The following is a 72089-nucleotide window of genomic DNA, read 5'->3' on the forward strand; positions in this document are numbered from 1 at the left end:
TTTGTGGTTCTTAAAATTCCCCTGATTCTTATGGTTATTCCCTTGATTCGAGCTTCCGCCATCCTTTCTCTTTTCAGCACTACCATTCTTCCTTTGTTGTAACCCATACAGGTGAGCAGCTTTCCCGTACAGGGTGTCTAATGAGGTAAAGGTCTCTCCCGAAAACAACAGCTGTAAGTCCATGGTTAAACCATTCTCAAATCTTTGAGCCCTGAGCTCTTCCGTTGCCACCACTTTAGGTGCAAACCTAGACAACTCTATAAACTTAGAATAGTATTCTGTCACAGACAGACCCCCCATTTTGAGTTCAATGAACTCCTGCGCCTTTTGCTTCTTCAGATAAGGTGGGTAAAACTTGTTCCTTAGTGCAATTTTGAATGCTTCCCACCCAAAGTTAGGTGTGGCTCTAAGGGTATTCTCACATCGTTTCCACCATAAATCAGCTTCACCTCTTAGGTAGTACACAACACTGTTCACCCTAAGGTTTTCGGGGCAATTCACAGCTACAATGAGCTTATCAAACTCTCTCAACCAGTTTTCAAGCACACTTGGTTCAATCTCTCCGCTATACAGTGGAGGCTTGCTTTGAGCTATTTTCTTAAACATTTCCCCAGCCGGATCATGCACTGGGTTGGCTCTAGTTTGAGCTAGGTCTCGAACTACCTCAACTAGTTGTCTAACCACTTCAGAAATCTCTTGGTTAGCCATATCCCTTCTCCTGAATAAAATAAAAATGCTAACTTTAATATTGGTTGGACATGACATTACTAAGGCACTAGTTCGACAACGAACCTACTCACAACAAGAACACGTTTAGGCGCATCCTAGGGGAGGAGTTGGCGCCATTTTTGGGCCTTCTCACCCCACTATTCGATGCAAGTAAATTTAGATGATTGCTACTAGACCACCTTGCACATAAAATTTCATTGAAGAAATAACAATTAATCCCTTTGCGATACCCACAAGACTTAGAATTGAGAATTGAACTTAAGAGATAACGAAAAGGAAATTCTATTCTTTTATTAAAACTCCAATGAATAAGTCTTACATCCACTAATTCCATAACATTTATTCTCCAACTATAATAAAACTAAAAACCATAAATAGTAGCTTTGCCACTTTATTATTCAACGAAAAATAATACTAAGGATTACATTTCTCTAGAGACTAACGTCGTCACGACGATCATTTCTTTCCTTGTATTGCTCTGGAGTAAAGTCTTGATCATTAGGATCATCCAAGTCTTCTTCCGGATCCGAGTCTTCATCCATAGCCTCATCATTATGTTGTGGCTCACTATCAACCACATTGTTCTCTTCAAGCTCATCTTCAGATCCACTGGATATCTCAATGGTTGGTTCAGGAACTATAGGATTAGGATTTTCAATCTCTACCACATCATCATCACTATCCTCCTCAACCTCACTAGCTTGCTCATCATGGATCATGCCATCCTCACCATCACTTTCTATTCCTCCATAGCCCATACCTAGACCCGCAGAATACTTCCCATCCTCATAGCTATTTTCCGCAACCTCTAAGATAGTAGCAAGAACCTCAAAATCATACTTCCACCTACCATCACTAGTCCCATATTTGTACCAATTAGGGGTACCATCACCAAAATGCATGTCACTGAACTTGTTCTTGAGGTCTATGTAAGGGTTCTTATGGGGCTAACAATGAATAACCATACTAGCCATCATATCTTTGTGCCTAAGGTGGGGCATATCCTTGGTCGAAGCCAAATAGTCACAAGCAAACACGATCTTCTGAACATACATGCGAGGAGTCTCATTATCCATCTTCTCTAAGTATCCTAGACTGGTGAACTTAGAAGGTAGCATCCTTAATTCCTGAAAATTCACAACTAAAAAGTCTTACTAACGCGTTTCCATAGAAATTCCAACCCCAAAAGGATGAAACAAATAGTTCGTGGAGCCATACAATTTTCAATGCACAAATATATGCTCAACATGAAATATGATGCAATTAATCACATAAAGCAAGATAAAACATGGTTAGAACATATACATGGCACTTAATAAATCACATTGTCACAAAATATGCATTCTTAGACTAATATGCCCTTCTTAGTCTACCCAATTCTCACTTGAAAATAATATTAATTTTCGAAATTAATTAAGAAATAACTCCTAACTTAGTTGAAATTATTTAAATTAAAATCGAAAATTAATAAGAATTATTGATTAATTAAATAAATAAATAAATAAATTTCGGATTATTTAAAATAAAATAAAAAGAAATCCGAAAAATTTTAAAAAAAATCGAAAAAAAATTCGAATAAATAAATAAATAAATAAGTAAATAATTAAAATAATTCAGATATTTAAATAAAATAATTTCCGAAGTTATTAAAATAAATTCGAATTATATTCGAAATTATCGAATAAAAAAAATTCGGAAAAATTAATTAATTTTACGTAGTAATCCAACTTTTCAACTCATTTCAAACGACCCAAAATAATTGATATTTGACCTTTAAAATATTGAGTACTCAAAATAATACGTTTTGACTTTAGGAAAATAATTTTCGAAAATCCAAAATTCCGCAATTGTAGTTTAAGGATTTACCACTTTGCACTATTAGTTAATGCAAAGAAGCTCTCAAACTAGAGCTCTGATACCACTTTGTAACACCCTAATAATTCCTTGCTTTTATAAAACCATTTTCCAACTTAAAATAAAGGAATTACTAAAGCATTACCGCCACCGTGATAACGGTTAAGTGTAACACCCCGACAATTCTCTCTTTTCTAAAATAACCTTTTTATATAAAACGTAGAGAATTATCAAGGCATTATCGCCCGTGTGAAAACGTAACGGCTTATTCAGAATTTTGCAGCGGAAAACATAAAACTAACTTTAGGTTTATAAATAATCGATTACAGGTTTAATCCCAAAAACCAACCAACGAAAATAAGGGAATATAAATAGTACGATAAGTTTAAAGTCTAAATTAACAAACCAAGTTACTTAGCAAAACGAAACTAAATACAAGCTCTCTAATCCCGATCCCCATGATGCATCATCTTCAAACCTGTAGATGGACAATGCTTATTGATCCTTAGAGACTGCTCACCAAAGATTGGGTCATCACAGGATCAATAAGGCATAGCCATGATCAACATGCACAAGCAAAAGCACGTAATCAGCAAAGCTGAGTACTACATACTAAAACAAAAACAATCTTAACATGATACTAATAAACGATAAGTAAGGGCAAACAACACATATTAATTTGAATACCACACTTGACTAGACTAGGCTAGACTGGACTAGACTTTTATAACAATAACATTATTTTAATTGAAATAGTCAATGGACCGAGTTGCTACTAGAAACTTCTTCTTCTTCACTAAGGAAGACGAGGTACGGGCGCGACTCCGTAAACCCCAATGACCTGCGATATCGAGGGACTTTTAAATAAAAATAGAACCGGTGATCAATCCGGCCCCAGAAAAAGCCATAGGCTACCCATGACCCCAACTCTTGATTGTCCGTCACTTTAGACGTGCACAGTCTAAATCTATTGCTACTCATTTTCACTTTATATGACTTAACTTTTAATACTTGGTTATGACTCATCAAACATAAATATTATATTCAACAAGTAAACACAACTTCTTTTATCTTTGAATTAAACAAGTGATCACAACGTTCAACCAAGAGCCAATTCCAACTATTTTAATCCTTCCTTTATCCATATTTAAAAACCTTTATTAGGTATAAGGTTCAACTACCAAACAAGGTCCTCGGCCCTTATAACGTAGTGAAAATCTAAAGAGGAACCACGATCAATAAAGATTTAAACCAATATTAAATACTATAAAGTTCCCAAAACCAACATGCTTGCATCAATATTCCATGCTAACATGATTCAATTCTTATAAATAAAGTTCTATGCTCAACGCATTAATTAAACGACATTGAACATGAAATTCCAACATAAACAAGTTCATAAATATATTCATCATATTCTCAATACAACACACATCCAAGCACACGGTATGTACGTACCTTGTGTAAACAAACTGATAGGTCACTTTAACGAATTCAAAAGTCGCCTACAAAGAATTCTCCGCCTAAAAACAACCAATAAAATTCCCCAATCAATATCCAACCATTTACAGCAATACTAAAGTACTCTAAATACACCCTAAACATATTTTGAACCATCCCAAATATCGAAACTTAACTAAATAACCTCCAAGCATAATAACTATTAAACTAATGATCCCAAAACGTTCTAAACTCCAATAAAACATCCCTTTTAAAATTTCCAGCAATATAAAATAATTTCAAACGTCCACAAAACATAATCAACATTCTTAAAATCATAAAAATAATAGCTTTAATAATATATAATCATTCTATTATGATTTTAGAATATTAAAACTTTAAAAATCCATGCTTTAATAATTAAATTCCTTATTTCAATTCAATTACATAATCTGAAAATTAAATTTATTATTTAAACATAATATATAATCTGAAAATATAATCTAATCATGATAACTTATAATTTACATTCAAGGAATATGAATTAAATTAATAAAACTTCATTAAGACCCTAAATTAAACGTAGTTAATAAATCTGAAAATAATTAAATTAATTTCAACAACATATAATCTGAAATTTCATAACTTAATCATAAAAATCATAAATTTAATTCAAGAAACATAAACTAAATTAATAAACTTAATTAAAACATTTAAATAACTTAGGGTTTAAGAAAAACAACCAAACTAAAGAGAAGAGAGTGGGCGGCCGGCGGTCCGGGGCACGGCGGCGCGGCAGCGGCTGGGTTGGTGGTTGCTGTCGGCATAAACAGGGCACGAATGAGTGCCACAAACGAAATAGAAAAAGAAAGAGAATGAAAGACAAAAGAGAAGGAAAGAGAGACTACCGGCGGTCAGGGTTGCAGCGACGGAGGCGGTTGTTGCGGCGGCGACGAGAGGGTTGCTGCGCGAATCAGAAACGAACAAAGGGGAGGGAAGCAATGGTGAGAACTACGAAAGGAAAAGAAAGAAAGAACGATGAAGAAGAAGGACGACGAAGAAGGAGGAGGGATTGGCTTACTGGCGGCGCGGGCGGACGGCGGTGGTCGCCGGCGAGGGTTCAGGGTGGCGGCTGAACAGTAGTAACAAGGAGGCTTGAGAGGGTTTTGTGGTTCACGTGAATAGGGAGAAAAGTTTTATTGATTTTGTTTTTACGTAATATTGGAAGAGAGGAAAGGAGTAACATGTTTTGGGTCATATTATTTGGGCTTTACCCAATTGGGCTAGCATTAGGATTTAGTTTTAGGATTTGAGTGTTTGAGTCAAACCAAATAGGATTGTTTTTCCGAATTCAACGAGTTTTCCTAATTCAAATTCTTTTCAACATAAAATTCTAAAATTATTCTTGATTGCACAAACGTTAAAATATTTAGAATATATTTAAATATGCATTAAATATGCATTAAATATATAAATATAATGAATTTCAAAAATCGTTAAATATTTAGAACGTACTTAAAATAAAATAAATATACGTTAATTATATATTTATTACTAAAATTCATAAATTATATTTAAATATAAATAATATACGTTAAAATATATTAATAAAATTTATAAATTTACGGGGGATTACAATCTACCCCTCTTAAAAGAAGTTTCGTCCCGAAACTTGACACGAAATTTCCCGCATTTTCCCCAAAAGCTTTTAACTTATTCTTACTAGAAAAGTACTTGTGCCACCGATGTGCACTCTTTTGCCAACTCAAAGCTATTTGTGTTACTCATGAACACCTTTTCTTATGCGGAGAATCTATTTGCTTTGCATCAACTTGTAAAATTTGCTAAAATAAGCAATAAAATGCATAAAAATTCCATAAAATAGGTAAAAAGCGCGAATTTCTATCGTATTCTACGCCCCTTAAAGAAAACGAGTTACGCCCTCGTAACTCACCTCAGGGAATAGCTAACCAAAATTCACTTTCGACGAATTCTATCCTCAAGATTCCTATTTCACTAAAACTACTCACTTTAGACTTTTCACAACAGATGACGAAACAAAAGAACAAGTCACCACGAATTAAATAATGCTTAACTTGCTCGGAGTTAATAGAAAAGTACCAGAATCTATATCGGCAGATCGTTCATCCTCATTCTGATTCATCATGTACAACTTTCCTGGAGTTTTATTCGGGTTGTTGTTATCATTTGCAGGCTTATTATAGTTCTCTTGATTGCTTTGTGCCCCTCCAGGCTTTGAATTTTGACCTCCAGATTGGTTAAACCTCACTTGGTTTCCACTTCCATTACTATTTTGTTCCTTTATGTTCTTAGTGAAGCACTCATACTCCCTATTCCCCCTTTTTGACAATAGTTGCAGGTCACTAATTCTCCTTTGCAGTTCTTACCAGGGTGATTGTTACTGCACATCTTGCAATGATGCACTCTCTCATATTGGTTCGAGTTGTTGTGGTGCCCCTGTTTGTTTCCTCCTTGGAAACACTAGTAGAAAAAACCCCTGTTGCAGCCCCCTTGTTGCAGCGTACATGTATAAATACGCTTCAACAACCAGTCGGTCAACGCGGGTCAAACCCTTTAAAGGGTTATCGCAGCGTACATTTTAAATGTTCGCAGCAAATGTGTTTGTTGCAGCGTACAAAATAAAAGCCCGCAGCAACAACCCGCATTTATCGCAGCGTACATGCTATTGCCCCCTGCAACAAGTCCGCGTTTCAAAATTTTTTGCTGCAATAACGTTATTTCGTCAATAGCTTTTTCACTTAACAAAATATCTCAAAATTTTATTTCCCAGCGCTCTCTCAACTCCTTCTCTCCAAGCATCTGGCCTTCGAACTCAGCCGTCGAACTCAGCAGCCGTCGAACTCAGGCGTTGCTCGGCCCTGCGTCGCTGTCTTCGCCGGTGGGTCTGTGTTCTCGCCTCATCTCCCCCATCGCGTTCTGTTCTCGCCGTCACAGTCCCAAGTATTTCGATCTCTTACTCTCTCTTGCGCGAATCTGTTTGAGGAGGTATAGTTTTCCAACTTTTTGTGTTTGTTTTTCCCTAATTTCGTATTTTTAGGGTTTGCTTTCAGCCAATTCTTGATTTTTCCCCCAATTTCGTATTTTTAGGGTTTGATTACATAAATTATTCTTATTTTTTGTGTTAATTAATACATTTTTTTCCGATATTGATTGTTAGGGTTTGATTTTTTTTTCCGATTTTGATTGTTAATTTAACTTGGGGACATTTATATGACGGTTTATTAATATAATGGGGAATTCCTTCATTATTGCATTTTAGACTTCAGAGATTCATATTAAATGTATCAGTTTACTTGACTCAAGCTTGGTATGAAATGTGTGTGGATTATGATTGTATTGGACCATTGGTGTTTAATGTTTATGCTTCATGGTAATACATTGGGTTATAATGGTTTATGTTATTCAAGATTATATTCATTGACTGAAATAGTTGTTGTTGTTTAGCCTTGTTTTTCATTAAGAGATAAGCATGCTATGATTTGCTTTTCTGTTGTTGCTGCAAATTTCCCTACCTTTTTTCTTTAATAATCGAAATGTGTTGGTTATGAAGCCTATTACAGATCTTAATTACTGTTTTATTTATTTATTTTTGTGCAATTTTGGCTAATTCTTTCAATTGGGTTTCTATTATATTTATCAAATGAGAAATTAATTGGTGTTGGAAAGTTAGCAAATGTGTAATTTAGTGTTGCACAGATTCTGGTTAGTTTCTACACTTGATACTCCGAGTATGTATTTTGGGTACGATAAAACTTTGACGTCTTTAATTAATGTTAGAGCTTAGTAAAACTAAAAATCAAACTATTTTTAATTACTTAATTTGATTTGGACATAAGCTAGATGAATCTATTTGGATGGTTGGTGTATTTTGGGTACGATAAGGCTAAAATGAAGCATTTTCGCTCCCAACTTTGAACTAAAGAACCTAAGGACTCATTTTATACTTATTACATGTTTAATATGAATATTTTTAACTTTCTAACACTCATTCCAATCTACTTATGCAAATTTAAGGCTTGTTTGGTCGTTATAGGTCATATTAGGTTAAAATGAGGCTTTTTTGCTCCCAAATATGAAATAAAGAACCTTAGGACTCATTTTAAACATATTAAATGTTTTATATGATTAGTTTTAACTTTCCAAGACTTACTCCAATCTATTTATGCACATTCGAGACTTCTTTGGCCGTTATAGGTCATATTTAGGCTAAAATGACATTTTCGCTCCCAACTTTGATCTAACGAACTTAAAAACTAATTTCAAACTTATTACATGATTCATATGATTATTTTTAACTTTTCAAGACTCACACTAGTAGAAAAAACCCTTGTTGCACCCCCCTTGTTGCAGCGTACATGTATTAATACGCTTCAACAACCAGTAGGTCAACGCGGGTCAAACCCTTTAAAGGGTTGTTGCAGCGTACAAATTTAATTTCCCCATGCAAAAGAGTTTGTTACAGCGTACGTTGTAAAAGCCCCCTGCAATAACCCGTTATTTTGCAGCGTACGGTGTAAAAGCCCCCTGTAATAACATGCTGTAAAAAAAATTCGCTGCTACATAGTTTGGTTATTCAGACCAACATATCATCTCAAAATTCTAGACCAACTTTAATTGAATTTCATAGCAATCTCGCGCTCAACTCCCTTCTTCTTCCCTCAGCTTTCCCTGCGTCTCGCCAGTCGCCGGTGGTTCTCGCCTCCTCGCCAGTATCCGGTGGTCTCTTTCCTCGCCTCCTCGACGGTGGGTCTTTTTCCACTTTGAAAATTTCAGCCCGCGCGCACGGCAGACCTGGCCGTTCTTCTTAGATCTTCCCTCAGCTGTACAAGAAACACCGCAGACCTTGCCCCTTCTTCTTCTTTGATCTTCCTCGCTGGCCCCCTTTCTTCTTCCCTCTGTGTTTTTTCTCTCTCCTCTGCTTCTCGGAAAATTAGGGTTTGTGAATTGAATTGGGGATTTGGGAGTTAGGGATTTTCATATCGGCGGTAGAGCACCACTCCACAGCAGTGGCGTGAGTGAAGGCCCGACAAAGCGCGGTGGTTGTCGACACATCCGAATCTTCTTCAGCAGTTGAGGATAGCAATCTTCGATACCCGAAGATTAAGCTCCATGATTATGAACCTCGCGCGTTTCCTCCGCTGGTAATTTAATTTTGTTCCTGAATTTGTGTTACTTTACTTTAGTTCTTATTCAATTTATTGATTAATAAACTTTATTGGTTTAATTTGATTTGATGCCTCGTTGCATTATATGAAGATGTATAGTTTCTGTGAAAATTTGATGTGATGTTGTATTGAATTAGTTGCTTGTTGATGCATCTGTATTTGCTAAAGTTGGGGGGGTGTTCCTGCTAATGTTGCTGTCGGAATATCGAGATTAGGATGGTCAATTTGCCTGTTTCTTTAATCTTTCACTTTCATAATTCCATTATTTCTAAATTTTGTTTTTGATTTTGTTTGGTAATTTTTGAATTAAATTCCTGAGTTAGGGTTCCGAATCTCCTTTTATTATGCGTTTTAGTGATTTTCAAATGAAATTTGTCACAATTACGATGAAATCTCGGCTTTCACTTTCATAATTTTATTTCTAAACTTTCATAATTCCATTATTTCTTTAATCTTTCACTTTAATAATTCCATTATTTCTAAATTTTGTTTTCTAAATTTCTAAACTTTCATAGTTTGGTAATTTTTGAATTAAATTCCTGAGTTAGGGTTCCGAATTCTCCTTTTATTATGCGTTTTTTGGTGATTTTCAAATGAAATTTGTCACAGTTACGATGAAACCTTGGCTTTCAACTAATTTGAGATGCAATGAAGTGATGCACTCAGGGCTCTCGACATATATTGTAGAGAAGGGACACATGTCTGTGTTGAGTGCCTAAGATGATTTGCTGAACAGTTGGCCAATTGCATACTCTGGTTTATTTAACAAATGTTTCTAACTGTAGGCTGAAAGACTGTCAGAGTTCTATGAAGTATGCAAGAGCCTTGATGTTAGGCGTGGAGAGAGGTTTACTAAAATTGCATACTCTGGTTGATTTAACATGTTTATCAAAGTAACAGATTAATACCCCTGTACTGTATCAAAGTGCACTCTTTGATTTATTCATCTTTTTTTTCTACTTGTGGTTTTTTCCAGTTAGTGGTGATTGCGGGAATTGTTTGGAATCCACCAACATCTTGCGCGTATGTTCCTTTTTGTACCTATCTTTTTCTTAATTAATACTTAACTAATATTACTATAATTACACTACACAGCTGCTGTTTAAGTTGGTTAGTTAACTGTTGCAAACTAAAAGAAAGATGTGAGGGGGCTCCTTTAATTAACTAGTGTCTTAATTACCTCTTTCAGAATTTAGAACTTGAGTCTGAATCAGAATAGTTGGCAGCCATGAATACCTAGAATGAAATGCTACATGGGACAGATCTTTATGTATGTTTTTTGGATATTGAACAAACAGATGGGCGTCCAAGGTTCCTGTGAACAGCAACGAGGCATGCATTCATGGAAGAAGGGTAAGCATAATTTCTTGCTCATGCCTAGTTTATTTGTTCCTTGAGTTTTCTGTTTTGGTGACTGATTGTACTAACAATGTTCCACCTTGTAGGAAGTGGGGCTTCCAAGCGATGTTGCTAGGTTTACAAAGGTGGGTTCAGCTATAACTTTAGTATGTTAAATGTTTCTTCTTTTTGGATGGCAGTAGTTCAATGTTAAATGTAAATGTTAAATGTTAAATGTGTATTTCTGATGACTATGGTATCTGGGTTTGTGTACTGGTATTATAAATGAATGCCATCTTATATAGCTTCCTTGCTGTCCAGAGCAGAGACTCGCAGCAAATGCAAGGGCATAGGAAAGCAGAGGTAATCGGTTCCTGAACATGATTGGTTTAGGTCCTGCAAAGCCTAGTTCAAGGTTTCATTTGGATACTCAGGTGACTCAAATAACTAGCCCGGTGAATTTCAGTATCAATCTCCTGAGTTGGGGTGAGTTTGTTAAATCCATTATTCATGTTGTCAGTAGAGTTTTTATTGACAAAGTTCCTGATCGATGCACCAATCAGACATTTCTTTGATACTAATCTTGCAAGCTATCTGGAGTTAACTAGGCTAATTGTATTTAGGGTCATTTTTAGGTTGGCATCCGAAAGAACTTGAAATGATTCACAAGTCTTGGTTTTTCTTAAAGATCTCCAATACTAAAATTTGAGTGAATCTCACGCTTGTATGAATTTATATTCGATTATGGCGTGTAACATATTAGCATGAAATTTACGTGTTAAACAGTAGCAAAGGCAACATCCAGTTTGAGTCCGCTACTGGTAGAATTTCTAGGGTCAGACTTATTTTTTCCGTCCCCCCGGCACACACACAATGTGCAATGGTCTCTTTGGTTTGCTTTATTACAGGCTAGTAGCTACTCTCTTATTTTGTTATTAGTTGTTATAGTTTTGACCATTCTTTATGTCTTCTGCCTATTCATTTGGTAATAGGAGAATTTCATGGCCAACGACGGTTGTGAATCCGAAGATGGGTCTGTCAGAATAGAGGAGACAGTAGATGGCAAAGACCAGAGTAATATAGTAACTAGCTTTGTTGAAAAGGCAATTGGAGATAAATGCTCAACTCGTGGAATGAAGCAGTTTACTAAGAGCTTAAGTGAGTGGTCAGGATCAGAAGGATAATATGTGTATGCTTCTCTCTCTCCTTTTATCTCTCCCATACACGGCTTATTTTATGTTATCTGAAATTTGGTCTGTTTTCCTTTTAGTCATCTGTTTGTGCCTTGCATATAGTGTTACTCTCCAGGTATGCGATATAAATTACATCATTTATGGTTTGCATAGAATAATTAGAAGGGCAGATTAAAGAGTTAGATTAGATTAGAATGTAATGGAATGGAGTAACTTATAAGTTATGGGGCCTTTAGGTTATTGTATCAGTTTTTGCTAGAATGCCGCAACGAAGAAAATGGGGGAGAAATTAGGCTAAAATGACATTTACGCTCCCAACTTTGAACTACAAACCTAAGAACTCATTTAAAACTTACTACATGATTCATATGATAATTTCAACTTTCCAAGACTCAATCCAATCTATTTATGCACATTTGGGACTTGTTTGGCCGTTATAGGTCATATTTAGGCTAAAATGACATTTTTGTTCCCAACTTTGAACTAGCGAACCTAAAGACTCATTTCCAACTTATTACATGATTAATATGATTAGTTTTAAGTTTCCAAGACTAAATCCAATCTATTTATGCACATTTGAGACTTGTTTGGCTGTTATAGGTCATATTTAGGCTAAAATGACATTTTCGCTCCCAACTTTGAACTAACGAACTTAAGAACTCATTTCAAACTTATTACATGATTCATATGATTAGTTTTAACTTTCCAAGACTCAATCCGATCTATTTATGCACATTTGAGACTTGTTTTGTCGTTATAGGTCATAATTAGGCTAAAATGAGACATTTTCGCTCCCAACTTTGAACTAACGAGCCTAAAGAGTCATTTTAAACCCTTTACATGATTAATATGCTTAGTTTTAAGTTTCCAAGACTCTTCCCAATCTATTTACGCACAATTAAGGCTCATTGGGCCGTTATAGGTCATATTTAGGCTAAAATGACATTTTCGCTCCCAACTTTGAACTAAAGAACCTAAGGACTCATTTTAGACTATTAGGACATTGTCATTAGTTTCTTGAATGTTAAAATGTGATATTTAATTTGTATTTAATCTAATGTTTAATTTAAATTTCTGTTTTTGTAAAGGTCTACACTCCGAGGATTGCGCCTTATGCGAGGAATTTGATGTGGTTCGTGAGCAATGGGCTAAGTTTTTTACCAGCAAGTATTTATTATTGGTTTTAGCGCGCTTGATCGAGTTGGTTTAGTTGTTATAGAATAAATTTTATATTAAAATGTATGTTTATGTTGAAATTGGAACATATATTTAAATGTAATATGTGCACTTTGGTTTTGGGATATATAGTATACAAAACTCCAGTTGTTGTTTTTATATTTGTTATACAGCTTGCGTTATTCTATTATTGTTTTGACAGGTTTCTATATTTGGTGCAAGGCACTCTAGGTATCCCTAAACAAAATTAGAATTTTCCCGCCAAAAGTGCTTTGTTGCAGCGTACATATATATTGTACGCTGCAACAAGGCAGCGTACATATATATTGTACGCTGCAACAAGGGAAAAAAATTTCGCAAAATTCCAGACTTGTTGCAGCGTACAAATAAATGTACGCTGCAAAAAGTTGAGTCTTTTGCAGCGTACATATATATGTACGCTGCAACAAGTCCAAATTTTTGCCAATTTTTTGGCACTTGTTGCAGCGTACATACATATGTACGCTGCAAAAAAACCCCTTTTAGCAGCGAACTGACAGGCTAAAGTCGTATCACCTAATCAAAGATAAACCTAAAATCACTAGCTAGGTAGAAAGGGAAGTCAGGATCGTATCCACGGGGAAACAGTGTTCTTTCCACAATCAAAAGACAAATCTAGACTACTGGTAACAAGAATTGGATTGGTTTGTGTATTAAACTAAAGCAAATAATCAAGCCGAAAATTAACAATATTAAGGGAATCTAGGGCAGCGGTTCACCATAAATACAGATTTGGATTGGAAAACGGACAATAACAATCAATTAACAATCATAACTAGGAAAACATGCATCTCTCGAATCTTATGAATTCCTTAGGATAGAACAACTAGCGGGCTCTCGCTACATACTAGAAATAATTCCTATCTAATAGCCACAGACCAAAAACATCAGATTTATACCTCTCGGCGCATAATCTAAGGTTAATCAAACTCAAATCAAAATAGTTCGGCCGAACAGAATTGACGAGCAATAAGAATAGGCTATAGAAATTATAATCAATTAATCAATAATCAAGTCCACATATAATCCCAATCATGCATTCATGGATCCCCTAAACCCTAGAAATTAAACTACTCACTCATGATAATAAATAACAACGCAAGTAACATAATGGAAAACATGATTAAAGCAATGAATTAAATTAGAGCAAGAAATAATACCGAATTAAAGGACAATGGAATAATAAAGCTTGAATCTTTGATTAAAATTAAAACTAAGTGTTTGGAGAAAATAGAGAGAACTAAAATAGACTAAGTAATTAGAAAAATAGATAAAAGATGTCACTAAAAATATAAGGGGCTAGTATTTATAGTTTGCCCAAAATAGAGCCCAAAATCGGAAATAAAAACTCGCGAAATACGCTGGAGGTTGGCGTCGCCCGATCGGGCGACGCTTCGCCCGATCGGGCGATGTGCTCGATAGTCGGCCCGATCGGGCGAAATTCCGCCCGATCGGGCGGTTGCAAAATGCCCAGAACAGCGCCCAGAATGACCGCCCGATCCGGATCGGGCGAAGCCCGCCCGATCGGGCGCGTGTTGAAACTGCACGATCCTCTATCTTCAAAACGGCATATCTCCTTCGTTATTCGTTGGAATTAGGCGAGTGACCACTCGTTGGAAAGCACTTGAAGTGTAGAATCCAACCCAATTTGAATCGCTGCATTTGAAGTTGTATAACTCGAGTTATGATCAAAAGAGTGGACGACATTCAGTTTTCTACTTCTTTCACTATTCGCTTTGCATGAAAATTCTTCCAACTCAATGTTTGCGCTCTCGAAAGTATATAATCTCTTGTATTGATTCAAATAAGTAGGAAATGCTCAAAAATATGTTAATTCCTACAATGATGAACCTGAAACTACAAACACACTACAAGGAGCACATTAGTACTAAAAATCGCTCTGAATAGCTCATTTGAGATCAAAAAGTACTAAGGGACGGGGGTAAAAACTCTATATAAAACGCATATATCAAACTCCCCCAAGCTAGATCCTTGCTTGTCCCTAAGGAAGGAAATCATCGATGAATACAAGATCAACTTCACCCCTAACATATTTCAAAACGAAAGACATAATTCAAGGCAAAATCTAACGAGCATGCATCAATGTCAACCAATCAAATCCACCAACCACAAATCCTCCCTAACAATCATCACGCAAAGCGAACCACAAATGCACAATGGAATTCAAGACTAGTGCTCACACACTCGTCACTCATTTATGTGGCGGATAAAAGATGTACCCGTTCGCTCTCCTCCCAACATATAAGTGAACAATGCCCTCCCAAACTCACAACACTCGTGTGTCTAGAAAAACATATACTCAACCTAGTAGTCGACTTGAAATGTGTCATGTCATAATTTGCATTGATAAACAACTATTTTCACATAAGTACGACTCTATGCACAAAGGTCGGAAGGTCTTCAAAGCTTGTAATGTTAGGCTTAGGTAAGGGTGCGGTAAATTTGGGTATAATGTGAGCTTTAAAGCCTTGGCTTTGGGGAGCATAAATCCTAAAAAAAACCGTGATCAATCAACATAGTGACCATAATCTCCCACTCAACACATGACAAAACAACAAATAGCCAACACCATACTTTCTTGCATTTTTTCACAATTGTAACCAATCACTCATAAGGATATGAATTTGCAGAACTTGATTGAAACAACACTTTGAACTTTTTTATGAGAGTAATAGATTTTTCTCTTTCTTTTCCTTTTCAATCTCTCTTTTTTTTCTTTCTTTTTAGAAACCTTCACATTTGTTTTGTTCTTTCATCTCTTTTCATTTTCAACTCATTTTCAACAACAAACATGATAAGACGAACTCCTTTTATAATACCTACTTTGTGCTCAAAATGTAGCACATTACAACTCCGTCACCTCACTACTATTAGCTCCCCCAAGCTAGGCTTGGGACTAGTAACCAATGGGGTTTTTCATGGGCTTGTAATATGGCTAGTCACCGAATAAAAGGGCACAAGCAATAACATGGGTAGAAAAGGAGGGGACAAATGTATCTAATTTCATCTGAAGGCTACCTAAATAGAAAAATGCCTTCGTCCTCTACAATGTGCATGTATATGAGTCATAAAACACTACTAATAGTTGCAAATCAATACTCAAAATCAATGACACACCAGGAAGCTATCACACATCCTAACCAAATCAACTAGTCAGGCACCAAGTTCACAAATAGTTAGTCAGAGTTGACTCATGTTAAGGCATCAAAGCAATCGAATATCAAATCATGGCTAACACATCTACATTGCCCATCATCAAATACCAAGAATCAAAACAATTTTCGTTCAAGGGGCACAGGGAAGCATGATATTGTATTCATCGGAACGTATTTTTGTATTTTTATTTTTTTCAAAGCAATAAACTACTCTAGAAAACATTAAACACACCAAAATAAACACACAAAAATAAGTAAATGCAAAAATAAAAGGAAAAACATACCTAATATGTACAAGTGAGTGAAACACCCCCCAAGCTAAATCAGACAATGTCCTCATTGGCTCAAGGGGTATCATGAGGAAAGTGAGCAACCCGTGGCTTATTTGTCGCTGATTCGCAAATCGCCCGATCGGGCAGCAGATCGCCCGATCGGGCGTCTGTGCGCGCCCGATCGGGCGCTCCTCGCCCGATCCGGATCGGGCGAAATGCAATGCCCATTTTCTTCGACTATTTCCAACCCAGAATCATCTCAAACCCTCGAACTGACGTCATCACCAACCGCCCGATCGGGCGGAATTTCGCCCGATCGGGCATTTGACTCGCCCTTTGAGTGGATCGGGCAACCGTCGCCCGTTCGGGCGATTTTCCAACATTTTCCTTGAATCGACACGCGCCCGATCGGGCGCTCCTCGCCCGATCCGGATCGGGCAAAACGCAGACTACTCCGTTTCAGCTTGAATTCAACTTTTTCGAACTTGGAGCCTTAGCCCTGCACAGCATTAAACGTCCAAACCGTAAAATACCCTCTTCTCACCTCTCTAACACCAAAAACTACAATGAAACACACACTTGCTCAAAAATTATACTAAAACACACAAACAAAAGTGAAAATACACTACGAAAAGCAATAAATGGATAGTGAAATACTCATCCCCTATTAGATTGATGCAATGTCCCCATTACACAATCTCAGTTTATGTACAGACAACGAAAGGAAGGGGATGAGAGCCACGACAACTCATCGAATGGGGGCACCAAAGACGGTGCCATCTGGTGTCGAATCAATTGCCTTGGATGAGCTATGTGGCGCGGGAAGTGACAGACCACGACCCCGATCATGAATACGGTGCCCACCGTTCACCGAGCTTTCGGCCTTTCGTGTCTCAGCATCATCAAATCGTGCCTCCCGCAAAGAGATTGGTTAGTAAATAACCAACGAAAGAGCGCAGAAGCTTGTCATGCGCACTCGCACAACTTTCGTGCAACAAGACATGCACGATAATCAACAACAACATTTGCATAAAGTCCGAATGAACTCTATGCCAGTAAGGAGTAGGATGCCTAAAGGAAGAAGAACAAAAAGAAAAAACAACAATAAAAGAAGAATAAGAAAAGGAAGGAAAAGAGAAAGTAGGCATACTCTCCTTATGGAAGTTGTTTTTACGGACTATTGATTCTTCAACCTCAATGATCAATGAAATAGCTCTCTCTGTGTTTTGGAATTCATGGTGGATAGGCTCTTCACCATATAGAGCTCTCTTCAAAGCATCCACCTCTTCTTTCTAAGTATTGTAAGTACCTGCGAAAGATTCACAAAGAGGAACATACTCTATTGGGTCATTGGGCTTTTGATTTTCATGGGGAGGAGGAAGATCCTCAAGTAAAGGTTTTATGGGGAAAGAGAAGGGGAGTGAGACGGTGTAACTGGGGCTAAGAATAACCCTTCTTGGACTTGGAATATGAGGGGTAGGGGTTGACACAACAACAAGGGTTTTATCAACTTCAACTTCCTCATGGACTTGCTCTATGACATATGGCTTTTCAGTTTCAACAAATCCTTCATCCATTGATCCAACAGTCAAATCATCATCCTCCCACTCATCCTCAGCCTCTGTTATAAGCTCCTCCCACTCTTGGTTGCCTATGGGTTCACTCAGTTGACCCCCATCCCCAACACAACTCGAATCATTATTTTCAATAATTTCTTGAACTTTTCTAAATCTCTCAAGAGTAGCCTTACTAGCTTTAATAATCTCATTAGTAGCCTCTTGAGATCTAGTACACTGAATCTCAATCTCAGAGTTTAATCTTCTTAATTCCTCTAAGAAGCTATCTCTGCTTTCTGATTCGGGTTGAATAGGATTGAGCAAGGGTTCACAATAATACACGGGAGAAGCAACAGTGGAATCATGAGGCAAAACATTGATATCCATGCAAGGGTTAGATAAGTCGTTAGAATATACATGATTATCATAAACATTAGAATGCACCTCATTATAACAAGCATTCAAGGGAGAGGGGGTAGAAACATGTAGATTATGCTCATAATTTGGATTAGCACATGTAACATGAATCGCCATTTCACGCTCATACAAATCCCTTGCAAACCACATATAGTAATCCCACATATCATCCAAAGACAAGGCTCGAAAATCACCATTAAATCTACTTTCTATCACATTCCTTGTATACTCATTTAAACCACCATAAGCAAAACCACAAGAATCCCAAAGATTAAAATTGTGGTAACCAATAAAATCATTTAGCCTATCGAAATACACCCAAAAAGGCTCATTTAAGAATTGAGGGAAAGAATAATAATCCATTTTTTTCAGGGGAAAAAAAAAATTAAAAATAATTAAAAATTAAAAATAATAAAAAAATAAAAAAATAAACTAAAGAAAATAAAATATATACATGGTCTCAAAGAACAGGAAGTTCTATGAGACTCAAGAAAATAATCTAGATCATAAAATTAGTAGCGGAAAATTAAACCGTTTCCCCGGCAACGGCGCCAAAATTTGACAGGCTAAAGTCGTATCACCTAATCAAAGATAAACCTAAAATCACTAGCTAGGTAGAAAGGGAAGTCAGGATCGTATCCACGGGGAAACAGTGTTCTTTCCACAATCAAAAGACAAATCTAGACTACTGGTAACAAGAATTGGATTGGTTTGTGTATTAAACTAAAGCAAATAATCAAGCCGAAAATTAACAATATTAAGGGAATCTAGGGCAGCGGTTCACCATAAATACAGATTTGGATTGGAAAACGGACAATAACAATCAATTAACAATCATAACTAGGAAAACATGCATCTCTCGAATCTTATGAATTCCTTAGGATAGAACAACTAGCGGGCTCTCGCTACATACTAGAAATAATTCCTATCTAATAGCCACAGACCAAAAACATCAGATTTATACCTCTCGGCGCATAATCTAAGGTTAATCAAACTCAAATCAAAATAGTCCGGCCGAACAGAATTGACGAGCAATAAGAATAGGCTATAGAAATTATAATCAATTAATCAATAATCAAGTCCACATATAATCCCAATCATGCATTCATGGATCCCCTAAACCCTAGAAATTAAACTACTCACTCATGATAATAAATAACAACGCAAGTAACATAATGGAAAACATGATTAAAGCAATGAATTAAATTAGAGCAAGAAATAATACCGAATTAAAGGACAATGGAATAATAAAGCTTGAATCTTTGATTAAAATTAAAACTAAGTGTTTGGAGAAAATAGAGAGAACTAAAATAGACTAAGTAATTAGAAAAATAGATAAAAGATGTCACTAAAAATATAAGGGGCTAGTATTTATAGTTTGCCCAAAATAGAGCCCAAAATCGGAAATAAAAACTCGCGAAATACGCTGGAGGTTGGCGTCGCCCGATCGGGCGACGCTTCGCCCGATCGGGCGATGTGCTCGATAGTCGACCCGATCGGGCGAAATTCCGCCCGATCGGGCGGTTGCAAAATGCCCAGAACAGCGCCCAGAATGACCGCCCGATCAGGATCGGGCGAAGCCCGCCCGATCGGGCGCGTGTTGAAACTGCACGATCCTCTATCTTCAAAACGGCATATCTCCTTCGTTATTCGTCGGAATTAGGCGAGTGACCACTCGTCGGAAAGTTCTTGAAGTGTAGAATCAAACCCAATTTGAATCGCTGCATTTGAAGTTGTATAACTCGAGTTATGATCAAAAGAGTGGACGACATTCAGTTTTCTACTTCTTTCACTATTCGCTTTGCATGAAAATTCTTCCAACTCAATGTTTGCGCTCTCGAAAGTATATAATCTCTTGTATTGATTCAAATAAGTAGGAAATGCACAAAAATATGTTAATTCCTACAATGATGAACCTGAAACTACAAACACACTACAAGGAGCACATTAGTACTAAAAATCGCTCCGAAGAGCTCATTTGAGATCAAAAAGTACTAAGGGACGGGGGTAAAAACTCTATATAAAACGCATATATCACGAACATTGTACGCTGCAACAAGTTCAGACTTGTTGCAGGTCCCCCAGTTGCAGCATACGATGTACGCTGCAACAGGGGTCTAAAAGCCCGCTGCAATAAGGGTTTTTTCTACTAGTGAAATTTCCATTTCCATTCCCATTTCCGTTCCTATTCCTTTTAAAGTTTTCTTGGTTACCCCCAGCATTAAAATCTTTTCTCTTTTCCCTAATTACCACAGTTTTCTTGTCCCTTCTAGACTGCAGACCATAAATATGAGCAGCTCTCCCATACACTATGTCTAAGGATGTAAAGGTTTCCCCACCTAATCCCAGTTGAATTTCATCAGTCAGCCCTTGCTCGAACCTTTGAGCTTTCAGCTCCTGTGTAGCTACAACCTCAGGTGCAAACCTCGATAAAGCTATAAACTTGCTATAGTATTCAGCAATAGTCATATTCCCCATCCTAAGGTTGATGAACTCCTGCGCTTTCTGCTTTCTCATAAAAGGAGGATAAAACTTCCCCCTCAAGGAAACTATGAATGAATCCCAATTGAATCCCTCAACAGCACTTAGTCTATTTCCATTTTCCTTCCACCAAAGGTCGGCCTCATCTTTCAGGTAAAGGACAGCTTGACTTACTCTCATACTCTCAGGGCAACTCACAGCCTCAAATAGTTTCTCAAATTCCCTAATCCATTTTTCCAGGAAGGTTGGATCTGCTTGCCCCTTGAAATACGGTGGCTTATCCTTGAAAGTCTTTCAAACATTTCCCCTGCAGAATCAGGGCGCTCAGTCCTCTCCTGGGTTAGCTTTTCCGCCAAGAGGCGAATCGCAGCAGCTAAATCATTGTTGTTGGCCATTCTAGAACGCGACCTGCAATTAGTATACCCTGCTTTAGGTTTGAAACATCACCTTTACGTTATCCCATACAATTTAATATTTGAATTGACCATAAAGATCGCATCAACCAACAATGTTCACATTAATACACATCATTTACAAAGGCACGACAATCGTTTACGAAGGTGCAACGATCGTCTACAAGATGCAATAATCCTTGAAAAGTAATCATCCTCAATAATTCACGAAAGACATTCACACACTGCACATAAGGCATAACATTTGAATCATATTGGTCATGAGGGTCTAGATTGACCCTCACTTCCTTTATGTACTCAAATCATTTAATATTTTTGTGTCAATTGAATTGATCCACAATTCACACTGAGTATGCAACCAATAGAAAAATTAATCCATGACGTACTACCTAGAGGTTGGGGTATTATGGAATCCTCAAAATAGAATAAAGAACAATTCTTTGAAAACTTTAACTTTTATTGCTAACTCCATAGATGTTTATTACATCCTTGAAAATAATAAAGAATATTTCAAACTTCAATAAACTTAAACCTTAAACAGTTGTAGCTTTGCTACTTATTCTTCAAAACATAAAAGAGCTAATTAACTATTTATGACTTCAGAATATTTGTGGCCTCTTGCCTATCCATTGCTCCTGAAACTTGCGAAGTGAAATTTAGATCTCAAGATTATCGAACTCTTCTTCAGGGTCTTCATCGGGGTCTTCCTCAGGGTTTGCATCTTCACCCATGTCTTCATCTTGATTAGGCTCACTTGCCATCTCCTGTTCACTTTCGAGCTCTGCATCCGAATCACTAGAGATCTCAATGGTTGGCTCATGAGCCGCTGGGTTAGGATTCTCTGCCTCAACACCTACATTCTCATTCTCCACAGCTACATCATTTTCCTCTAGGTCATTATTTACACTAATTCCCATAGGTTCTTCTGTAACTGAATCCCCAACATGACTCCCTACGATTTTACCGTCTCTAAACCCACTTTCTGCCGCTTCAATAATGGTGGTCAGAATTTCTGAATCATATTTCCATCTACCATCCCAAGTTCCATACTTAGCCAAGTTTGGAGTTCCGTTATCAGAATGCATGTCTTTAAACTTTTCCTTGAGTTCTAGGTATGGAAATTTGTTAGGTAAGCAATTAATGATAGTGGCTGCTATGATATCCTTTCTCATTAGGATAGGTTGCCCTTGAACTTTAGCATAATATTCACATCCAAACACAATTTTCTTCACGTAAATATCAGGGGTTTCTATATCAAGTTTCTCGAAGGATCCTATGTTGGTATACTTGGAAAGAAACATTTTATTCCTGAAATAAACAATTCAAGGTCTCACTAACGATTTTCCAGCCAAAACATAAACAAGGTTCAATAATCAATAAGTTTGGTGGAATCAAACAATTCTTTATGCACATGTAAATGTAACACTTAAACAATTAGCACATGCACATACATAACAATCAATTTCTTATCATTGACTAGCTACTAATGCACATATAATTCTATCTTATATGCCCTTCTTATACTACCCATCTCTCATAAACTAAAGCATTAGAATCATTTATATAACGAAATAAAAGAACGAAAATATAATAAAATTATAACATAGAATAACAACATAAATAAAAATATAAAATAAATAAAGTGAAATAAGTTAAGAAAATGCGTAGCGAATAAATTCGAGAATAAAGTTATTAATTCGAAAAGATTTATATTTCCTAATTAACGAATTCTAACTCTTGAAATAACTTTAAAAAAATTGAATTTTTTTTTTTTAAAAAAAAGAAAAAAAATGTACTCATTATTTTTTTTTTTGAATAATAAAATAATAAGAAAAATAAAATGTCGAAAGTATCACTTTAACTTGAATAATAATTTGATTTTAAACTTAAATAAGGAGTATTATATGCTTTCAAACAAGATAAAAGGAAATCGGCCCCCCAAAAAAAAGTACCAATTTTTGAACACTATAATACGTAGAATCTCGATTTTTAAGAAATTTATTTTAAATTAACCAGAAAAATTTTGATATTTATAATTTTCAGCGTGTCCCCTGTATTACCAGCCACACCATCAACTTGATAGTGACGCACACAACTACTATGAGAAGGTTATTGACGAGGGTTACTTGACTTTTTATGCTGGTGTTACTTATGCATTGTGTTCTTTGTTATTTTCCTTGTTTTATTGCAGTTTCTTGGATTTCATTTAGAGGTTCCTTGTAAAAATGTAACTGGCCTAAAAACTATAAAAGTACCTTCCAAAAACTATAAAAGTATTTTTCGTGAAACTATAAAACGATAGTAGTATCTGAAATAAAACTATAAAAGTACATCCATTAAAATTATAAAAGTAACTTCGTTCTAACTATAAATTATAGAAATATGTTGACTAAAACTAGAAAAGTGTCTGGCCTAAAACTATAAGAACAACTGATCTATACCTAAAAAAGTAACTATCCTAAACAAAACTGTTATTAACCTTTGTTAATAGACTTTAAACACGTTGGGTTTATTTACTACTCCCTCCGTATTTATTTAAGAGATACACTTGGTCAGGCACGAGTATTAAGAAGAAGAATTGAATGAAATAAAGTAATAAAACAAGTGAGGTTGGATAGATATTTTAATATGTAAAATAAGTGAGGACCATGTCATTTTAGGGGGGTAGGGGGTGAGGTGTAGTTCTGAAATTATTTGTTTAATAGGATGATGAGGTATATGATATATTAGATAGATTATTTAATTAGATGGTGGAGTTGATAAATTACTAAAAATAGCAAGTGTATCTCTTAAATAAATACGGCCGTAAAAGGCAAATGTATCCTTTAAGTAAATGCAATAATTTGAGGAAATATAATACGAAGTATAAATACAGAGGGAGTAGGATCAACATGGGTGGATTATTTTTCTTTCACTGAACTGCCCCACTCTCCCACTTTCTCTCCTCCGTGTATTATGCTCCGGTCATTATCCCGCCCTCCGATCTTTTTCCGTCCGATTATGTCGCGCTCCGCTGTATCTTCCTCCGGTACTGTCGTATCCGCCACCACTAACTCTAAAGCTAGGTTAAGAGGTGTGGTGTTTGACATGGATGGCACTCTCACTGTCCCAGTGATAGATTTTCCGGCAATGTACAAAGCTGTATTGGGAGACGAACAGTATTTATCGATGAAATCACAAAACCCATCTGGAATTGATATTTTGCATCATATTCAGACTTGGAACCCTCTTCAACAGCAGAAAGCTTACGAAATTATCGCCGATTTCGAGCGCCAAGGTCTTGATCATCTCCAGATTATGCCCGGTCAGTCCAATTTTTGTATGAGTTTGCTAAATTATTTGCTGTTTGATGATAAATCTTGGTGTTTATGATTCAATGAAAGGAAATGAAGGTTATTATAACGGTTTTTTCATGAAATGCCCCCGAGGTTTGCAAAAACGCACCAAATACCCTCGCGTCTTTTGAATCACATAATATACCCCTATTTTTCCGTACTGTTCATGAGATGCACCTTCAGTTAACGGACGTTAGTCTGCCGTTAGTGGCGTTTTACTATATTGCCCTTAATACATGTTTTCGAAATAAATTCCCAAAAAAAAAAAAATCTCAAATTCTTTCTTTTTCTCTCTCCTCTCAGATGTTCTTCCTCTTGCTCTTTGATCGCCGGCGGCGTCCGATCTCCGCTCTCTGGTCGCCGGTGGAGGCCGATCTCTGGTCGGCAACAGTGTTCCGGTGTTACGCACTTCCCTCTTCTCCCGATTCGACCCGGTCACCAAGCTCGCCCTTCGGTGCGACCGTCGATCTGTTAGCATAGGCGACAACGCCCTCGTTCTCATTTCCCTCCGGTGCCGTAACCTCATGCGCCTCAAACTCCGGGGATTCCGTGAACTCACCGACCTAGGAATCGCCGCCTTCGCTCAGAACTGTAAGTCCCTCAAAAAACTGAGTTTTTGGTGCCATGGGCCTCAGTGTTGTCTTTGAACACTGAGTTTTGCTCGAAGAAATGTCAATTAAGCGCCTCCGTGGCATTAACAACGACGGCGATTCAGAGGCGGCAGCTGAGTCCAAGAAATCGACTTAATTGTCGGCGCCGGCGATTTACAATATTTTCAATTTGGGTTTTGCGTGCTTCTAAATTTCAAGAATTCCTTTCTGGGTTTTGTTCTTCTGTTAAATTCCTCATCTGGGTTTATCTTAATTTACGTAAAAATTGTCTATTTCACTTGAATCAATACAAGCAAAAAAGTGCAAAAAGTGGGAGATGATTATATGACTTTTGTGCCACCACCAGCAATGAATGAAGCACGGAAGGTGGCACCTGCTCAACACTTCTACTACTGTTGTTTGTTTTAGCCTCCTAATTATCTCAGTAATTCCCTTTGTTTCGAATTTGCAAGTCTAGTGATTGGTGTTATTAATTTGTTTAATAGCTAAGATTGTGATTTTACTTGGTTTAAAATGCCAATTGGTACCGTTTTCCACCTTTTGGGCGGAGGAATTTGGAAAATGATGGAATGAAATTTGAATAACCGCAGCCAACCATCTCCGATCAGGCCTGAAAAAGCATCCCCCACTGTGAAATTTGAATTTGAGGAACAAATTGCGATTAACCAATCCCCTCAAATTGTTTCTGATCCATCCTTAAACGGCTATGCAGTACACAAACTCTTCCCTTCATAGGTGGAAAGGTGGGCTCTTTTGTCAACCTCAAGCTCTTCCTTAGCAGCCTCAAGCTCTTCCTATGACATCAAGCTTCTCGAACAGTTGCATTAAGTTCAGTTATTACAAAACCATCAGATTACTTTTCCCGTATAAGATAATGAAGTAAATTCACGAGTCTAGTTTGCTTGCACTTGGGAAGAGAGTTCGTTCCTCAATGGTGGCTGCTGGATTTAGATGTAGTGCCGCATTGACTAATGCACTGACCGATATGTATACCAACAGTAAAATTCAATTCAATCAATTTCGTATTGGATTTGTTGTTTGAGCATTTCAATTTTCTTTGATTATTACTTCTATTTTTGTTTTAGGTTTAACTTTTAGGTTGATTAATTTGATTAATTAGGTGAACGATTTGTGGAAATCAAATTCTGCAGTTTAAAAGCAGTTTGAGTATTTGGTGCAACTTAGTTTCAAAATAGGTGTATATTGTACAATAAGTTTATAAATAGGGGTATTCTGTGAATTATAAACACGACTTAACGGAGGACTAACGGAATGTCGGTTTAGGGGTATTTGGTGCAAACTTGGGAAAAAATAGGGGTATATTATGTGATTCAAAAGACGCGAGGGTATTTGGTGCGTTTTTGCAAACCTCGGGGGTATTTCATGAAAAAACCGTTATTATAATGTATTACTGGTTTTAAGGTATTGCTTTTTTGATTGGGGGTGTTGGTGGTAGAATATGGCTTAATTTAACCAATTTTCATTGTTTAAGGGGTCGTTTGGTTGATCGTGGGGAAGTCAAACTTCCTGTATAATCATTTCAGTGGGATATTGTTTGGTTAAATGGGAAATAAATTCGAGCGATTTCCTTCAATATTGCTTAAAGAACATTAAATTCCCAAAATACGCCACTTTATAACATATTTCCTACCATACCGTCTACGTCAGCATCAAAATCGGTCTAATTTTCTTTTAATCAATCGGTACTAAATCGCCAACTGAAATAGTGGTTGACCCAACTAAACCGCTATTTCAATTAGCGGTTAGTTAAATGAACGCCGTTTCATTTGGCGGTTCACTTCTTCCACTTCTTCCGGACCCAGTTCTGCTGAGATATTATGCATACAAAACCGCCAACTCAAATGGCGGTTTTGTTTTAAAGCAAACCACCATTTGAGTTATCATTAAACCGCCAATTCAAATGGCGGTTTGTTTTAAAATAAAACCGTCATTTGAGTAAAAAGTTACTTTTCTTTCTTCCATGCTGACGTTGAAGGTATGGTGGGAAACATATTATAAAGTGATGTATTTTGGGAATTTAATGTTCTTTAAGCAATATTGAAGGAAATCGTTCAATAAATTCTCATGGGAAGTTCCTTTTATCCAGGGGAACCTAGATAAACAACTTTCTCAATTTTCTAGGAAGTAGAACTTCTTAGGAAGTGTGACTTTCCATGTTTTTTGTCAACCAAACAATACTCTAATCTTCCACATCTTTGGAAGTCATACTTATGGTTTTTCATGTCAACAAAACATCACTTGATGTTGTGAAACTTTAGAAATATGTAGGAATTATGCATTCCTTTATACTATCTCATATGTACAATACTTGTAATTTCCTGCGTAGCCAGGGGGAAGCTTCATATATACCCCTTCCTCCAAGTCTCCATGAAAAAATGCGTTCTTCACGTCCATTTGTGAAGTTCCCAATTTCAAGCAATAGCAACAGCTAAAAACATGTGAACCGTCACCATAGTTGCAAACGTTTCATTAAAGTCAATACCTGGCAATTGTCTATTGCCAAAGACAACAAGTTACCCTTCAATCGTTCAAGAGAGCCGTCCTGCTTGAGCTCAGCCTTTTACAGCCACATACTACCAAAAGTGACCTTTAAAGGAGGTAAATATTCCAATGTCCATGTACCTTGTCGTTCGAGAGCGTCAAGTTCTTCTTTTATGGCATTACGCCATCCTGGGTGTTTGACTGCTTTAAAGAAGCATTTTGGTTCAACCCAAGTGGTCACCGCCGCCAAAAATTTCCTATGTTTCATTGAAAATTTATCACAATTAACAAAATAAGCTATAAGAAAAGGTTTACCCGAGGACCGCTTTGGAGCAGATGAACTAGGGATGAACTAGTGACAGTGACGGGAGTAATTGCTTGGATCGTGTCGGTGATGTAGCCTTTTAATCGAGTTGGGATTCCGTATACGATGTCCTTTACCAAGAGGTTCTGCAAAATGAGGTTGCAAAGTACCCCGGTTGTGTAGCTTGTTGTTCTTGTGGTGCTGTTGGCAGGCCACAGAGGGGTCATGGTTGGTACATTCGTGCCACACCTAGGCCGTGGAGGCTGCGGGTCAAGAGGAGCAGCAACGTGGCCTTCCTCTCCAACCTCATGACCCTCATAACTCCCTCTAACGTCATCTCCGACCTTATGACTCCCCCTAACTCCAATATCTCCATCATTCTCATCAGCAGCAATTTGATGTTATGGATGAAATAACTTATTTATACCAACTCCATCAATTTTCACAGGTTCATCCATGTTAAAAGGAAAATTATTTTCCACAAAATAACATCAGGAGACACAAAATAGACCGTCATCCCCAAGTCATAAAGCCGCCAACCCTTTTTGCCCAAATGACATATACATTTTCGAGAGCGAGGACCAAACTTATCCTTCACTGTAAGACGATAATTAACATAACACAAGCTACCAAAAATGCGTATAAGGGAGTAATTCAGAGATTTGACAAACAAGAATTTATACCATGGAGTAAAAACTCGGGTCAGATCTAACTCGGATTTTCATACGATCCGATACTTTAGCGATTTATCACGGGCTTTTCTGAAAACGCGATATTTAGCCCGGTTCTACGAATACGGTCCAAAATCGCCTGAGATAACCCGATACAGCTCGCGAATGGACCGATTATTTCATAGAAAATGAGAAGAAACAGAGAACTCAAACTAGTCAAGATGGCCATTGATATTTGGAGAAGGAAGAGAAAGAGTTAGGGTGCCTGTTTTTTTTTTTTTCTTTTCCACGTGAAGTTAGGGGTAGGTGGGGATTGCTTCTTCCTTTATTAAATAAAGGAGGTGGGTTGGGGTAGGTGTGGGCTGGGGTAGGTTGGAACTAGGGATTGCTTTTACCCTTTTCCAATTATTATTATTTGATAAAGTTGGAAAGTATAAACAATTACCAAACCCACGTGGTTTCTCTCTCTTTCTTTTTCTTATTTTGAAGTATTTTTTTTAATTCCCTTGCTAATCTATTGATTTTATGCAAGTATTTTTTTTAATTACTTTATTTCCCTTTACTAATTGACCACCGCGACACGTTCCGTGACTACCGAGCCCGTTCCTTTGCGGATCACCGCGACCGATCCTGCGACTGCGACCGACACCACATTTTTACACCATGCTTCATACGGAGACTCTCCATTTAAGACACAAGAAGGAGTTCTATTGATCACATAAGCAGCCGTGAAGACCCATTCACCCCAAAAACTCAAAGGTAGGTTAGCTTGGAAGCGTAGAGCCCGAGCCACATTAAGTAAATGTTGATGCTTACGTTCTACCCTACTTTTGTTGAGGTGTATCAACACATGACCTTTTGATGTAACATCCCATATTCAGCATAAAAACGTCGTAAGCCGCTAAATTCATTCCCATTGTCACTCCTTAAAATTTTAACCCGTTTATTGACTTGAGTTTGCACCATAGAACAAAAATCTTTGATTATTTCTCCGACCTCACTCTTAGCACTCATCAAACCCAAACGACTCTCGAAAAATCATCAACAATTGTGAGAAAGTAATACGCACCACAACTAGAAACAACTTTGTAATTGCCCCAAGTATCACAATGAGTCATCTCAAATAAATCAACTGTTTACTTTTACTAATCGGAATATCACTTTTAGTTTGATGAATATTAAACAAACACCTAAGGGTTCCTTAGAGTCACAAAAATCATTGCTCTCACTATGAGCTTTATTGCGATAAATAAAAGGCAAGAAAGACTCCACTTTTCGGGAAAGATGGCCAAGCCGACGATGCCACAATTTTTTCTTTCCAACCACAATAGTTTGATTAACTTGAATCCTCTATATACTCTGTCACATTGTTCACATACTCCGATCAGGGTCCTCGAATTGTTGGCTTGTATGTACATAGCTTATCACTGTGACAAAATAATTCAAGGTAGAAAGTAATTGTGAAACAAAAATGAGATTGACATTCAAATCTGGAACATATAACACATCCTTCAAAATCAATCCATCACTCTAGACAACTTTGTCTTCCTTATCGCTGTCGTCTGGTTGCCATTTCCGACCGGAAATGGAGAGACATCATACAAAATTTCGAATTAATTAATAATCCGGGTCATGTGATAAGTGTCAATAATCCTTGAGTGGACTTACACTTACCATCATGTGTAGGAGTAACATCATTGTGTTGAGAGGGTTTAAAATACCCAACAAATGCTGCCACTGTGCATGCGACAGTTGCACTTCATTGCGATCAGATGTGCCAATTTGTTGTCTTGTTGTGCTGCTAGAGGATAGGCCAGCAGATTGGCCACATTCCCACGGCCACGACCAACGCCTTTGCCAACACGGGTGTACTTGCCGCCACCCCTAGTTGCTGCCCTATTTTCAGAATACCAGGAAAGCCCAAAAGCTAGAAGAAGTTGTCTTTGTCGTGTCCGACTTTGTTACAATTGGAACACGTGCCGGTGAAGCAAGGCTTATCACCCTCCTTGGTAGACGCTGGTCCACGCCCATGAGCACTACCTTGCGGCGCGAAACCCACAACCTCAATCTTCTTGACGAATAATAGAGTGATGTCGTTTCTTAGTCAATGCCTTGGAAAAGGCGGTGTTCAATGGTGGAAGGGGTTCTTGCATCAGAATATGAGATCAAACCGTACCATGAATGGAGGAGTCAAGATCTATTAAAAATTGGCGAACCTTCTGATCTTCTCGTTCCTTCATAAATGCACCCTTTGCACCACACTTGTAGCTACAAGTACACACAGGCTGAATAACAAGCTAATTCATCCCAAATCATTCGTATTTTGCCATAATAGTTACCACCGAATCGCCTCCTTGTTCAAGATGAGTGAAACTATTGACTTGTTAATTCATGAATTCGAGGTCCGTTTCCAACCGATAAACGCTGCCTAATATCCTCTCACATATCCCTAACATCATCCGTAATAAGGACGACGAATGGATGCATCGAGTGTGTTGTGTAACCATGCCCCGAGCATAGAATTTACCTGCACACATGAAGAATACATCGTAGATTCTGTGGGCGGCTGAATCGAGCCATCAATAAACCCAAGTTTGTTGTTTGTTTTGAAAGCATTGCAGACCGATTGAGCCAATTCATTGTAATTATTCCCACGTAGAACCCGAGAATATAATTCGATTTGTGTTCGATGAAGGATGTAAATAATATGGAGAAGAAGAATCTACACCCTTGTCGGTTTTTCCCAATGAAATGCATAATCTAATATCACAACGGAGAGGGAAAACGTTAAATTGTAATCATGCGCAATCAATATTGCAGGCTACGATGACTCTATCTACGACAAAGGCCAAGTACATGACTATGGCAGAAGGAAGTTAAGGAAGCAATGTGGTTGTGGGGACTTCTAGATGATTTAGGGTTAGAAGCAGGAATGCGTGAATCTGAGTTGTGACAGCCAAAGTGCAATTCATTTGGCTAAAAATAAGGTTCATCATGCTCGTACCAAACATATAGGGTTCTCTTCTATTCGACTTATTTTGTCTGAGCTTATATTATCTGAACTTATCTGAACTCAACTGAACTTATTGAAAAAACTTATTTTGTCTGAAATAAACTTATTTGTGTGTGAAAATGTCTTAAAATAACTTATTTTTTCTAAATGAACTTGTCTGAACTTAATTGAACTTATTTGAAATTAACCAAACTTATTTTGACTGAAATAAGTCAAAATAAGCCGAACAAAATAGAGCCTAGATGTGAGATATCATTTTGTTCGACATGTCATAGAGGAAGGTACTATTTCTCTTATGATGGTACATACAAATGAGAACTGTGCGGACATGTTACCCAAAGTTGTCATGAAGCAAGTTCTGTCGCTGTTTGGAATTGCTAAACATTGTCCTATGTTAAGCACTATATGGAAGAATTAATAAAACTATGATTAGTTTGATCCCGACCGAGGGTACGTAGGCCGTCATTGTCAAAATGGTGCAACCGGATACCGATTACTTTTGTTCGTCCAAATTTGAATGTTTTTCAAATTATGAAGAGGTGGAGAATTGTGAGAAATGTCAATGGATGAGAGAAATATAAGGAGAAAAACAAAAGGATTTTCTATTTTTAATGTTTAGTTAACGTTAAGTTTAGGAAACATGATTATTGGTTGTTATGGATACAATGTAAACCGTTGTTTGATTAGTTTTAAGTCATTACAAATATGTAGAAGCGTAATGTAAAAGTTCAATTCACATTAAAATAGTTAGGCAAAATTTAAGAAAGTTTTGTTCATATGTTACATTTATTAATCCTTCATAGTGCTTGTTTGCACTTTGTTTAATCCCCAAATATTATTTTAGTTGTGAGGTATTGATTTCATATTATCTAGAAGCCAAATTTCCGCTGCGAGATCTAACAATACAAATGAGCTCTAGCTTGTCTTTTATGGTTCCGATACCAATTGTATACATGCAAGATGGAAGAAGGCGCCTCAATCCGGGAGTATATCAATAAGTTTGATAGGATTATATTAGACTTAAAGGATATAGATGTAAAGATAGATGAGGAAGACCAAGTGCTCATGCTATTACTTTCAATACCAAAGTCTTATGAAAATCTAGTTCAAACATTGATGCTTGTGGGTGATACAGACTCTAACCATGGATGAAACTAGAACATCACTTTTAGCAGATGATCTTTGAAAGGTTGCTACAAGTGGGAACAAGCTCAAAGATTGTTTACAACTAGAGGAATGACCAATGGAAGAGGAAAGTCTAGATCAAAATCTAGACCTCCTGCGGAAAGACTATGTTTTAAATGTGACGAGCTTGGACATTAAGGCAAATTGCCCAGATCAGAGGGTAATATTCCAGAAGAATAACAACTCTAGAGGAAAACAACAAGAAAAACGAGAAACAAGTTTTGTCTCAAATGACGAGGAAGATTATTGTTACTCCGTTTCAGAACAATACATTGAAATATCTGGTAAGTGGATGCTTGATTAAGGAGCATCACACCATATGTGCCCAAACAGAAAGTGGTTTACGACTTACCAAAGTTTGGATGGTGGTATAGTTTTGATGGGAAATGATCATGCTTGCAAGACTGTTGGTTAGGTACTAATCCCCAAGTCGAGATGCATGATGGAACAATAAGAACCACGGGAAAACCTTATTTCTCTTGGGTTATTAGAGAAAAGTGGTTGCAAAGTAATCATGGAGAATGGAGTACTAAAAGTTGTTTGTTGTTCCTTGGTAGTGATGAAGGGCATTCGTCACGGTAATCTTTATCTCCTTTTGGGGACAACTGTTACTAGTGAATTTAGCAATCAACAAGATATATATGAATAATATGCCTAATAGAGCCAAAAGCTTATGAAATGCCTTTTCAATGTTTGAAGTGATAAACACACTATTTAAATTAATCTTCAACTTGACGATTTTTGCGAAGAATTAGGTTTAATATTACCATTATGAATAGCGGTTGTCACTATAGTTGATCTTCTCTAGATTATGCACAGTCAATCCATTTTTCTATGAATTTGATAAACTATGTACCATTTAATGATAAATCTTGGTATTTATGATCCAATGAGGCGGAGGTTATGTATTACTGGTTTGAAGATACCTCTTTTTTTATTCGAGTGAAAATTTTGTTGTTTTCTTGTTTATAGTGGCGTATTTGTCACTTGTGTTATCTAGAGTCTTCATTTCACCTCATTATTTGGGCCAAAGTGTTGACACTCAGGGGTATAGCCGAGTTTGACTTTGACCATTGGATATATAACTGGCACCAATACTGACTTTGAGTAACATAGGTTTTCATTTTCTCAATGTGAGAATTAGGTTGATGCTGTATTAAAGCTGTCAAAATTTAGCCGAGTTCATATTTGGATAACAAATCAGGAACTGGGTGCTACGTTGTAAAACTGCCTATATGTTGCGTTAGCATCTGGTTGTCTACGTTTAAAAGTCTGGATGATTTTCTCTCCGTTCTATTTGGTATAAAATCCGACTCACTTCAGTTACAGAAAGCTTGCTTAGGCCATTTGCATCTTATATGGGAATCAATTGTGTTTAGGTGATTATACATGTATTACGGTCTACGGGATGGAGTTACAGTTGAAGTCCTCGTCTTTGAAGCACAAGCTAGCTAGATCTTAGATGAAGTGTTTAAAGGAAGTAGCTTGGTATGCGGCTAGCTCAGCCAATTTACTTGATTCTTTGTACTCCATCTCTGAGAGCTACTAGTGTGTATCACACTATGGGATGACATTATATTATCATATACCTAGTATCCATGGGGGTATCATATACTCATATGTTCTTAGTGTAGTTCAGTTAAGTGTTAAGAGGTACAGTGCTGAACCTGACAGTTCAATGGGTGAATGGATTAAAACTTGTGGGATCTTGCATAATTATTTTAACGGAAAGTATCCTCTTTGATGTTTAAGAATATGTGCGTGTGGAACGGGTGTATAAAGATGTTGACTGAGAAAGCTTGTTTTACCCTGGTATTTACAAAGATTCCAATGATAGTGTTCGTAGATTTTTTTTTTCAATTGTTTCCCTCTTGGAGCCAGAAGCTATTGAAATTCCGTTTAATTGTTTGAAGTGATTATCACATTTTCTGATTGAAGGTACTACTTCAAGCTGAGTATTTTTGTGAAGAAATATGCTTAATATTGCCAATAATTGTTGCATAGTTCAATGCGGTTGTACTTCTAAATATATTTGCCCCACTTATGTGAAGAAAAAATTAGTTGTGTTAGTAGATTTATACATATCATAAAGGCTTATTTGTATGTGCAGAGAATGGAGGTTAGTTCCTGCATCTAGGAGTACTGCAATTTGCTGCTTATATCCCGCAAACAGTATCTTATACAGAGTAGTAATTAAATAAATTTGTTCAAGAGTAATTTTACTATTTTAGGCGTTCTACACTCAAGGAATAATTGTTTGAATCTTTACGCTGCGGAACCTGGAATCATATTTGTGAATCAACTGAAACTTGTTGCAACTTTCAAAGTTCCCTAACCGGAAGAATGTAAAAGAATTTTGGGAGACTTACCACAGTTGGAAATCACGCAATAATATGGTAAATTTGTGGATACTTCATAACGTAACTGGAAGAGAGTACTATCTACACTAATATATTAAAAGACGTTTCTAATAACGTATACGCGCCACATGAAACTCCTTTATTTACTAGAACATACCATGTCATCTCCCTATCAAAGGATATGTACAACAAAAATTTCTATAATAGGATTTGAACATGGACCTGTTACATGCAAAGTCACATGCAAAGTGGATGTCTAATGTCTTACCATCTTAATCAACCATGGATATTCTCCTTTTTGCACATAAAATATAGGTAAGTTGAAATATCAAATAGTATAGTCAATACTAACATTTTACGTATTACACTCCACGGTATCAAACCAAAGTAGTAACCCGGGGCATCGCTCTGGCCAAACACTAGTTTACCATTTAACAGGGGAGGAGACACCTTCTGTGAAGGTTATTGACAGACTTTCCATGGGAATTGCAAAGTTTTGTGTACAATTTGTCATCTCACCTTGCCTATTTCCTACTAATAAAATGCACTTACTGCACATCTTATTCCTGATTCATTTTTTCAGACGACAGTTTGTCCATGAAGTCGTTTGCTAAAACCAATCCGGAAGTAGAAGTTCTCTAGACCAGTAACAAATGAACAACTAGTGTTGAGTGGTTTCCCATGCGGCATAGTTTAGACAGTGAATTGTATTTGGCCCTGTGCTCTCTTCACCTTAAAATAAAATACAGTAAAAATAAGTTAAGTTCAGTAAAAATAGTTTTCGTTTAGTACAAATAGTTTAAGTTCAGCAAAGTAATTTAAGGCTGGTAAAAGTAATTGAAGTTCAGCAAAAATCATTTAAGTTCAGAAAAGTTAAGGTGAAGAGAACAGGGCCCGCTAATGAAATCAGAAAGTATGTTGTGCCAAGACAACTAAAAGATATAAAAATATATCTTTTAATAGCAGTTTCAAAAAACTCATAAAAACATATCAACTTTGTATATCTACCTATAACAAATACTTAGTTATGCGTTATCTAACAAGAATAAGACACTCGTCTATCTTAATGTCCAACATTCCAACCCACAAAAAGATGTGTTCATAAGTGCACCTTCATCCCATAAGTACGAAATTTTCTGATGAAAATTTTGCAAATCACGTTATACCAACGATTTCTTTCCCAACTGATGCTGACCAGAAGGCATCTTCTGATGGTCTGTTTGTGGTAGAAAGATTAAACTGAGTCTGAAATCAAGAAATAATGATCCACGAGCAAAATCTATAACTGATTAGGAAAGGTGTGCTACTATTTTTGTAACAAGGTGTATTTAGTTTGTTTAAAGGAGTAAAGGGGAGGCATTTAGAAGACGGAGATTTTGAAATAGAGTGAAAAGAAGGGTACCGAGTAGAAGGAAATGGGAAGCGCCAGTAATAACTAGAGTTGATAATGAGGATCGTGTGTTGATGGGAGAAGATGGAGAAAATCATCCAGGAGAATAGGTGAAGGACATTTAGCCCCCTGTCTGAATCTAGTATTGACCCTTTCGATCATGATCAGCTTCTGGTGGTAGGTTTATTGCATTGATAGTCAAATGCTTGGATCATCTGACTCAAAAGTTTATCTGTAAAACTCACAGTGGACATGCACAGGTTTGTAGTCATAATCCATGTGCTGGGGCTGCTTTCTTTCTTTGACAGCATACTATTCCCGTGTAACAAGAGGGATTTTTTCCTTTTAGAATATTCTAATAGTTACAGTAGGTGTACTAAGACTAATAACTGAGAAGACAGCTGGTAAATAGGCTGGGTAGAGATCTTGTTCGTCTATAATCCTATAGGATAGCTAGTGGTTATTTTAGTACAACATCATACATTGAGGTAATGGAAAGAATAATCATTTATGTGTAATTCTGCATGTAATTTTCATGTGTGACCTGGTAATGGATCTCTAACCTCAATTCTGTGTTTTCATATTTGGTTATCATTATAACACCTACATCTGGCTGAAACTTTTACGCTGCTAAACTTATCATAGGTTAGATCTTGTTTTGATGCTGTAGACCTATATAACGTTTAAGTTCTGATTAGTACTTGGTCTGACTGCAGGTGCGGCACAACTTTGTGGTTTCCTCGACTCAAAAAAAATAAGGTAGACCCACCTTCCTTTAATCTCCTTATTCTGGTCATAAAATCATTACATAGAAGTAATTACATAATTTGATGTAATCATTTTAGATGTAATTACATAATTCTTTTAGTACTTAATTGGAGCAACTGGTGTTTACATCTTCTCTTTGGGCTTACGATTATGGAGATTTCCCAAACGTGTCCCTTTCTTATGAAATTCTGATGTGTTGATAATCAGAGATTCTTTCGTACCTTGATTATTGGCGGACAGAGCCCCTTCTTTTGAAATTTGCTTTTTTGTAAAATTTCTTTGAGTTCGAATTAAATGCCTCGACTTAGAGTAGTTAAAAGACCAGGATTGTAAGAGATAGGTTTTATGTTGACTCATTTAAGTTTTACTGTGAAATGATGGTTTTGTGCCTTCTTTTCAAATGTCATGTAAAAATTGAAGCTTGGATAACTTGGTCACTGTGAGTTTTTTGTTGTTTTTTTGGAGTTGTTTCATGTCAATGGGAGAGAGAACCACACATGAAACATAGAAACCCTTAATTGTATTGATATTCTTTGGTGTATTGATATATTTTGGTTCACCAAATCACAAAGGACAAAGTTCGACTTTTGAAGCTTAACTCTGATTCCCGGCTCTCAGGAGTCAGGAGGTTTACGTCATCAAGCTACTCTCACAAGTCACAAGTCTGTCAAAAACACTCCAAGGGATTATTCTTATAAACATCAATAGTATAGTCCATAGGGGTTGTGGAAAGTCTTACTCCCTCTGTTCTATAATGGTGGTTACTTATTTGCATCTGTGAGTCACTGCTCTTCAAAATGTTTGAAACGTTCTAGCGTTTGGGAGTATTAAAATTTACATGTATATTGAGTAGTGACTAAATGAGTTAGCTCTGGAAACGTTCTTTTTTGGAAGGATGCAAATATGAAAATAGCTGATGATTAAAAGTTGGTAGTGGGCTGGTGGGCCTAGTGGCTGTAAGAGCAAGTAAATTAGTGAGCTTAAAATTCTTTTTGGGGCTTTCCTTTCTCTCCTTTATTTATTTTTCTAAACATATGTGGACTAGTAAATTAACCAAAGAAATCCGGTGTTTGGAATTTCCTTACGGGAGAAAGCAAAATTTCAAGCTTCTGTTCCCTTGAAAATGTTTATGTTATAACTTGTACATTTGACATAAATGAAGACCCCTTTCTTGATTTCTTAATAGGATGAATCATGTCTCCTAGTTCTCTTCCTTTGTAACCATTTTTTTCCTTATTTGTTATAAAAAATTTCTACCAAAAACAATTTTACACTTTGTTTGGATAAGAGAAAATGGAGAAAAAGGGAGGGAACGTAAAGGTAGGTTACATGCTCCCTTGTTTGGATGAAAGGCCGGGGGAGGGAGAGGGAGGGAACCATTTTCCCTCCCTATTTAATAAACACCAGCCCTCCAAAATTGGAGAGGTTTGGAGGGAAAATGAAGTTCACCTTCCCCCTTCTGTTCTTTCATTCCCCTTCCTTTCCCTTCTATCTCTCTATCCAAACACAGTGTAATTGCACATATCACATCATAATTGATCATGGCTGGTACATAATGTGTCATGCATGCAAGCATGGAAATTCTAGGACCATTAACATTCTACCAGCCCTATATGTCCTACTATAAGAGATACGTAGAGAGCTTGGGTCAAGGGAATGGGTATAGGGCGGTTTCAGCAGCTGTTTGGGGCAATCCGCTTCACGTGATGGCGAAAATTTGATGGAGGGAATTGGGGTTGGCTTGGGAATTACAATATGTAACGAGTATGGTAATTTGCTGGTTGTGGCAGTAATAAGAGGGGGGGGGGGGGGGGGGGGTTGTAAAATGGAAGCCTCCAATTGCAGAGACAGTAATAAGAGGGGGGGGGGGGGGGTTGTAAAATGGAAGCCTCCAATTGCAGAGGTAGTTTGAGAAAGGAGGGAAGGTTTTTGCAAACGCATTGCTGGAGGCGCTAGAAGTTGTGCAAAATGTTTGTTCTTGTTTCTAAATGATGTGTGCCGTATTAGTGAGGGTCTCAATTCTTTTTCTTGTGTTCATGTTACATGGGAGGGGAATATTGTTGCTCACTTTGCAGCTTGGTTGTTTTCTTTAGATGGGGAATAAACTGCATGCACCTGTGAATTCCCCTAAGAATTACGGAGCAAAACTTTGGTGGAGTTCAGATTTCTCCCTCCAGCCGTCACTCAAAATATGAAAATTTCTTTATCCTCTTGTATTTATTTATAAAATTCCTCTTCTTCGTCTCGTTGTAATACTTAGCAAGACATATTACTCTCCCACCATGTAATTGCATTTTCTTCCTAACTGGTCAGTCATAAATTTCATTGCTAGTATCTTCCCCTATCTCCAACTGAGAAATCTGATGCTAGCTTACTACACCCCTACCTTTTCAAAGAGTTGAACTTTTCCTGACGCCTTTGTTGAGGCGTTACCCTAATCTTACATGTAAGCTCCCGTGTGATACTCATTTCGTATTATTTATCTACCCAATTTCCCTGCAGAATCTTTTTTTTTATATCTTACTCACTTTGAATCTTTTCTAAAATGACAAATTTTTTACCTACCTTTTACTCTATTTTTAAAACCTATTTTTATGATGACCTACTATTATATGTCAAATGACCCTCTACCATTGGACCCCACATCTCTTTTGTTGGCTCACAAAAACACTCCCCGTGTGAGGGAATCTCCTCTCTTTCTCTCCTTTTGTTAATTCTTATGCAATATTATTAAGGTTTGGTTCACCTGATTTGACTAAAATTACGTATCAGAACTTTTATTAACTTATTTTTCATCAACTTATTGTCTCTTAACTTATCTTGTCTGAAAGCAACTTATTTTTGCCGAAAACAACTTATTTGTGTGTTAAATTGTCTGAAAAAAACTTAATTTTCTGCTGAACTTATTTTGGATACGAACTTATCTGAACTTTTTTTTTTTTTTTTCTGAAATAAGTCCAAATAATTTGAAACAAACCGCCCCTTAGTGGGTAAGATGAAAAAATATAAGAAGAATACTTAGAACCCATGATCATCATTAACAAACTTTTATCAATACAGTTTATCTCTATTTTTATTTAAGAGAAAGAAATTGCTAGTTATTACCAATTGAAAAGTATAATGTTTGATGATTGTTAGCAAGATGGCGTAGAAGTAATTTGTATGGTTTAAGTTATTGAGTTGGAGGCTTGGAGCAAATTTGGCTTGCTTAATTCTGGATTCTGGTGTTGGCAATATGACCAAAAATAAGTTTGAACACAACTGATATGTAACTTTGGGTTGAGGTTTGTAAATATGTAACTTTTATTTCCTTGTAAATATGTTTTATTGGTTGGAAGGTTTGCAATTATATAGAATCTAGGAGTAGTTTTTTGTTTGTTGTAGCATGGAAGGTAATGATCATGGTTTTTGCATTTGCTGATTAGCTTTCAAGAATCTGTCTTGCTTTAGGGACTATTCTGGTGAAACAGATGTATGTGTTCTCTTGGTCAGATGATTTGAGCTATTAAAGCCATCAGTTAGTTGCTTATCTTTCATGGGGTATGCATGTGGTGTATTGTCAAAGTTGTGTTTAGTCTCAAAATCCATTCCACAAATTTCCTTAGTTTTTTTCTGTCTGTGAAATGCCAAAGTTATTAGACTTTCTCCTGCATGCTCTGAGTCCTTTGTGTGATATTCATTTCTTAGGAGGGGACTTATCACTCGGAATGTCAAGCCTTCAGTTGACATATTTCATCAAAGGTTCGGGGTAAGCGCCTTTTAGGTGTGATATTAGGTAAAGGACCAGGTATTATATGTTCCTTTTTGTTGTTTTAGGGTCACATATATATATATATATATATATATATATATATATATATATGTGTGTGTGTGTGTGTGTGTATTTTTGTAAAAAGAAATTTTATTAACCAAAAACGATGAGTTCAGACTTCATGGAAACAAAAAAAGCCAAACAGGCCACAAGGCCCGCAATCATAACAGAAGCTGCAACTGCAACTGCTAAACAAAGAAACAAAGCCAACAGGCAACACAAAGAACTAGATCTCTAAGCATAGCCTTCTGGAGGCATCTCAGAAGCATTAGGAGCTGAATTGCAGAATATAATCCTTCAAGCTGCACATGATGAAATCTTCTCATATTCCTCTCCCTCCAAATAGTATACACTATAATACACTAATACTAAAAACCATTGTGTAAGCCTGATGCAGCACTGTGTCCTTGTTAAAATTGTTTAACAGGACTTGAATTTTAGTCTGCCAATCACCAGCATTTCTATGGACTCCAAACAACATTGCAAAAATCTGTTCCGAATTGAAGTAGTGAAAGAACATTGGAAGACAGATGAGACAAAGTTTCATCATGCCATTTGCAGAAAATACATACCCAAACCAGTTACAAGTAATACCGATTTTAAGTAAATTGTCACACTAATCTACCAAGAACAACAAGCCAGCATATGAACACACACTTTGGAGGATCGGGGTTATTACAGATAAGCTTCCTCCAAGGCATATTTGGAAAACCCCCTCTCAAACTCAAGTACACTTTCCTTATTGAGAAACTCAGGCCTGAGAAACAGCAATACCACCGGTGTAACTTCTCAGAGTCTTAATAGCTTCACAAATCTTTTTTCTTTGCGAACTATTATTATTTAGGTTCTGTTATGGTGCTTTGTCTAAAAGAAAGCTAATGCATAAGATGTAGTTGGTCAGATATGATGCTGGAAAATTTCCATTCTACATAATAACAATATATAAAGTATAAGCCATTGTTTAAATGAGTGAGCCTTTTGTCAGTCTTTGCATCATTGCGATGGGAATAAGATGAACATGTTTTTATGCAGACTGCATTGCATTTGATTTGTCATGTTGGAACGTGGAAGTTACTTTGACACTTCTAGATCTTGTTTGAAAGGCCTTAGGTGCATACGATGTAGACCTTCCATTGGGATCTTGAGACTTCAGATCATAAAAAAAATCACGGTTGCGGTCGCGATCGTGTTACGATTGCGTTAAACCGCTTGTAACGGATAAATAGAACGCATTGCAGCTAACGCGGTATGAATTTTCTCAAACAATTCACATTAATAGGTTTACGCTTTGTTTATACTTTTTAAGTTTAAAAGACATATTTCAAAACAACATAACCAATCCTATCATAATGTGAGCAAGGAGAATACAAAATATCATGTTTTTAAAACACATAACTAATTACTAAAATATCTTTGGCCAATTTGTAAAGAAAACGGTGTAACGAGGAAAATAACATTATAAAGCGACGAGTCACCGTTATGTAACGGGCGACGCGGGGAGAAAGATGTGATCTTTGTCGCACTGTTATGTAACGGGGTTTTGCGGAACGGTAAATCCAAAACCCGTTATAGAACAGCCGTTCCGTTGAGTTTTAATTCCATGCTTCAGATAGTGCACTGCAGTTTCTTTCTTTTAAGAGAACTAATTCTCGGAAGTTTTTTGTTTGTTTTTTTTGGCAAATAAAGAAAAACTTTATTATTCACCATAGAGAATTACAAGAAGCACAAACACCAAACCTCCTAAACCCGCAACAACACGAGCAAACTCCACTAAACCTTCTAACTAAGGACCACAGATGACCCTTCAAAGTTCAAACGCTAAAAGGCATTACACCAAGGTCAACAATGATAAATAACCTTTCCACCTACAAGCTACTCTAAAATTAATATCCTTAAAAACACTGTTGATGTTTCTAACAGGAGCCAATTAACACACACTGACTCAGCAAAAAGCATGCCATGAAGATGTCTTGGTTGTTTCTTCCTATAAGAATCAGCAGCTTCTTCAACCTCTTCTGTAAACCCCATTGGAGCTCTTGTTTTCCCCAACAATCGAAGGACCTCCCTCCATATCTGATTAGAAAACCTGCACTCAAAGAAGAGATGACAAAGGGATTCGTCAACCTCAGAACACAAACTACACTGTTGGTTTGTTATCACGTTCCATTTCACCAACCTATCCTTTGTAGTCAGTCTACCATGAAGAGCTAACCATAAGCTACTAGGACTAGCAAAGTTATTACATATAATCCTTTTCAAAGAAACCGGTTCAAACTGATCGTAAGGAGGTACAACTTCTGAATAGAGAATTTTCTCTGGACAACACATTGATCCAGACCTCCGTTATCAAGAATAATACTTCTACTTAGTATTTTTCTAAGGCTCCAAGAAAGTTCCTTATTTGTTAAGGAGTACCGTGGTATTTTGGGCATTATGACAGGTCTCGGTTGACATAGTTGCATGACTATTCTGGTTCATCAGCATAAAAATATTGTTAACTTTTAAACTTCTAGTCTTAACATTCCCATATATGGGTACTCCATATTTTCAAACCTTTTACTGACCTGAGAACCTATTTTGTTTGCAATTTAAATGCTTTCTTAGATTTAGTTTGTTCAAGAAGGAAAGTGTTGTTAACAATTACTCATGTAGCATAGTCTATTTTCTGTTGTAGATGATTCTGTATCCAAGAAGTTTTTACCTTTTTCCTTCTACTTAAAGCAGCAAGTTGCATTGTTTTCATTTTGGATAGAGCTGAAACGTCACAGATTGGGGACTTTATTTGTGGATTCTTGTGAACAGAGCTTTAGGTAAGATTGTTGTCTTGTTGCACCTTTCTTTGTCAATTAAACAAGTACCTGACTCTCAGGATCTGTTTAAAGTCTGAAGTCAAATATGATCTCCTAATTGACTACACACAAGGGAATCAATATTTGATGCTTGGGAATAGTGGAGAAGAAAAAGAGGATGGTGAAGCTGATGTTTTTATTGCAGGATTTAACTATGAGAACATTTGTACAACAAAGGCTAGCCAAAGTGCTATATTTATAGGGACAATCATCTCCTTAGTTGACAATGAAAATTAGACCAAGCCGTAATTAAAGAGGAGAATCACTTCCAAAGAAGTTTATGTGGAAGTCTCAAGCAGAATATCATGTCCTTGCCCTTAAGCAAATGCTTCAGCCTAATCATAGAGTCTATAATCTATAATGTCCTTGACTTTCTTTCTTTAATTAAAAAGAGCACCTTTGTATATATTTTTGTGAAAATTGATACTTCAAGAATTATTAGATTGATTTTTAATTCCCTCAAAAAAAAAAAACAAAACAAAAAAAGATTGATCTTTTATGGAAAAGTTAATGAATATATTTACACTCGGGTGCTATAAGTGTTTCCCCCTATAAAAAAATTCATACTTGAGCCAATACCCGTAGTTGAGGTCCAGCATAAAATGACTACTAAACAAGTTCTTCGACTTCCAAAAATTGTAATTGCTTCGTCCACAATTAATTGTTCCTCTTTGTCTTTCACGTTTTCCAATGCAAAACTTTGACCGTTAGTATATGTAATTTTCTAAGTAAAAATTACTACCTCCTGAGTTCTACTCAAGGTAAAATTGGGACTACTAATTGGTACTTTTACATGTAGGAGGAGAGATATAGAGAGTAAGCGAATCATTAAATATGGTTAGGTCCTAGTGTCCTACAAAATGTGGGGTGAGAGATGATAAAATATGAATAAAAAGTGACGTAAATAGAAAAAAGAAAAAGTGAGTAGAACTTAGAAAAATAACTCAAAACAGAAAGCGAGAAGAACTTAAGAATACAGAGGAAGTAAAAAAATTGGAATTTGGAATATACGTTTGAGACAAATTCGAAGGTTTTCCAACTCAAGTGTTAGAAGATGTCAAAATTTCCTAAATACGCCAATTTTTCATAAAATTCCCAATTTACCGTCCACGTCCGAACAAGTTTGTAAAAGTATTTTGTTTTCCCCGGTTTGCCAATAAATCGCCAACTAAATTGACGATTTTACTCTAAGCAAACTGTCCACTTGAATTGATGATTTAGCTTAAAGTTTAATAGCTAAGATTGTCGTGGAAATCGGCATGTCTCCGTATTAAATTTCCAACTCAATTAACGATTCATCAACTCATCAATCACCAACTCAAATGACGATTTACCTAAAGTAAACCACTATCGAGTTGATGATCTTGTATTCATTCATTAAAAGAAATATCACTACAAAGCTGACATAGATGGTAGATTGAGAATTTTGTAAAAAGGGGATATGTTTCTGGAAATTTTGATGTCTTTTAGCATTTTAGCTAGAAATCGTTCGACAAATTAGTAGATTATTATGATCAAGGTAAGATGAAGGGAGTAAATCTCAACAATTCTAATATTTTGCTTCTAATATCTTTTACTATTGGAGTTAGGCAGAACATGTCCACTAATATATTATGCAGTGATATGGGTACTTAATGTTTGAGATGGTACGGGCATGATCATATGGGTACTATGATGTTTGAGATGGTATGAGCATGATTGAATTGGGAAGCAAAATGGTAGAGCTTCAACATCTGGGATTGAAGTTCCATTTGCCAACCTATGTTACTTAGACGCTTATATAGTTTGGAATTTCTGTAAAGACTAATTGGAGTACCTATTTTTCTAGTTGTCGGACGTCCAAACCTCTATATCGGCTTCCCTAATGTCATTCTAGTTAATAATACAAGACAAAATTACACAAAAGGCACAATTTGTATATAGAGATTACATCTTATAATTTACAAACATGATAACTAAACAATAGATTTTCAAATGTAAAGTACAAAATTGTAGAGTAAAGAAAGGGGTGAGATGTTGAGATCCCGTAAAAAACGCAGCTGCTTCACCGTTCCTAGTCAATTCTATGTTTTTGTGTTGGAGTCTTGTTTGAGTAAGGACTGAGTACTGAAGAGGAATGTGGTTCTTGTTTGGGATGTTCTTAAGGTTGTATTTTGTTATGTCTTGAGAGCATAATGCTAGTACCTTGGAGAGATCAACTCAAATTTCGTGAGTTGGAGTGATGGTGGGTGGTGGGCTTGAGTATATGTGGAATTAGGGTGAAATGTTGAGGCTAATATATGTGAATAGGGGCTGAGGTAGGATTGGAAATTCGATGTGGTAGGGAGGTTTGGGATTTATATAGAAACGCAAGAGGACTTAAAATTGTAGCAAATGTGGAAGAAATCGCACTTTACACTTCAGCGTGCAGCGGCTAATTTCGGCAAGTCATAATTTTAAATCTGAGGGCATGGAATTTACTGTTGGAAAACTGTTATCGTCTTCTTTCCATTGATATCTCGCAGCAATTAGATGAATACAGAAGGAAAATGGTTCAAACAAGGCAAGGGTGTCAGTTTATGTTGTGTAAACAACCTGTATTTCTTTCGTTCTATATCAGTTTTGGGCTTTTTGCCATTGGAAAGCATTTTGAAAGAATGCTATCCATCCGTAGTTTGTTGGCCAAATCATAGTGCTATGAGCTCTGTAAGTGATACATTGCAGAAATTCTAGTACTATGTTTATCAAATTTTATGTTAGATGTGCCGTGTCCCATTGGCATAGTACTTGGCATCAGGCTTAATCCACAGAATTTCAAGCCCTTACAGACCATTTGTGAGCTTGAAGTTGACCAACTTTGAATGAAAACGTTGTTTTATATATCATAAATACACGGGAGAATTTTAAGTACTATTGAAATACTTCTCTGAAAAGGGATGAAGTGGACTTAGACAGATTTTAGGACTCATTGGACATAATGGTGATTGAAACTAATCCTCCAAGGTGATAATTCGTCAGTCAGGCTTTTACTTTAACCCTGTGGGGAAGGGACGGATTTCAGCAGTTCCTCTAGTTAATTTCCAGATTTGAAGGCTCAGTCAGTACCTAACCTCAGGAAACAAAAACAAGAAGAGAAAAAAAAGATGTAATTGTCATTTTTTGACGAGGACTAGGTTATTTAGTTTACTAAATTATGTTTACTCGATTTTGTGCATTGTAAGTAGTTGTATTTAGTTTGGAGTATTCTTGGGATAATGCATTTTTTTAAACCCTGCTAAAGTGCTGGCGTGCTGCACCTTCAGTTTCTCACACTGAATTTTGTCAATTTAGTATAGCAAGTCAATGGGAACTGCAAAATTTGAGTATGGTGGGCTGGTGGGTAAGGGTGGCAATATGGTATTGGAATATGGGGGTGGTGGGTAATGGGAGGCTGTATATGGTATTAAAATTCTTAGGGTGGGGGGCTGAGATGTAACTTAGAAAATTCACGAAATGTACCCCAGTTCAGTCACGCATGAGGCAAGTTTGCTAGCATGCCTTGGTACTGTCGTCTTGAACCTATGGTTTCTCTTCGATTTTTTTTGATGTCTTTTGCCTAAGGTTTATTTTAATTATTTTTTGTGACAGTCACCTAAAAGGTTGGCTTGAAGTATTATTTGTGTATATATATATATATATTTATTTAACAGTCATATTCTGTTTCTGTAGATGACTTTCTCTCCTGCACTCAGCAGAGAATTCCTCCCTTGCAAACCTGATCCAGCTCCCCTATTACATATATGTTCGAACTGGGAATTTCAGCCAAATGAAGTAATTATGATTGGTGATAGCCTCAAAGATGATGTGAGTGATTATTTTCTTTTCTCAAGTTATTATCTAAAATAGATTGGTTCTTTCTTCACTAAAAACATCCTGGAGAAAGGTGGGGAGGTATGAGATGAAAGCATCCAATAGTTGAGAGCGGAAAGAATAGGAGTTTATGTTTAAGATGATATTGCTGCAACTTAATCTGGATAGTACAGAGGGAGAGTAATGTTAACAGTCCATACACTACGTCCTGCTAGTCAATGGACTTCTGGAGGTATGCATAATGTTTCACTTGAGCATGTAGCAAGTAAGCTGAAGGAGAAACATGTTGTACATGGATACAAGTTTTAGCATAGTGAATTTCCCTGTTGTTTACTACTACCTCAGTTTCATAAAGTTCTTTACAGTTACTATTTGCACGGACTCCAATTCAATATTTAACTACTAATATATCCAATTTCGTATGTGAAAAAGTTATAAAATGTTGATATTCTGAAAATACATACAGAGACCAATCTAGCAAGATCTAACATGTAATGTTTTGGATGTATATAATAGTGAGAATTTACGGTCAAAATTTTCATACTTTGGACATACTTTCCAAAGCGTAAAGAACTTTTAGAAACAGAGGTAGTATGAAAAATCATAATTGCGTCATTGCATGATAGTTCTCCCGGTGAAATATCAAGATAGTACAACCAAGATAGTACAACCGTATTGTTGTCTCTGCCTTTTGACTAGAAATTCATGCATTTGGAGTATTCATCTTTGTAAGCATGAGATTAAAACTCGGTCGTTCAGTAACATAACAGTCGTCCTGTAACGGGTTTTGGATTTTTCGTTTCGCAAAACCCCGTTACATAACGGTGCGACAAGAATTATGTCTTCCTACCCACGTTGTCTGTTACGTAATGGTAACTCGGTGCGTTAGGACTTTTTGTCTTGTTATATCGTTCTTTTGCCCAAGTTGGCTAAAAACATTTTAGCACTCCCTCCGTCCCAGAATATCGTTACACTTTCTTTTTTCATCCGTCCCAGATCACTTGTTATACTTTTTTCCAATCCATTTTAGAAAAGCTTTTATTATATTTTAAGAGATGTCCCTTTCTCACTCCGGCCCACCACCTTAGTTTTAAAAAGCGCGCTTTTTTGCGCTTAAAGCTCGGAAGCTCAGAAGCTCAAACCAAAACGCTTCTACCAGCCGAAGCCCAGCGACATACAAGAAGCGCGCGCTTCCTAGCGCTTCGGTGCTTCTGCGCTTCCTAGCGCTTTTGTGCTTCCTGTAGTCTAGGCACTTCAGACCCTTCTTTTTTATAAAAAATAAAGCCACATGACTCTAATCTTCTTTTTTTAAGTATCACGTGATTTCTTTTTTTAAAAAAACGAATATTTGGGAAGTTTTTGAAAACCCTAGTGCAATTTTCTCCCGTAGCCGGATTTCTCTAGCCTTCTCGCCGGATTTCTCCCGTCGGATTCTGAATTTTTCTTTCATCGTTTTGATATCTCTATTTTTTTTCATCTTTTCTTTCCATATTTTCTCCGTATGTTCTGAACTTTTGAAAATTTATTATTTCTTTCTTTCCGGGTGCGCTTCGCCTACGAAAAGCGTGCGCTTTCGCTTTGCGCTTTGCGCTTAAGCTCCAGGGCCCTTTTGCGCTTCAGTGCGCTTCGCGCTTTTTAAAACTAAGCCCACCACACAAATATTTTAATTTTAACTCTCCTATCCTTCAATATAAAAGTATCATACATTATCTTTCCTCTAATATTAAAATACCCACTAACTTCCATCACATCTACTTTTTAATAAAATAATAATTGATAAGCACACTACTACTTATCGCATTAAACTGTGTGCCTAGAAGAGTGTAACAACTATTTTGGGAAGGATGGAGTAATTAGTTATGCAGTTTATATAACATGATATTTTGTATGATTATTTGTTCACAAAATAATAAAATATATTACTCCCTCCGTCCCTTAATACTCGTACAGGTTTGACCAGTGCGGAGTTTAAGACACTTGAATTGACTTATTGATTTAATGGGTGGTAGTTGATAGTGAAGTATTTTTTTAATATAGTTAGTGGGAAATGTGTAAGGGGTAGTGGGGTGTGAATTTTTAAATGATTTTTTTTGTAGAGAGTGTGTTAGTAGGTAAGTGTGAGAAATAATGTAATATTGGTAAAAAGTTTCTATTTATAGAAGCAGTGCAAGTATTAAGAGACGGCCCAAAAAGGAAAGCGGTGCGAGTATTAAGGAACGGAGGGAGTATTTCGTTTATGAAACGTCAGTTGGAATTTGCATTTTTTTCTATGTCTATGAGTTTTTCTTCTTAAGATAGTGTTCTCTTGATTTTTCTTTAAGAGAAAGGTGGCCATACACGAGGAATGAGGTGATTAGGAAGTAAGTTGGGATTACACCAATTGACAAGACGAGGGAGAATCGACTAAAGTGATTTGGCTATGTAAGACGGGGGCCAAATATGCGCAGGTTAGAAGGCTTGAAGAATGACAAACCGATGGAATTGTGAGGGGTAGGGGAAGACCAAAGCAAACATGGAAGTGGGTGATTGAGAGTAATATGAATTTATTGGGCATTGTGGATTGTGGACAATGTGGCTTTAAAAAGGTATAGTGGAGGGCGATAATGTAGGCCGACGACTCAACATGACTTCTTTTTTCTTATTTTCTATTTTCCTTAGCAATCCTTTCTCACTTTCTATTTTTATCTTTATTATTTTGCAGAATGTATTTGCGCCTCTTCTAAACCGACCTATCTTGTTTTCTTGTTCCCTAATTTTTTGTGCCTCGTTATCCTTACCTTCATTTTCCCATTTTTGCTTGTTTAGTCTCTTTAACATCACTTTTTACTTTTCTTACTTCATGTGCCGTAGACGTTTCCTTATGACGGTTCATGTTAGCCGATCCCAAAATCATTTGGGACTAAAGCTTGGTTATTGTTGTTGTTTGTAGAGAGGTAGGCTTAAAGGATGTAGGTGGGGCCGTGGGGGAGGGAGCACAATGGTACTAAGGGAGAGTGGGCTTCGGGATTGACTTCAATGAATTTTGGTATTTGGTCTCTAGATTCTTTATTGTCATTCTTTCTTCCATATAGTTGTCTGTGATTTTATTTACAACTTTCTAAGTCCGGGTCAGTTTTCATTTTTCTCCTCCTTTCATAAATATCTTGATTTTAATCCCAATTATATTCAGGCCAAATAAAGTCCTTGAAAATTTTCTTCTTTGAAAAGAGGGGAATATGTATGGTAACCCTTAAGGTTTAGCCTTTTCTCTTTGCTATCATATTTCAGGGTCATCTATGGAAATTATGGTAACCTACAGGTTCTCTTCACCTTTTCTATCTTCCTTGCGCTTTCCTCTCTCCCTTCATCTCTTTGCCATCATACTCCTTCCTCTATTTTAAGCTCCCAGCTGATGCTCCTTCCTCTATTTTAAGCCTATTATAATGCTCCTTTTCTCTTCCTCATGTTCTCATAATTGAGTTCCAATGTCTCTTTTAAAAAAATGCAAAGTATTAGAGAAGATACCTGAAACTAAACTATTAAAATGTGACCAATTCTAATGAAATTAAGTGTAAAACATTAATGGCTATTTCGTAGACAATATACATGGTTGTAATGGTAATGAAATTATATGTCTTTAGGGAACTTCTGATATTGATGTCCTTGTTAATGCAGTAATGCTTGCCAACCGAAAATTTTCTTTTACTTTATAAATAGTTGAACATCCATCACTAATTTAGAGGTGGTACTACTACTGACTAGTAATGGACTTGTGGACAGATGAAGAAATGCACATGTTTTAGGGATAGAACTCCGTTTCTGTTCACTTTGGCATGGCCAATCGAATTTTCCTTGCAGAACTCATTTTCCATTACTGCCTGACCTCTTATATCGGATGGGCTGATGTGAAGAAAGTAACAAGAGAGAGAAATTGGGAGCGAAACATCATGTTAGTCCAAATTATTAGGGTTCAATAATGGGAGTGGGAAGTTACAGTTTGGTGATAATTTGTGGTAGATTTTAAAGAGATAAAGTGGGATAGTTTGTGTTAATGGAATAAGAAAGATGAACAGAGAAGCAAGGAGAGGAGAGGAGAGAAAGTGGAGCAGTGCTGACCTGGTTACATTGTAATCTCCATTATTTCTCTTCAGCACTGAAACATTAACTTGAAGGTACTAGGAAAATTCCAAATTATGAATGTAACCAAACAAAGCGTAAGAGGTTGTCATGTTATATATAATAAGAAAAAGAAAAGAAAGGAACGAAAAACAGAAACTTTTGTGTGTGTTGATAATATTTTACTTTCCTTAACAGGTAGCTTGTGGGAAAAGAGCAGGAGCATACACATGCTTGCTTGATGAAAGTGGGAGGTATGACTCTCCTGAGTTTGCTTCAGTTGACCACAAACCAGATTTTAAGGTCTCTTCTCTTGCGGAAGTTCAGTCATTACTGGAAACACATTTTGACTTGAGACCATGACGGACATGAAGCCTTATGCCGAGTAATGTAACACCTAAAGTGCTCGACTTGTGTTCATCTCACAATTAATAAGATTACTTGGTATATAAGTTGAATGCGGTATTGGAGTTTCTCGCATCTTCATTATTTGTGGCAACAAAAAAGAAAGGAAAAGGATGATATATGATTAAAATTGAAGAAATCGCCACATTCATATTTTTCCGTATTTAGATTAATCATGTTAAGAATGTTTTATGCCCTGTTATAAAGATTGTTAAATTTGTATACTTGCATATTTGAGCAAAAACTAGAGGAACTTCCCTATATCGTAATTTTTATGTCGTTAAATATGCTGTTACGGGACATTCCTCCTGGACTCTTTGTACTGGCAACTTATCTATGTATTATCAATATATCATATTGATGGCATTCATAAAGACAAAGGAGCTTCACCAAGATAAAAAGTTGGTCTGGTTTTTCAAGTTCTGATTTCTTAGCAATATAGTCTATGTTTCTTAATGTGAATGATAAATACTATTTCCTCTGTTTTTTTAGTTGCACCATTTTTCTTTTTTGGAAGTTGCATATTAGGTGCACCATTTCGATATACATTCATATGCTTTTGGGTGTGTTTACACACCAAGTACCCATTTTACCCTTACACACATTTTATATTTACCATTAATACCTAACTTTTTTTACCTAATTTGTTTGTAACCCCTAACCGATGTACTCGGGTACAACCAGCTACCCCCCAAAAATAACGACGTGCCTGTATTGTTTGTTATTTCTTGTTGTTTTTTAAATTCATCATAAAATTGTTCATAATTGTTGTATTGTTTGTTCTTTCTTCTCGAATTTTATGTTCTTTTCTATATATTGTTTTTTCTTTTTTGTTGAATTTTTTGTTCTGTCTTGTTTATTTGTTTGTTCACAAAAATCATTTGGTTAATGTTCATAATGAAATTAAGCTTTTCATTAATCTTTTATGTTTTTACAAGCGCCGTATTGTTGGTTCTTTCTTTTTGTACTGTTTGTTCTTTCTTGTTGTATTGTTTGTTCTTTCATGTTGTTTTTTTAAATTCATCATAAAATTGTTCATAATTGTTGTATTGTTTGTTCTTTGTTCTTGAATTTTATGTTCTTTTTTATATTGTTTGTTCTTTTTTTTTGATTTATTTGTCTTTCTTTTTTATTTGTTTGTTCATAATAATCATCTGGTTAATGTTCATAATGAAATTGTTCATACTTTTTGTTTTATTTGTTCATACGATTTGTATTATTGTTCTTTCTTGTTCTATTAATGAGCATCTTTTAAACAATTTTTCTTTCTTTTTAACCTATATTTTTTTTCTTTCCATGCTCATTATTTTCAAATTAGTATATGTGCATTTTTAAATTACATGTTATCATCATTATCATATTACTTACTATTTTCATTTTCAACCTATAACAATGAGGAAATTGAAAGCATGAAAGTCAAATAGAATAGGTTAGTTATTATAAGGGATTACAAGGTTTTTCTTAATGGAACAGATTTATTATAAACTAAATAATTACATAGGGCATTCCATCAAGTCTCATGACTTAACAGTTAACACTGGCACTTGTGGATAATACAAGCTATACTATACTATTTTTTGTTGCTTGTAACAACTTTATTAATCCCCTTCTCAAATTATTATTTCGGTAAAGAAAGTGGAGAGACAATCCAGGTATGCTACTTGTGACCATAGAAGGTGTTTACATGTTCGAACCAAAATCATATATGAAGTACGGAGTAACATTTTGGTTAGAAACCTGAAAGTCAAGTATTGTGTTCAAATTACACTTCCTATGCACATTCAAAAGTATAATTAACTCGAGACTACATCAAAAGCAAGATTCAAGATTGAAGATATAGAAAAATAAGTGGATGATTTCTACCAATATATTGTAATTCAAGTACAATTTTACATAAGCAATGCCTAAAATGTTCAATTTTTTGGTAAAATATGTTATTTGACATGTTTTAATTGCTCAATATATGTAAATATATGTTCAAAGTAATAACATAGTAATGCAATAACTAAGTTCATTTTTAAAGTGGTAAATACTAATTTCACAATTAGTAGATAAATGTTCATTTCTAAATTGATTGAATAAATGAGGATTGCCAAATAATTAGACAAACGTTCTTATTCGAATGAGTAGATAAATGTTCATTTCCAAATAAATAAATAAATATTCATTTCCAAAATAGTAAATGTTCATTACCGAAATAGTAAAATGTTCATTTCCAAATAAATAAATGTTCATTTCCGAAATAGTAGATGTTCATTTTGGATGGGGGTACAACCACCTCTGGCAAAATAATATTGAGCATGCTCTTCATCTTCAGCCGTTTAGCGAGTCAGCTCCTGGGAATTGGGAAATCACCGAATAACCAAATCAATCACCTCACCAACTTCCCAAGTTTAGTTTTCCTACTTTCCTTCCTCAAGATTCACGCTCCATAACTGTAACACCCCCGATTTACTAACTAGAAATAAATAAGAAATAATATGACTTTATAATAAATTGCGGAAGCTTACACTTAAAAATCGGAGGTATCACCGTCACACTTGACCACATTGTCAAGTGATAAGGCTTACAAAACTCAAACTATTACAACTCAATTACTAGGTGATCTATTTACAACTGTACAACTGTTATAAAAGACTAAACGGTAACACTTGAGCTCCTTTAACTTCTAACTGCGATCCTTCACGATCAATCTGCTCCAGTCATCTTGACTGCTCACCATAGAGGACAAATTCCAAAAGGATCGCCGCAGGGCCACCATAAGAAAAAGACATGGCCGCAAACACACATAGCAAATAAACACACACGTCAGCAAAAAGCTGAGTAATCACCTGTAACAAATTCATACCAATATAGAATAATAAATGCTCATGTAAACAATGTAGTACGAAACTACATTTCAAGTATAGTCCCATAAGAATACTTAACTCCATAGTCTATAGATACTCTAGATCTTTTCATCTGAACCTCAAATATATTGATATGATCTTTTCCTCTACTAAACGTACTCAAACCAATAGGTGCCATATGCGCTCTTTGTTCTATACCTAGCCTTGGACATGGGTAATTTGATTAAATAAACCAACAAGTATAAAAACTTGAAACTCTCAATATCTACTAAGAAAGACTCTCTGAGTCAAGGCCACTTTTGGACCAAATCCCACTTTGGAGATATAAAGAAAATAATAAAGATTATATCTTGCTCCTCTACTAATGGTTATCATCTCATTACCAAACATGCCAAGGACTAAGGTGTATAACATCAAGCCTCAAACCAAAAATATAATAACTCTCAACCTTTTCTCATAAATAATATGATCGATCAATATCCATTTGGGTTAATAATCTACCTTTCTCTACAACGGCACAAAATCCCAAAACAGATGCACACACCATAGTTCGGTCTATAAATAACCGACTCCCATCTGTTCTAACTAAAAACAATTAATCACATAATTATCGATATTAATCCCAAATAATTTAACCATAAATCAATGTCTGGCATTAGCCAAAACTACACGCATGAGTATCTTATTTCCCAAAACCATAGACATTAATTGTCCATTCAGTGATGCCAAAGTAATTGAACTAATAACTAATGAATTAGATAATCACATCAACTATTTACTACTCACGAAAGCAATCTATACAAATCTTCAATCAATATTCATCATCAAAAATATATATCACACAATATCAAACACGTTATTAATCATCACTAATAAAATACATGCACAACATATATTTTTCATACAACTCCTACATAACGGGTTCGCGTGATTACCTTCTGACAGGCTAAAGTCGTATCACCTAATAAAAAATAACCTAAGGTCCACTAGCTAGGTAGCAAGGGAAGTCAGGATCGAATCCACAGGGAAACAGTGTTCTTTCTACTATTAATCAATTAGACTAGACTATTGGGAACAAGAGTTGGTTTGATGGTTTACTAAAACTACGGCGATAATTAAACAACTAGGAATCAATATATTAAGAAATCTAGGGCATAGGTTCACCAACAGATAACAATCCGGGACAATGAACAATCACGATATTCAACAAAGTAATTAATTAGACTAGCATGCTCTCTCGAATCGATCCTAATCATAGACTTAGAATTAACGGGCTCTCGCTACGTATTAACTCTAATTCCACCTATTGACACAAGCCTAAACATCAAATTGCATATCTCGAATCTTAATTTGATATTGCATAACTACCACAATTAAACCTGCGAAAATCTAATTGTATAGTGAAATAAACCAATCAATATGAATTAATTACAATGCCAACAATCACAATTATTCAATATCCCTTCATATTATTCATGGATCCCCAAACCCTAGAAAATAGACTACTCAAGCATATTAACAATAAACAAAGCAATTAGCATGATTGAAAACATAATTAAAGCTAAACAAAGAATTGAAATAAAGAACAATACCTTAATTGAAGAACAAGAGAAATAGAAAGCTTGAATTTTTATTGAAATTGAAAACTAAGTGTTTGCATAAATTTAGAGAGAAAACAAAGCTAAGAGAAATAAACTAAGGGGCTAATACTAGAAAATAAGATGTCCCACTAAAATAACTAAGCCTAGTATTTATAGTTTGCCCATAAACATAAGGAAAAACCGGAAGAAAATCGCGGAAAAAGGGCCCTGGGTTGTCGTCGCCCGGTCGGGCAGCCTTCCGCCCGTCGGGCGACCAGCTCGTAACCCGCCCGTCGGGCGAAGGTCTGCCCGCCGGGCAGAGGGAGAAATTCTGGAAATCATCGGCACGCGCCCGGTCGGGCAGCACCCGCCCGTCGGGCAGAAGTTCGTCCGTCGGGCAGCCATTCGCCCGCCGGGCGCGCGTACTGCACGATCCTCTATCTTTAAAACGCCATATCTCCTTCGTTTTTCGTCGGAATTAGGCGAGTGACCACTCGTTGGAAAGCTATTGAAGTCTAGAATCCAACCCAATTGGAATCACTTAATTTGCAGTTGTATAACGTAAGTTATGATCAAAATAGTAGACGAGTGTCGGTTTTCTAGTTCTTTCACTATCCGCTTTGCTCGAAAACTCTTCCAATCAATGTGTGTGCTCTCGAAAGTACATAATCTCTTGTATTAATTAAAATGAGTAGAAAATGCACAAAAACATGCTAATTCCTACAATGATGAACCTGAAACTACAAACACACTACAAGGAGCACATTAGTACTAAAAATCGCTCCGAAAAGCTCATTTGAGATCAAAAAGTATTAAGGAACGGGGGTAAAAACACTATAAAATATGAACATATCACCTTCCGAGATGATAGTTCGTTCCCATTATTAAACACAAGGACGTAAGTACGGCTTCACGCTCACACACATACACAATATATGTAATTGTCGAGATTAGGACGAAAGCTATACACTGCTGCTTCTTTGTTGATGTTTAATTACTTGATTGAGATATCAATGAAGATCACGATATGTGACATGATTAATTATCATATGACTATGCAGGATGCAAAAGTTAATTCCTCTTCAAAACTTAGATTGAAGATATGAGATGAGCCGAAGAATAAGAAAACCAAGCGGCTGCACATTTTTCTTTTTTTGCTTTAAAATTAATATTAGGGTTAACGGAATATATAGTATTTATAATAAGAGTCCTACTAAATTTAAAATATGTTTCTTAACAAAAATTAGACATACACTATTTAGTTTACAAAAACTCACTTAATAAGTAAATATAACCTTATTCTAGCTATAAAATATATTTTATGAAATCATAAATATTGGGGTTTTACAACCTATCCCCTTTAAAATAAGTTTCATCCCGAACCTTAAAGTTATAAAATACAGGGTATTACAATCTACCCTCCTTAAAAGAAGTTTCGTCCCGAAACTTAAAGTTAAAAGATATACAGGGTATTACAATCTACCCTCCTTAAAAGAAGTTCCGTCCCGAAATTTAAAGTTATGAAATTTTAAGGTATTACAATCTACCCCTCTTAAAAGAAGTTTCGTCCCGAAACTTGACACGAAAATTCACATATCTTTCCAAACTTTTCAACTTATTCTTATTGTAGAAATACTTTGTGCCACTCTTGTGCACTCTTTTGCCAACTTAAAGTTGCTTGCGTTACTCATGAACACATTTTCTTATGCGGAGAATCTATTTACTTGTATCAACATGTACAAGTTGCTAAAAATGAGCATAAAAATGCATAAAAACACCATAAAAATAGGTAAAAAGCGCGAATTTCTATCGCATTCTACCCCCTCAAAGAAAACGAGTTACGCCCTCGTAACTCATCTCAAGGAATAGCTTTGGATATTTTCCTTTAACGAATTATGTCTCAGTACTATATTTTTGCTTAAATCATCGAGCAAGTGGGGTTTCTGCACTTCTTTTCATACAATGCCCCAACATGTGACATCTTAATGCCCACATGGTAACTATTGTTGCACGAAAATTCAATCAATTCTAGATGGTGTCCCCAACTTTCTTTTAAATGCAATAGTACAGGCTCTCAACATATTTCCTGGTTTAGTTAGTCCTCTCAGGATGACCATCAATTGCAGGGTGGAAAGCAGTACTCTTTTTCAATGTTGTCCCCAAGATTCAACTGGACCTTATTGCCCAAATTTCAGACTTTTGTGCTCGGTAAGGATCTTACATGTGGCCTATAAAGGTAATGTCTCCAAATATTCGCAGATCACACAATAGCAGCTAGCTTTAGGTCATGAGTAGGTTAATTAGTCTCATAGGGTTTCAACTAACGCGACAACAGGTGCAGAGCTCAAATGCTCTTTTCAAACTTGGAAAGTTTACTCCCATTTCTCACTCCACTTTAATTTCGATTCCTTTTTCAAACAGTTGGTCACTGGTTTTGCTTTCTTCAAAAAGTCTTTCACAAACCTCCTATTATAGTCAGCTAGACTTAGGAAACTTTCGGTTATCAGACACATTCTGTGGAGGAAACTTTCGGTTATCAGACACATTCTTTGGAGGAAACTTTCGGTTATCAGACACATTCTATAGGTCACTCACTCACAGCTTGAATCTTAGCAGGATCTACAGAAACTCCTTCTACTCAACTTTTCCTTTTTACCGAACCTCATTACGCCTTTAATAGATGTATAACTTTTGGCTTAACTCTTAGATATTACACCAATTCATGTGTTTCCTCCCGTCTTTTCAATACAACAAATGATTTCTAACGATCCTGGACCGCTCGAATCTTCTCTTCAATTTATTCCCTTACGTAACATAGTTCTCAATCAATTTAGTCCTTCACTTTTCCGTCGGTGTCACTTATACACATATGACTTCAAGATTTGTATACTTCATTTAATAAAACTAGATTCTTTCTAAGCGTCTCCAAGTAATTCTCAAGTGTTTGTCATGCTCTTTCTCCTTGAACAAATCGGGATATCATCAATAACATAATAACGAACTTAATTCGGAATTCGTAGAAAATTTCATTTATCAAATCCATAATTAATGCAGGTGCATTGGTTAACCCAAAAGACGTTACTCTAAACCCTTAATGACAATAACGAATCCTAATGAGGTCTTAAGTATATTCTTATCAGCTACTCTCAATCGGTGGTACTTTAAACCCAAATCAGTCTTCGAGAACACACTCGCCCAATTCAATTGGTCCAATATGTCATCTATCCTAGGCAAGGGATACTTGTTCTTGGTGGTGTTTAGCTCCCTAAAATCGATGCATAATTCCATACTCTTATCTGTCTCCTTAACAAACAACACAGGAGCTCCCCCACGGTGATGCACTAGGCCTAATATATTCCTTGACCAAACAAATCTTGCAACTGTGTCCTAATTAGCTCATTTCAGGAGGTGTCATTCTATATGGTGCTTTAGATATAGGTGTCGTTCCAGGATTTAACTCTATAGTGAACTCAATGGATCTAACAGGTAGCATACTTGCAGTTTCACTTGGAAACACATCAATGAATCCACTCGCAATGGCAGCATCGTCGATTTTCACTCCAACTTCTTTACTCACCTCTAACACACTACCGAGAAATAACTCACACCCCTTCTTAATCGATTTCTCACTTGCATTGCAGAAATAACCCTAAGGTTCTTGGACTTTTCAAAACGTCTATATGAGGTCAACTTCCCAACAAGGTTCCTTAAAATTACTCTCTGAAATTCACAGTCTATCTTAGCCTTGTAAAAATTTAGTCAATCCCTCCCTATAATTACATCTAGGTTTCCCAGGTTAAACTCTATCAAATCAGAAGGAAAACGCAATCTTTTATCTTCCAAAACAAGTTCTTAAACACCTTGATACACCTTATGGTTACATTAGTAGGTAGACTAACATGTAAATCAATCGCCTAAAAATCTACTAACTTCAAACTTTTAACAATAGAGGATGAAATAAAAGAACAAGTTGCCCCTGAATCAAACAATGTTTTAACTTGCACGGAGTTAATAAAAAAAGTACCATAAGCTACGTGTAACACCCCGACAATTCTCTCTTTTCTAAAATAATCTTTTAATATAAAACGTAGAGAATTATCAATGCATTATCGCCCGTGTGAAAACGTAACGGCTTATTCAGAATTTTGCAGCGGAAAACATAAAAATAACTTTAGGTTTATAAATAATCGATTACAGGTTTAGTCCCAAAAATCAACCAACGAAAATAAGGAAATATAAATAGTACGACAAGTTTAAAGTCCAATTAAACAAACCCAAGTCAACTTAGTAAATCAAAACTAAATACAAGCTCTCTATTTCCGATCCCAATGATGCAACATCTTCAAACCTGCAGATGGGACAATGCTTATTGATCCTTAGAGACTGCTCACCAAAGATTGGGTCATCACAGGATCAATAAGGCATAGCCATGATCAACATGCACAAGCAAAAACACGTAATCAGCAAAGCTGAGTACTACATACTAAATCAATAATAATCCTATCATGATTCTATTAAACGAACAACCCTAACATGATACTAATGAACACAAACAAGGGCAGACAAAACATGATAGTTTGACGACCATACTTGACCAGACTAGACTAGGTTAGACTTTTAGCAATAATATTATTTTAGTTGAAATAGACAATGGACCGAGTTGTCCGTCCGGCAGTCTTCACTAAGGAAGACGAGGTACGGGCGCGACTCCGTAACCTCAGAGACCTGCGATATCGAGGAACATTTGAATAAAATAGAACACGGTGATCAATCCGGTCCCAGAAAAGGCCATGGGCTACCACCATGAACCCCAACTCCTGTTTGTCCGTCACTTTAGACGTGCACAGTCTAAAGCTATTGCTATTCAGTTTCACTTTACATGATTTACAAATTGAGACTCTGTTATGACTCAACAATCACATAAGGCATACAATCCACATTTATTCACAAATGTTTTTATCTTGGAATTAAGTAAGTGATCACAAAGGCATCCATCAAGACTCATTCCAATTTATCCAACCTTTCCTTTAACCATGATCAACCCCTGTATATGGGTATAAAGTTTCAACTTACTAAACAAGGTCCACCGCCCTCATAAAGTAGTGAAAAGCTAAAAAGGGAACAACAACCAACATATATAGAATAATCTAGCGTTCCCAACCAACATGTTTGTATCAATCATCCATACTAACATGTTACAATTCTCATAATGCCATATAAGTTCAATATGTCCGTCCAACAGTATTAAACATGTAATTTCAACACAACCAAGTTCGTCAATAATATCAACATAACCAACAAATTCAACATGGTTTCAACAATTAGCACACATTCCAAGCACACAGGTATGTACGTACCTTGTGTAAACAAACTGATACGTCACTTTAACACTTTCAAAAGTTTCCTAAAGAGAATTCTCCACCTAACAACAACCAATATAGACTCATATCAATTCATATTGAATTTTCAGCAACATTAGGGAGCTTCAAACCCTTCCTAAACATAATTAGGACGTTTCCCAATATCGAAACTTGAATATTTAATTTCCTAGCATCATAATTATTATATTAATTATTGAAATTCGTTGAAAACTTTTCAAAGCATCATACTTTAAATTTCCAGCAATATAACTAATTTCAAACTACTCCAAAACATCATTAACATGTTTGAAATCATAAAAACAATAACTTTAATAATTCCTAAACATCCTACCATGATTTAAAATCATTAAAAACCTTAAAATTTATACTTTAAATAATTAAAAATCAATATTTCAATGCATTTATATAATCTGAAAATTAATAATTTAATTATGCAAACATATAATTCTTGAAATTCATAATCAAATCATAAAACTTATAATTTAAATTCAAGAAACATAATTAAATTATTAAAACGTAATTAAATTCATTAATTAGTTTAGGGTTTAAGGAAATAACCAAAAGTGAGGGAGAGAAGGATGCTGGCCGGCGGTCAGTGATGGCGGCAGCAGGGCAGGTGGTTGGCTTACGCAAGGTGGCCGGCGGCTGGTGTCTGCGACGATGCCGCTTGAGTTGGTGGCAGTGGTTTGCGAGTGAAGAAACAAGGAGGGGAGGAAGAACGCTGGCCGGTAGGGCTGCAGTGACGGTCGACTAGAGGTGCAGCAAGGTGGCGCGGCAAGGGCGGCGCAGCAGCAGTGATTAGGTGGTGACGGCGGTTGTGTGCGATGGCGGTGGTTATGCGCAAAACAGAGCACAAGTGAGGGGGAGACAAAGAACAACGAGAGATAAAAAGGAAAGAACGAAAGAGAAGAGGAGTACCGACGACGGAGGGGCTGGTGGTAGGAGGTCGGTGCAGTGACGGTGGTCCAGCGTGGCTGCCGGCTGGCGGCTGAGCAAAGGGGGAAGAGGTTAAGGGTTATGGTTCACGTGAAAGTGAAGCAGAGAAGTTTTTGTTGTTTTTGTTTTTACGTAACATTGAAAGAGAGGAAAGGAGTAAAGTGTTTTGGGTCTTATTATTTGGGCTTTATCAATTTGGGCTAGAACTAAGGTTGAGTTTAAGTGTTTGAATCCAAAACCAATTAGGATTGTTTTCAAAATTCAAACGCTTTTCGTAATTCGATTTCTTTTCAACATAAAATTCTAAACTTATTTTAATTTCATAAATCGTTGAAATATTTAAAACGTATAAAAATAAATATTCGTTACTTAAATAATCTATTTCTAAAAATCGTAAATTCTATTTAAATATAATTAACTATACGTTAAAATATATCAATAAAATGTATAAAATTACGGGGGATTACAATCTACCCCTCTTAAAAGAAGTTTCGTCCCGAAACTTGACACGAAAATTCACACATTTTTGAAAAGTCTTTAATTCATTCTTACTTGAGAAATACTTGTGTCACTCATGTGCACTCTTTTGCCAACTTAAAGTTGCTTGTGTTACTCATGAACACCTTTTTCTTATGCGGAGAATCTATTTGCTTTACATCAACATGTATAAGTTGCTAAAAATGAGCATAAAATGCATAAAATTGCTACAAAAATAGGTAAAAAGCGCGAATTTCTATCGCATTCTACCCCCCTTAAAGAAAACGAGTTACGCCCTCGTAACTCATCTCAGGGAATAACTTTGGATATTCCTACTTCAACGAATCATGTCCCCAATGCTATATTTCCACTAAAATCGTAGCAAGTTGGATTTCTACACTTCTTTCCACACAATGCCTCAACAGGTGTCATCTTAAAGCTCGCATAGTAACTATTGTTGCAAGAAGGTCAATCAAATCTAGGTGGTCGTCCCGATTACTTTTAAAGTCAATAACACAGTCTCTCAACATATTTTTCGTTAGTAATCTCAGTTTGTCCATCGATCGCAGGGTGGAAAGAAGTACTCATTTTCAATGTCGTCCCCAAGATTCACTAGACCTTTTTGCCAAAGTTTCAGACTTTTATGGTTGGTAAGGATCTCAAATGTTGCCCCATAAAGATAATGTCTCCAAATCGTTCAAAGTGAACACAATAACAGCTGACTCTAAGTCATGGGTAGGGTAATTGATTTCATGAGGTTTCAATTGTCGCGACGACAGGTGCGGAGGTCAAACGCTCTTTTAAAATCTAGAAAGCTTTCTCACATTTCTCACTCCACTCGAATTTCGATTCCTTTTTCATCAAAATGGTCATTGGTTTTTCTTTGTTCGAAAAGTCTTTCACAAACCCCCTATAATAGTCAGCTAGGCCTAGGAAACTTCAGATATCAGACACGTTCCTTTGGAGTAGGTCACTCACTCACAGTTTGATTCTTAGTAGGATCTACAGAAACTCCTTATACTCAGCTTTCCCTTTCTAGTGAACCTCATTACGCCTTTCATGGATGTATAACGCTTGGGCTTACCTCTTAGCACTTTCACCAATTCATACATTCCTCTTTGCAAGACAACAATTGATTTCAAACGATCCTGGACCACTCAAATCTTCTCTTAAATTTATTCCCTTACGTAACGTAGTTTTCAATCAATTCAATCCTTCACTTTTCCGTCGGTGTCACTGTAACACCCCGACAATTCCCATTTTCTAAAATAACCCTTTTTAAATATAACTGTAGGGAATTATCAAAGTATTATCGCCCGTGTGAAAACGTAACGGCTTATTCAGAATTTTGCAGCGGAAAACATAAAACTAACTTTTAGGTTCATAAATAATCTTATTACATATTAGGTCCAAAACCAATTAACTGAAATAAGGAAATACGAATAGTACGACAAATTTCAAATTAAGTTAACAAACCAAATCATTTAATAAAGCAAATATAACTACAAGCTCTCTAATCCCGATCCCAATGATGCATCATCTTCAAACCTGTAGATGGGCAACGCTTATTGATCCTTAGAGACTGCTCACCAAAGATGGGTCATCACAGGATCAATAAGGCATAGCCATGATCAACACACACAAACAAAGCACGTAATCAGCAAAGCTGAGTACTACATACTAAAACAATAATAATCCTAACATGATACTATTAACGAACAACCCTAACATGATACTAATGAACATAAACAAGGGCAGACAAAACATGACAATTTGACGACCATACTTAACTAGACTAGGCTAGACTGGACTGGACTTTTATAACAATAATATTATTTTAGTTGAAATAGGCAATGGACCGAGTTTTCTAGCTAGAGGCTTCACTAAGGAAGACGAGGTACGGGCGCGACTCCGTAACCTCAGTGACCTGCGATATCGAGGAACGTTTGAATAAAAAAAATAGGACACGGTGATCAATCCGGTCCGAATTAAAGGCCATGGGCTACCACCATGAACCCCAACTCATGTTTGTCCGTCACTTTAGACGTGCACAGTCTAAAGCTATTGCTACTCAGTTTCACTTTACATGATTTACAAATTGACACCCTGTTATGACTCAACAATCACATAAGGCATACAATCCACATTTATTTACAACTGTTTTTATCTTGGAATTGAGTAAGTGATCACAAAGGCATCAAACAAGACTCATTCCAATTAACTCCAATTCTTCCTTTAATACTGATCTACCCTGTATGTGGGTATAAGGTTTCAACTTACTAAATGAGGTCCTCGGCCCTCATAAAGTAGTGAAAAGCTAAAAGGGAACAACAATCCACTAATCTGAATTATATACAAAGTAATCTAGTGTTCCCAATCAAACATGTTTGTATCAATCAGCCATACTAACATGCTATAATCCTCAAAATGCAATATAGGTTCAATATGTCTAACCAACAGTATTAAACATGCAATATTCAACCTGACTAAATTCATCAACGATTTCAACATAACCAAGTTCATCAACAATTCAACATGGTTTCAACAATTAGCACACATTCCAAGCACACAAGTATGTACGTACCTTACTGATAGGCCACTTTAACACTTTCAAAAGTCGCCTAAAGAGAATTCTCCGCCTAAAACAACCAACAAGTAATCCCAATCAATTTCTAATCATTGGCAACCATAATAAAGCATTCTAAATGCATCCTAAATGTATTTAGAACTTTCTCCAATATCAAAACTTAGACATTTGCTTTCCTAGCATCATAATTATTGAACTAGTGATTGAAATTCGTTGAAAACTTTTTGCAAATATCGTACTCTAAATTTTCAGCAATATAAATTCATTTAAAAACTTCACCAAGGTCAATCTACGTTCCTAGTATCTCAAAACAACCAATTCAACAATCCATACTCAACCTACCATGATTAATAATCATAAAAACTTTGAATTTCATACTTTAAACCATCAAAACCAATATTTCAATGTCATTAGGTAATCTGAAAATCAATAACTTTATTATAAATTCATATAATCTTAAATTTATAATTTAAATCACAAAACCCATAGCTTTAATTCAAGAAAACATAATTCAAACTAATAAATCATGATTAAGCCCTAACTTAATTTTAATTAATCAAAACAGAAAATTAATTCGTTTTTAATCTCAACATTAAATCTGAAAATCATATTCACCATAAAAATTATAAATTTAATTTAAGAACATAATCTAAATTAACAAGCTTTAATTTAAAATAATTAGTTACTTAGGGTTTAAGAAAGTAACCAATTCGGAGGAGAGAGAGTTGGCCGGCGGACGGAGGTGGCTCGCGGCAGGGGCTGGGCACGGCGGCACACGGTGGTGCGACTTGCGGTGGCTGCGCGAATCAGTGAAGGTCAGCCACGAAAAGGGAGGAGGAACACGTACGAAAATAAAAGAAAAGAAAAAAGAAAGAAAAAGAGGAAGGAGGAGAAGTCATCGTGCTCGCGGCGGCGGGAGGTGGTCGGCGGTAGGGCAGTGCGACGGCGTGAAGGAAGGAGAGAGAGAAAACGGCTGAGGGGTGGTGTATGGTGTTGTACGTGATTTGCAGGAGGATGGAAGGAGGGTTTCTTTTCTTTCTTTGGTTTCACGTGAGGATGGAGGGGAGAGAGGAGTATTTTTGTTGGGTTTATTGGTTTGGGCTTTGCCCAATTGGGCTAGGAGTAGGAATTTAGGTTGATGAATCCAAAATGTTTAGTACTTGTTTTCTAATTTCAATAGAACGTGGTTTCGAAATTCGAATTCGTTTTAAAGTAAAATTCGAAAATACATTTTGATTTAATAATATTAAAAGTATTCGAAATGAAATATAATAATTACATTTCAATTACATATTCGTTTCTAAAATCCGTAAATTATGTTTAAATATATATTAATATATTAAATATTCGTTAAAGTATATAAATAAAATTACGGGGGATTACAGTCACTTATACACACATAACTTCAAGATTTGTATACTTCATTTAATAAAACTAGATTCTTTCTAAGCGTCTCCAAATAATCCTCAAGTGATTGTCATGCTCTTTCTCATTCCTTGAATAAATCAGGATATCATCAATAACATAATAACGAACTTAATTTGGAATTCGTAGAAAATCTCATTCGTCAACTCCATAATTAATGCAGGTGCATTGGTTAACCCAAAAGACGTTATTCTAAACCCACAATCACAATACGAATCCTAATGAGGTCTTAGGCCCTTATCAGCTATTCTCAATTGGTGGTACTTCAAACACAAATCAGTTTTCGAGAACACACTCGCCCAATTCAATTAATCCAACATGTCATCTATCCTAGGCAAAGGGTACTTGTTCTTGATGGTGTTTAGTTCCCTAAATTCGATGCATAATTCCATACTCTTATCTTTCTCCTTAATAAACAACACAGGAGCTCCTCACGGTGACGCACTAGGCCTAACATACTCCTTAACGAAACAACTCTTGCAATTGTGTCCTAATTAGATCATTTATAGGTGTCGTTTCAGGATTTAACTCTATAGTGAACTCAAATTCTCTAGCTGGTAACATACTTGGAATTTCACTCGGAAACACATCAATGAATCCACTCACAATGGCAACATCCTCGATTTTAACTCCAACCTCTTTACTCACCTCTAACACACTACAGAAAAATCGTTCACACTCTCTATTCATCAATTTCCTCACTTGCATTACAGAAATAACTAAGGTTCTTGGACTTCTCAAAACATCTACATGAGCTCAACCTTTCAATAGGGTTCCTTAAACTTACTTTCTGAATTTCACAGACTACCTTAGCCTTGTACAAACTTAGCCAGTCCATCCCCAGAATTAAATCCAGGTCCCGCAGATTAAACTTTTATCAAATCAGAAGGGAAAACGCAATTTTTTTATCTTCAAAGGCAAGTTCTTAAATAATCTTATACACCTTATGGTTACACCAGTAGGCATAATAACAGGTAAATTAATCATTCAAAATCTACTAACTTCAGACTCTTAATAACAGATGACAAAACAAAAGAATGAGTTACTCCCAAATCAAACAACGTTTCAACTAGCACAAAGTTAATAGGAAAAGTAACATGAACTACGTCTGCAGAATGTTCGGCTTCATTTCGACTCATCAAGAATACTTTACCCGGTGCCTTATTATGGTTGTTGTTCTCATTGGCAGACTTACTGTGGTTCCCTAGGTTATTCTGCGACCCTATAGGCTTCGAACTCCGATTTCCGGATTGGTTAAACCCTGGTTTCCCTTGGTTTTCCCCAACATTAAACTCTTTTCTTTTCTCCCCAACAACAATATTTTTCTTGTCCCTTCTAGACTGCAAACCATAAATATGAGCAGCTTTCCCATACACAATATCCAAAGATGTAAAGGTTTCCTTACCTAATCCTAATTGGATCTCCTCAGTCAAACCTTGCTTAAACCTCGGAGCCTTTAGCTCCTCTGTGGCTACAATCTCAGGTGCAAACCTCGACAATATTATAAGTTTGCTATAGTAATCGGCAATGGTCATACTTCCATCCTAAGGTTTATGAATTCTTGTGTCTTTTGCTTTCTCATAAAAGGAAGATAAAACTTTTTCCTTAGGGCAGTAACAAATGAATCTCAATTGAATCCCTCAATAGCGCTAAGTCTAGCCCTATTTTTTCTCAACCATAAATCAGCTTCATCTTTCAAGTACAGTACAACTTGACCCACTCTCATGTTCTCAAGACAGTTCACAGCCCCAAACCGTTTCTCAAACTCTCTAACCCAGTTCTCTAAAAAGGTAAGATCAGTTTTCCCCTTAAAGTATGGTGACTTAACTTTGGCTAGTCTCTCGAACACGTCCCTAGCAGAATCGGAACGCTCAGTTCTCTCTTGGGTTAGCTTTTCCGCCAAGAGGCGAATAGCAACAACTAAGTCATTATTGTTGGTCATTCTATAACACGACCTGAAATTAATATACTCTATCTTTGGTTCTAAACACTACTTACACGTCATTCTATATCAAGCAATATTTGATTTGACCATAGAGATCGCCTCAATAAACAATATTCACATAAAATCATTTACGAAAGTGAAAAAATCATTTACGAAGGTGCAATAATCATTGCAAAATAATCCTTCTCGATCATTCGTGAACGACATTCACACAAAGGACATCCGATCGAGGGAAAACAAATCAAATTCAATCATCACAAATAATAATAATAATAAAAAAAGAAATTATTCCTCTTCGCGTGCCCAAACTAAATCATTAACCACTTGGATAATTAAATATTTAACTTTTATTTCTCAAAAGAAACTTGTATTCCTCAAAAGAAACTTTTATTCCTCAAAAGAATATTGTTAACAATTTCTAAACCATAGTAACGTACTTGTCCCAAAATAAAATAAAAGCGTTATGTAATAAATTTAAACTACCGTTGGGCGACTTGTCCCACATTATTCCCAACATAAATAAATAATGAAACAATCTTAGAGGGAAACATTATCAATCTTGTTCTTTGATTTTTTATAGCTTTCTGGAGTAAAAGGGCTCGTATTTAAATTAATCCTCATCCTCAGTATTAAAATATTAAGCTAGTTTTCTCTACCTTGTGGATCTTCGTAGTCTCTAAGACTGAGGTCATCCTCTATCTTAGTATCACTACATTATAAATATCAACTCTAGTATGCCCTCTAGCACGGTCAAACTCACGAAGGGTTTCCTCATCCCTATCAGGGTCTCCTGTTCTTAATATATGACGCATTGTGCATTCAAAGCTGGTGTAACTATTAATGTCAGACTCATAATCTATTTCATTCTCATGATCACTTAGTACAATTGGGTTTCTCTTGAATCCTAGCAAGATATTCACATCTAAACACCACTTTCTCAAAAAAAAATATCAGTGGTCTCTATATCGATCTTTCTCGAAGGATCCTATGTTAGTATACTTGGAAAGGAACATTTTATTCCTGAAATAAACAATTCCATGTCTCACTAACGATTTTCCAATCAAATCATAAACAAAGTTCAATAATGCAATAAGTTTGGTGGAAGCAAACAATTCTTTATGCACATTTAAATGTAACATTAAACAATTAGCACACGCACGTACATAACAATCAATTTCTTATGCTAGCATTGACTAGCTACTAATGCACATATAATTCTATCTTATATGCCCTTCTTATACTACCCATCTCTCATAAACTAAAACATTGAAATAATTTAAATGACAAAGTAAAAGAACGATAATATAAGAAAATTATAACATAAAATAATAACATAAATATAAATGTAAAATAAATAAAGTAAAATAAATTAAGGAAATGCGTAGCGAATAATTTCGAAAATAAAGTTATTAATTCGAAAAAGATTTATATTTCCTAAATAACGAATTCTAACTCTTGAAACAACTTAAAAAAATTTGAACTTCTAAAAAATTGTACTCATTTTTTGAATAATAAATAATAAGAAAAAGAATAAAAATTTCGAAAGTCACTTTAATTCGAATAAATAATTTGATTTCGAACTTAAATAAGAAATATTATATACTTTTAAACAAGATAAAAGGAAATCTGCCCCCCAAAAAAAAGTACCAATTTTTGAACACTATAATCCTAGAAGCTCGGTTTTTAAGAAATTTATTTTAAATAACTAGATAGTTAGGCCTTAAAAATTTATTAAAGTAAAACCTTAGCTTCTAGATACCACTTTGTAACACCCCGACAATTCTCTCTTTTCTAAAATAATCTTTTAATATAAAACGTAGATAATTATCAAGGCATTATCGCCCGTGTGAAAACGTAACGGCTTATTCAGAATTTTGCAGCGGAAAACATAAAACTAACTTTAGGTTTATAAATAATCGATTACAGGTTTAGTCCCAAAAATCAACCAACGAAAATAAGGAAATATATAAATAGTACGACAAGTTTAAAGTCCAATTAAACAAACCCAAGTTAACTTAGTAAATCAAAACTAAATACAAGCTCTCTATTCCTGATCCCAATGATGCAACATCTTCAAACCTGCAGATGGACAATGCTTATTGATCCTTAGAGACTGCTCACCAAAGATTGGGTCATCACAGGATCAATAAGGCATAGCCATGATCAACATGCACAAGCAAAAACACGTAATCAGCAAAGCTGAGTACTACATACTAAATCAATAATAATCCTAACATGATTCTATTAAACGAACAACCCTAACATGATACTAATGAACACAAACAAGGGCAGACAAAACATGATAGTTTGACGACCATACTTGACCAGACTAGACTAGGTTAGACTTTTAGCAATAATATTATTTTAGTTGAAATAGACAATGGACCGAGTTGTCCGTCCGGCAGTCTTCACTAAGGAAGACGAGGTACGGGCGCGACTCCGTAACCTCAGAGACCTGCGATATCGAAAAACATTTGAATAAAATAGAACA

The 72089-nt window shown here is 36.1% G+C and overlaps 1 protein-coding gene and 1 long non-coding RNA gene across 3 annotated transcripts; both read left to right on the forward strand.

Moving 5' to 3' along the window:
• Positions 1–8656: 8656 nt before the first annotated feature.
• On the forward strand, positions 8657–13076 carry LOC110804374 (uncharacterized). 2 transcript variants are annotated; one of them, XR_008921943.1, is made up of 6 exons: positions 8657–9206; positions 10529–10583; positions 10676–10714; positions 10890–11054; positions 11561–11757; positions 12850–13076. It is a non-coding gene; the product is annotated as an uncharacterized lncRNA (long non-coding RNA). The 2 variants fall into 2 exon arrangements; XR_008921944.1 differs by lacking the exon at positions 8657–9206 and adding an exon at positions 10205–10253.
• Positions 13077–24177: 11101 nt separating this feature from the next.
• LOC110804366 (haloacid dehalogenase-like hydrolase domain-containing protein At2g33255) lies at positions 24178–52837 on the forward strand. Its single transcript, XM_022009954.2, has 5 exons — positions 24178–24595; positions 37379–37421; positions 41118–41178; positions 47778–47912; positions 52212–52837. Exons 1-5 carry the CDS (start codon positions 24247–24249, stop codon positions 52374–52376), a joined length of 753 nt encoding a protein of 250 aa, XP_021865646.1. The 5' UTR covers positions 24178–24246; the 3' UTR covers positions 52377–52837.
• The last annotated feature ends 19252 nt before the right edge of the window (positions 52838–72089 follow it).

This window comes from Spinacia oleracea, chromosome 5 (genome assembly GCF_020520425.1).
Source record: "Spinacia oleracea cultivar Varoflay chromosome 5, BTI_SOV_V1, whole genome shotgun sequence".
Classification (NCBI taxonomy): Eukaryota; Viridiplantae; Streptophyta; class Magnoliopsida; order Caryophyllales; family Amaranthaceae; genus Spinacia; species Spinacia oleracea.

Excerpts from the sequence above, each read along its gene's own strand:
- LOC110804366 (XM_022009954.2), top strand. The coding sequence starts at position 24,247 with ATGCTCCGGTCATTATCCCGCCCTCCGATCTTTTTCCGTCCGATTATG. Across the intron at positions 41,179-47,777 it reads TATTTCATCAAAGGTTCGGG|ATGACTTTCTCTCCTGCACT; the intron begins GTAAGCGCCTTT and ends CTGTTTCTGTAG. Across the intron at positions 47,913-52,211 it reads GTGATAGCCTCAAAGATGAT|GTAGCTTGTGGGAAAAGAGC; the intron begins GTGAGTGATTAT and ends TTTCCTTAACAG.